The following is a 68,024-nucleotide window of genomic DNA, read 5'->3' as shown; positions in this document are numbered from 1 at the left end:
GGGGGGGAGAGGAGATGGTCCATGAAGGAGCTGAGCGGCAGCGCCACCTGCCCGCGCTGCACCCCCGCCCCGGGCCAGCCTCGCCCTCGCACCCCCAATGGTTCCGGGGGGGGGGCTGCTCTGGCCGCTCCATCCCCTTCTTAAGGTGGGCCGTCCACAGACCGTGGGCCCTGGGTGGGCAAATGCCCACCTTGACCTCTGAATAAAACGGCGCTGCACCCCAGTGAGGAAGAGTTCTGTCCAACGGAGAAGCTGGCATCGCTTGTCAATTTACGGATAGCCCTAAGAAAGGTAGTGCCCACACCGGAGTCTGGATTTGGTTTCATTTTGGCGCTGGAAACAGCGATTCTCAAGCGGACCCTTTTGCAGCGCCAGTTTGCCGCCGCCGCCGCCCGCCCCCCCCCTCCCCAAACGCACACAAGATTTTGCTCTTGGGGCTGGAAACAGACCTTTGCAGGAAACCTGCGGTTCGCCTTCGACTGCTCCTGGTGGCCCGACAACCAGAGTGACGCCAGGCAGGCGCACGCCCAGAAAACGGGGCCACAGGTGGATCGAGCCCCATTCACCCCTTGCAAGGAAGACGTGAGCAGGCCAGGGCCGAGGCAACTTGGGAGACCCCCCCCCCCAGTCCTGGTCGCCTGGCGACCTCCTTGCGCCTGGAAGGTGAGAGTCAGCGGCTCCAGGCGGGTGGAGCTGGGGAGGATTCTGCCACCCCTTCCTTTCCCCGCAGGGCTTCTTGGCAAGGTCTGCAAGGGGCGTGATTTTAGACTGCAGTGGGGCTCCCCGAAAATGGATCGATAAAAGCTGCCTGGTATTCAAACCGGTTGATTCCATGCGTGCAGCTTTCCTGTAGGAAGAATGGAGCGTGGACTGCTGAGAGAAGCCAACAGACATTTTATTCATGAAAACATGGCCCAGACCTCCTACCAAGGTCTGCTAAATAAGCAATTTTATACAAGCAGGTCAGAGGTTACACCACAGTAAGAGGTTTCTCATTGGCAGAAATCCACTGCCAAATTTGCAGCTGGGTTGTTGATACAATTGGAAGCAAAGCGCATCAGGGAGGAGCAGTCCCAAACAGTGGGGTCCAGGGGGAACAGCTGGCCACCCTTGCCCTCCTCCCGAAGGATGACCTTGGGGAGTGGGTTTTGGATACACACCCGCTCTGTCACCCACAACCACAAAATGAGTGCGAGCAAAACACCAAGGACATTTGACCTTCCGCTCTCTGCCCACCCAGCCCACAAGGGAGGTTCTTGTCCCCCCCCCTTCTCCCGATCTTAATTCTTTTAATATACACAATTTAAAGTACACAGACAGAGACACCCATGCTGCAATGAAACATTGAGAGAGTACGAACTAAGATAACATGGCAGGAGACTGCTTTGCCTTCATCCCACCCTGGAAGATTCCCCATGAAAACTTTTGTGCTCAATGCCAGCAAGAACTGAAAGGCAAAACCTTGCCCTGTTTTCTAGCAATGTTGGTAAGACTTATATATTTTTCTTCTTCTGCCCCTCTCCACTCCACAGCTTGCATCTTCTTAGGGAGGAATGAGAGAGCATTGTCAGGAGGGAATGCTGCTTCTCTATCATAGCAGGCTTAACTCATCAGCGCTTCTGCAGGCGGAAGAAAGAAAGAAAGAAAGGAGACAGACAAATCCATAAGTAAGGGAGAAATCTTGCCGGGCTCCAGTACAGCCTCAGATACAGAATCAAAACTGTATCCGTTCCTTTACATGTACACAGCAAGTACACAGGCCCCGATTCTTCCTGGCACTGCCGCACCTCACCTTTTTTAGTCTTCATGTAGAGGGTGAGTCCAGGTGCCAGAAAGACCAGCCCCAGCACAAATCCTGCCACTCCTGTCCACATCTTACTCCTGGAGGAATCCGGTTCTGCAGGAAAACAGGACATCTCAATGTCCACCACCCGCCACAAGTCCTTTGCCTCCAGCTCCCCAGGACAATGGGGAGAGGAAGGGGGTGGGTGGGAAACACAGGTGGACCTCAGATTTCACTCTCACCCCACTGGACGGTGACGGGCTCTGGGAAGCTGGCGTGCTCCACCTGGCAGGTGTAGATGTCTCCATGTTCCAGCTGAGTTTCCAGCATCACCTGGATCTGGAAGGTCCAATCTCCATTACGGGTCAGATCCGTGTGGAACACTCTGGCTTCGTCTTCCTCCTTCCCGTTTCTGAACCAGGTGATTTTGATGGCCAATGGCCAGAATCCAGCCACATTGCAGATCAGCAAATTATGGAGGGAAGGGGAGGAGAAAGTGGGGGTGATCTTCACCTTGGGCTGAACTGGAGGGAGATCAAAAAGGACAGGAGAAAGTTCAGGACCTCGAAGTACACGTGTGTGTGTGTGTGTGTGTGTGTGTGTGTGTGTGTGTGTGTGTAACACAACCATTTCGAAGGAGGGAGAGTGAGCCCATGTCACTCACCACCAGCCCCAGTCTGTCACACTGCCCTACATCGCCCACTGACCCCCATTCTTCTCCTGGTGGTCCACATGAGAAGCTCAGGCACCACTGATTTCTATCCCATTTTTCTTCTTCTTTCAGCTCCCAACACTGCCTAAGAGTGAGAGTGGCAGAGGTGGACATTTGGACAGATAGGGACTCCTCATGATGATCAGACACCCCCTCCCAATAAGTCCCAAAATTACTGTTGTAAATTTTGAATTCAGACAAATTAAATTAAATTTGGTTGAGGGATAGAGGGAGCCAAGTTAGGAAGTCTCCTTCCTGAAGAGAGTAGAACAGTGGCTGGTGCTTCCTGTGAACCTTTCAATCCATTAAGCCAATAAAAAGATAAAGCCAGCTCTCCATTCCAGAATGACCCTATTTGGCATCCGTAGGGAGAGATGCTAGAGAGGGGATACTCTAAAACAGTGGTGTCGAACTGTGGCCCTCCAGATGTTTTTGGACTTCAACTCCCAGAAGCCTTCACCACCACCTCTGCTGGCCAGGATTTCTGGGAGTTGAAGGCCAAGAACATCTGGAGGGCCACAGTTTGACACCACTGCTCTAAAAGAATCTCCCAACACCATTGAGATAAAAAAATTGAGGAGCAGGTCTTTTGTACAGCCAATGGCTCTTCACTGCCCTCTCGGGAGAACCCGCCCTCAGATATTTTGCATGGCCCCAGGGGAGAGCTAGCGAGGAAGACGCAGTTCCTGGCCACGTCTCTCCCAGGTCCTGTGAGGGCTGGAGTTCAGCTCCGAAGGAACTAAGGTCTCTAGATAACGTATATTCCAGACTCGCCTTTGCGCTCTTTGAGGAAACCCTCTACTTCTGCGTAGCTGAACCGGCAGATGGTGTCCACTTCTCTCCGCTTGTACTCGAGGAGTTCCTTCTGCTTGTTCAAGCAGGCGGCGTCGATCTCCCCGAGCGGCGTGACGGCCACGAACTGGCCGCGGTCGCTGTCGAAGTGGAAGGTCTCCTGCCGGCCGTAGATGTAGCGGTCCAGGTAGCGCACCCGCTGCGTCCCGTTGTGATAGTGGCACTCGTGCTTCTCCTGAAAGATGAAGTGCTCTGCGGGGAAGGGGGGTGGGAGAGAAAAGGGGGTCCCTGAGACCTCATTGGGGGTGAAGTTGTGTGGAGGCAATGAAAGTGATATGGGAGGGCGCCCCCTTTTTCAAACCAGGGCTGAGGAGGGCTCCAAGTGCCGATGCGGGGCAGGGGATGGGGGTACCGAGCGACCTCGGTGCCCTCTGCCAGAGCGGCAAGAGGGACCCCCTTCTAGGATGGGGGTCAGACTCGATGACCTCCAGGGCCTCCTGCAGGACGGTCCCTTTTGAAATCAATGGTGCCAAGAGGAGGCAGGGGCCGGGTCAGGAGGTGAGAAAAAGACGGGTGGCGGGTTGGGGTTGATCCTCTAACAGGGCCTGATCCAGTCCCTAGAAGCGGATGGGGGCACATCCTCTTCCCCCACCCCGGGCTGTATTGGCTCACCTCGGGGCTGCCTTGCGCTCTCCACCTCCGGGAGGAAGACCAGGACTACAAAGCCCATACTCACAACCCCGACCCCGAAATTCAGCGCAGGCGTCATGACGTCCTGGGAAAAGACAGACTCCCGCTTCAGCTCTCTGAAGCTCCGCCTCCTCTGCCCGCAAAGGGCCAATTGACTCCGGAATCCAGAAGGTGTCATCAGTCGCCAGGCAGGGATGTCTAGAAAACGTCCCGACAGGACAGAGGATTTCCACCGAAGTGGGGGGGGGACTGCAGGAGGGAGGGGGCAGCCCTTTGAGAAGAGAGGCCCGTGCCCGGCTGTGGCTTCTTGCGGGTGGCTGGAGGATTTGCCCCTCCCCGGAGCCGGGCAAGGAGAAAAGGAGCTGAAGCAGTCGCTAGCTGCAACTCCCGCTCGATGGCTGATGGGGGGGGGGGGGTCTATCTCATCCCGGAGACACCCCCCCTTACTCCGTCATCCAGAACACCTCAGAGTTTGTCCTCCCGAGCTGTTGCAATCCAGTTTTGGAAACCGCAAAGAAAGAAAGAAAGAAAGAAAGAAAGAAAGAAAGAAAGAAAGAAAGAAAGAAAGAAAGAAAGAAAGAAAGAAAGAAAGAAAGAAAGAAAGAAAGAAAGAAAGAAAGAAAGAAAGAAAGAAAGAAGGAGGGAGGGAGGGAGGGAGGGAGGGAGGGAGAGGACTCCGGCTTAGCTGCCCTATCCTTCTCTCCTTCTCTCCCACCAGCCCAGCCATGACCTCCGTGCGGGCGCGGGCGCCTGTTTCTAGAGCTCCATCTCCCGCTTTCAAGCTCCCCCCTCTCTCGCGCAATTTTTTTCCTCTTTGTCTTTATTTAAAATATTATTTCTCCGACTTCTTCCTTGCAAAGGACCCAAGGCGGCTTATAAACAAGGGAAGGCAGTCCCTGGCCCTTTCGTGCGCATCGCCTTCGCCTCTTCTGGAGAGAGGGGGGGGCAATGATGCACACATATACCCCACGGTCAAGGGGCGGCCCTGCGCCCCACTCCTTGGACGAGCCAGACCACCTCCATCAGGATCTCCCCTTTCCCCACCGGCCAAAGGGAACCCATCTCTTCACACACGCACACACACACACACACTCCGAGAAAGACGCATCCGGCCACACCAAAACCCACCCACCCCGACATTCTCCACCCGGAGATGCCGTCGAGGCGCTGCCTCGAGAAGCTTCGCCTGGCAACAAGGTGGTCACCGCCCGCGCCTTTTTCCTATTGGCCGTGGCTGCCCCTTGGTCTTGGCCGTCCTCCCACCCTCCGGCCGCCGCCTTGCTTTTGGCCGCATCCTGCGATCGTCAGCCCTCGAAGATGGGGGAGGCTGGGCCGGCCGCCGGAGGGGAAGCCCTTCGCCTCGGCCTCTGGGCGCTCCTGCTGAGCCTGCCGCTCGTCCCGGCCGTGGAAGGTGAGGGGCCCGGGGCGTTTGGAGGGAAGGAGCTGGGGTCCTAAGACACGGGAGTCGAGGGTCGTGAGAACGTCCCAGGTTTCCGTGAACATGGGACGAGTTGGCCCTGGAAGGGCAGGGAGGAAGTTGTGGGGTGCCAACCGGGAGAAACGGCTTGCTTTCCCTCCCAACCGCCAAGGGCAAGAAGCGGTGAGGTGCGGCTCCGTGACAGAGGGAGATCTCCCTCGCTCCGAGACCATCAGGGCACCTCCAGGTTACGTTGTCAGTGACCCGTCGTTAAATGAGAAAAATCCTTAACAGCGATCTTCCGTTTGGAAAGACAGCAAGAACTCACTTGGCCCACATCCTGGAGGGATGGGTCTTCAGGATGGCCGATGGGTCTTCAGGATTTCATTCCAACAGTCGATGGACGTTGGCTTTCTGGAGCAGAGGAAGTCCACCTGAAACTGTTTTGGTCCTCAGAGAAACTCAGGAGATGGACAGAGCAGAGAAGCCCTTTCTCAGGTTAAGAAAGAGGCAAGGCAAGGGAACGGAAGGTGTGACACACACACACACACACCGGTCCTCTTTTCCCCACAGACTTACCTGGTGGCATCTTGCCTTCATTAGCTCCAGAAGGACCTGCCATCTTTGTGAGGCTTCCCCTCATGTTTGAATGCCTCTGAGCCCCCCTCACCCTCAGTTCTTTTTCTTTTCTCCCTCCATCCCTCCCTCTTTTTCCACCCTGGTTCAGTGAAGGACATGACTCTGTACATGCTCTTCTATCAGGAGAGTTTCCCATCCGGGAAGGAGTCCAGCCAGTTCCTCTCTGAGATTAACGATGAGGAGACCTTTCACGTGGACGTGGAGAGGAAAGAAACCGTCTGGAGGCTGCCTGACTTCAAGCGCTTTGTGTCCTTTGACACGCAAGCGGCCCTCAGCAACCTGGCCACCATGAAGAACAATCTGGGGATTATGATCCAGCGCAGCAACCGAACCCAGGTCCCGAACGGTAGGAGGAAAGATGTTGGAGTGATGTGTACATGAGCGTTGTGATGCGGGCAGCTGGGAGTGTCTCTAATTCCCTTAACTGTGCAGTAAAAAGACTAGCCAGGCTGGGAGTTAAGACTGATTAGCAACTTGACAAGAAACAAACTCCTCCAACAGCATTTAGCCAGCCTAAACGACTAGTCAGACACTGTTTTTCAGGGGGAAAGGGGAAAAGACCTTTACTCACTGAAAACTTGCAAACTGCAGGCTTGAGTTTGATTACAGGGGTTGCAATAAGACCCACAAAAGTTGAGGCTCTCAGGGGTCAGCAGAAGGAATGAAGGAGAAAGGTTTCAAATGCTAAAAAGAAAAATTTGTTCTCTCAGGCCAGATGGCAAAGAGGAAGGAAATGGAGGTCAAGAGGAGGAGCTCAACTGAGCATCCTTCCACTTAGATGTCCCAGACGCTGGTGCAAGAGTAGGCAATACCTGTGTAAACCACTGCAAAATCTTCATACAGTCTTGCAAGATTTCATGGACCAGGACCGCTTCCTCGGGCGTGTTCCACTGCAGAGAACTTAAAAGTCCAAATGTTCATGGCAAGATGGATTTTGCCAGAAACCTATGGTGCTTTATTTTTTTTAAAGGCAGTAAAGCAATTGGAGATAGAGGAGGGGTCTATGTTAATTTAATTAGTCAAGACAGGGCGGGGCGGGGGTCATGCCAACTACCAAGCATGAGGGTCAACACAGACTTCCTTCCTCACCAAAGATGACATTAGCAAATTGTGGCCAAAAAGGAAGTGAGGTATTCCCATTTCTACCCTGTTATGCAGCAAATGGAGACATCCCATAGATTTCCCCTGGTTCTGATTTGGCTCCAGCTGTTCCCACTGGATCAGCACAAAAGGGGGTTTCTGATGGGCTGGGTGGGGGCTCTACGGGAAGAGACATTCTGCTCATCAACCGAGAGGCATTCCCAGTTTTCGGGCAGGGCCGCCAGTTCTAACCAGTTCATGGGGGTCACGCTGGAGGAAATGAGGCTTTGGATTCAACAGATCACTAACTCTTGTGGGTCTTTCTCAGTCCCCCCTTCAGTAACAGTGTACCCCGAAGACCCCGTGGAACTGGGGGACCCCAACGTGCTCATCTGCTTCGTGGACAAGTTCTGCCCCCCAGTGCTGAACATCACCTGGCTGAAGAACGGGCAGGTGGTCTCCCAGGGCGTGCAGGAGACGGGCTTCCTCTCCAGCGTGGACAACACTTTCCGCAAGTTCTCCTACCTGGCCTTCATCCCAGAGGAAGGAGACTTCTACGCCTGCAAAGTGGACCACTGGGGCCTCCAGGAGAGTCTGATATGGGAATGGCGTAAGCAGGATTAAGCCTGAAATCTAGATTAAAACCAATAGGATCTGACCAATGCATGCAAATTACTGGGGAGTTTTCTGAGGTGTGTGCTGTGATCTCATCCTGGGTAGTGACAACTTGTGGGTGACGGGACCCTTCAGGAGAATAGGTAGGACACAGCAGAGAGACATTTTGGGGGAGGGAACAAAAGAGGAGAGTAATCTGGAGCTTTGGATTCACAGAGCAGAGACCGGCAGGACTCCTGGGTTCTCTTCCTTAGCCAAGAAAGGACAACAGAAGAAATAAAAACAGGACCAGAGTCCATCCTTAACCACTGGCTCTCCTTTTTCTTCCTTTGCTTTCCAGATCCCACCAAACTGACTCCTCCTCCCAAGACGACGGACACGGTGGTCTGCGGCCTGGGCTTGGCCTTTGCTGTTCTGGGCATCGTTGCTGGTCCCGCCCTCTTCTTCAAGGCCAGGAAGATGAAGGAGGCCAACCATCACAGGAGCAATAATTAGCCCCAGTTCAGTGACCATCCGATGTCAGCTTGTCTTCGTGACTGAGTCCCAAGTCCCAATTCTGAGTCCCCAAGTCATCAGTCCTGCCCCCAGAGGAATGGGACTCAGGACCCAGAGCGTGCATGCGCCACCCAGCTGATAGGTCAGCACATGTGCAAAGAAAGCAGGCTGACCTCCATTCCCGGTGCCAGCCTGCAGCCTTTGCACATGCGCACGTCCTACGCTTTTCGTATGCTGAAATGACACCATCTACTTCTGAAACAGGCATGAAAGGGTTTCTCCTCCACCCTTTTCCATCCTGCGACTGGAACAGGGAGTGACACTCTGAGATTCATCTTCTGCTGGAGGACTGAAGAGCCCAAACACAGATCGGAAATGGCTGGAAGAGATCCTCGTTCACAGAGTCTGCTTTTCCCTCCGTTTCCTGATTTAAATTCTTCTCCGTGGTAGATCAACCGGCAATTCAAGAAAGCATCGGTTTTGATTTTGGAATGCATAGTATGTCAAAGCATCAAACAGAGGGAGAATGAAAAGGGTCCTCCCACTTCAGCCATAAAAATGTGTATTCCACATTCTTCCCCCCAAAATCCACCTGCCTCCTTCATTGGGAAATTTCAAGCAATCACTAAAAACATGGTTATTCAGACCGGCCTTCCCGGACTCTATGGTACCCTGATACAACAGCACTTAAATAACCAGATATTCACTAACTTTTAATCCTCCACCGTGCTTTACTTATTGTACTTTAATGTTTTGTTGATATTATTTTCACTTGTTTATACTTTATTCATTATTCTGTATTACTGTCCTGTTATTGTACTGTTCTGCCTTTAGATTTTTGTTTTATTGTACTGTGTAATCCGCCCAGAGTGCCCTGGGTTGCCAGATGGGCAGTACAGAAATCAATCAATCAAACAAACAAATACAGTAAACAGATAACTAACTAACTAACTAACTAACTAACTAACTAACAAACAAACAAACAAACAAACAAACAAACAAACAAACAAACAAACAAACAAACAAACAAATAAATAAATAAATAAATAAATAAATAAATAAATAAATATTCTTCCAATTGGTGAGTAGGGGTGTTTCATTTTCTTTTATTTGGTTGGGAGACCCAATCTGTAACCTGGGAAGAGTCTTAAGGGCCATGTTTCAATAGGGGCAGGTCTAAGTGGTCAGTGGGTGGGGTTACGGACAGAATGGGTGGAGCCAAAGCGAAAAAGGTGCGGTGGGTGTCATTCCTCAGAGGGCCGCAAAGGGCAGTACAATCCTAAACCCGTTTCCTCAGAAGGAACTCTTGGGGCCAAATCTTCTGAGAACATCTCTAAGGGCTGTTTGTCAAGGAGGGGATGATGGCTCCTGCTGAGAATTCGTTGATGTCTCTGGATTTAAGCAGAGTTCGGAACTATCAAGTTGCAATGACACTATAACACTTGAGAGTGAAAATCAGCAGTCTTGGATTTCAGACATGAAATTGGCAGCAAAACATCATACATAACATGATACAGAATCAATTATCTGACTTACACCAGATAACGTGTCCCCTTAACTTAACACATGTACAGTATTTTATAAATCTAGGGGTCAATCACAATGTGGACATCACTGGACATTACATGAGATCACATCATTTTTCTCCAGCTGCAACCTTGATACACACCTGAATCCAACTTTGTACAAGGTTCAGATTACATCAGCCATTTTACATTCATTAGACAACATTTATATTTAATACATTTATAGATTTTTAAAAATCTCAACAACAGCTCCCTTTTGTTCATTTCCCAGATAACTGGAGCTGGACTACCCAGCTCCTCCAGCTACCAGTAAACTTCTGCCCAGCCCCGCCTGGCCTCTTTCTCCCTTCTTTGTGACCCTTGTTAGAATCCCTTGCTAGAATCCACAAGGAGGACCTGCTCATGAGTAGCACTGAAGTCCCCGGATCCCTGCCTGCTGAAGGCAACCCCATCACCTCAGATTTCTGTACACCCCGCTTGTGCCTTTACCAGTTTGATCTTCCAGCTGCAGGAGCCTGAAATGTATGGCTTTTACAGGAGAAGACTCATGGTTTAGAAGACTTATGTTCTGTAAGGGGCTTCAGCTGAAGAATACCTAGAACCCTGCCATGTATGAAAAGTGGTTCAGGAAGGGGTCACTCTGTTCCTGGGCTGTTCCCTGAGGAAGTGCTCCCGTTTCTCCTCCTTCCTATAAATTTTTAGCCATGAAGCCAGAGTGAGGTGACGCTGAATCCAAAATAGACTTCCAAGACTGACACTATAGGTTATTTAATGAATTAAGTTTTTTAACACAGGAGTATGTAGGAGTAGGAGAAATCAGTTCAATGATTGGGAATGGGAGGGAGGGGAAAGAGCTTCCCATAGGTGTGTGTTTCTCCATGAATGACGTATTCCTGGATCCGGCTTTGCTCAATATTTCCCTTGCATTTTAGGAAGACAGAAAGAGGGGAAATTCTTTGGGAAGAGCACACAACTGAGCAGGTTGCACCACAGTTATAGGGACAGCTTTCCAATCCAAACAAACATGGTGTTCAGGGGGTGCAACAAGCCACAACCTGGAAACCCAGCATTAAGTGAGTTATTTATTTTTTAATGGGGAAAGACCAAATATTAGACTACGGGGAAAGAGCTGAAGCCAAATTGCAAAGTAGCAAATCATGAAACAAAAAGGAAGCAAAAAGCTCCAGGACAGCTTAAGTGATGCCACTTATATCTCTGGGCAGTTTCCAGTTTAATGATCTCTAGGCTACACATGGCGCCCCTCACGCCGACCTGGGATGGACGGAAGGCTGAGTCGACCTTGAGCCAGCTCCCTGCACCTCTCTCTACTACTTGTTGGGACAGAACTCAGGTCAAGAGCAGAGTCTTGACTGCAGTACTGTAGTTTAACCACTGCACCAGGGTGCATCTGTCAAGGACAAAAAGCTGGAAGCTACAAGAGATGGGGACCACTTCCAGCCTCACGCCTCCCTGCCCTTAAGAGGGAAGGCTTCAAGTATTTGGACCCCCAAACCTCCCAACTCCATTCTCATTCAAGGATGGTGTACCTGCAGATGATAAATGAGATGATGATGATGAAGGAGACCCAACGCCAGTCACTGCCAGTAGTTCCACTCCCTCAGAGGGATGACATTATCCCCCCCCACCTCCCTTGCCCTGCTTGCAGGTCCTTTCCAGTGGTGGGAAGCCCAGTTCTGAGGTCTCTGTGAGGGGAAGCCTGTGGAAAGACAAGAAAGGCAACCCCCTGGCCTGTTTTGTAACAATACTGGTAAGGCTTTGTTGGTTAATCTGCCCCCTCCAAATTTTGCATCATCATAGGGAGGAAAGGCAGCCACTGCCAGGAAGGAAAGTTGCTTCTCTGCATCATCGGAAGTTGAACTCCTCAGCTCTGAAGAAGAAAACCCGGAAGGAAGAAAGAAGACAGATTAACCCAGATGTAAAGGAGAAACGAGGCCCTTGAATCTTGCTAGGCTGCAGGTATGGAGGCAAAATCAGTGTCACAAGTGTCTGGGGCTTTCACATCCTTCCATGGGTATCCCCCTAACTCGGTCCTTGGTCACCCCAACAGAGACACTATCTGCCCACTGGTACCATCCCGGAAGAACATCTTGATCCGTGCACATGCCCCACGTCAAGGACACACGCTCAGCCAGGAAGCGATGGAGAGAACAGCTTCCATCTGAACCTAAGAACAGAACCGAGAGATGGTCTTGCAGGGACAACCTGGAGGTGGGACTTCCTTTGTGGTGACAACACCCTTCCTGGGATCCCCTCCCCTGGTGGGATTCGGGGAAACACGGAGCCCAGCAGCTTTGGGGGTTCCAGAACCCACTTCTTCATCCAGCTCCCCTCCCTCTAAATTGCTCAGTCAGTTGTGTCCCTGGCAGTGTTTTCCCTTTAAAATTTAAAATAGTTTTACTGATGAGAATTCTTATACAGTATTATCAGGATTTTTGGTATTTGATTCTTGAATTGTAAACGGCTAAAGATTTGCAGGAAAGGAAGGGAACTTTGCCTGACCTGGAAGGGCCACAGAGAAGGTCCCAGGCCAGAGGGCAGAGGCACCCCCCCCCCCCCCGAGAAACCCTTCCTCCTCCTGCTGTAGCTGTTCAGGAGCCCTGGGGGGCGTCTCACTGGAGTCTTCCCGCCATGCCTGTCCCCTTTCTGGAAGCAGCTTCCCCCCCCCCAATGGAGGACACCATCGGAGGCTCTGATTGGCCAAGCTCACATTCCCAGCCTATGGACCTCAGTTAGCAAAGTCCCTGGGACGGATCCTGCCTCCAGAGAGAGAGAGAGAAAAGTGATTGCGAGGAAGGCATTAACCAAGCACAGCCGATGAACAGAACAAAACTGTTAAGCTCAGCAAGCGGGGAAAATCTACTTTCCACCCGCCTCACCCGCGGAGGGGTCGCCAAAGCCGGGCTCCGGTTTCGCTTCCCCACGCCATCGGCTGCGCTCCGTGTCGGGAGAGACGCATCGGGAAGCGGACCCGATCCAACCGCTCCTCCTCCCCGCGGAGCCACTTGGCCTCCCAGCCCCTCTGCGGCTTGCAAGGAGCAACAACCCCCCCCCCCCCCCCCGGTGCAGGTCGCCTCCTCCAGGTTGGCCCGGAGCGGGCAGGCGCGCAAGCGGGCAGGGCAGGAGGAGCAGCAAGCCTGCGGAACCCACCGCTCCGGGCTCCCTCGAGAAGGGTTTCGAGGGGTTCCCCAGGGGGCGGGAGGGCGAGCTGGGAGCAGGCGCCTCGTCCCTTTGAAACAGGTAGCGCAGCCGAAAAGAAGCCATACCGGGAGCCGCCGGCAGGCGACGCTTTGGCCCCCCAGGCAGGCTGAACCCCCTTTTCTCCCCACCCACCGCCGCCCCTGAGGAGGAAGAGTCCTGCGGAACGTGGAGGCTGGCGTGGTTTGAGAACTCTTTGCCAATTTCGCTTACGCCGATGTGGCTCACATTGAGGCCTGGGTTTCGTATAATTTGAGCACTAGAAATGGTGACTCCTACCGCCATCCCTCTGACCAGTTGGCTGCCTCCATTCGCCCACCCCACCCCCTACCCCCCATTATAGCTGGAAACAGGCCTTTGCAGAGAACCCCCAGAAAGCTTTTTGCTGCAAGTGACCTGCAAAGCGGAGCGAAACCTCGCTATTGACACCTCCTGAAAATGGAGCGTCAGGTGGAACGGACACCCCCCACCCCCTGCAGGAAGGATGCTGGTGGGACAGTGCCCAGGGGACTCAGAAGACTCACCGCCCTGGCAACAAGGTCATTGTGCCCGGAGGGTGAGATTCAGCACCTGGAGCTGGAGAGGACTTGGCCACCCTCCGCTCTCTGCAGGGCTGGCTTGCCTGGCTGGTGGCAGCTTGGGAGGGAGCTGGCAGTGGTGGCAGTGGGGGGGGGGGTGTCACTGCTGCGCTTGCTGCCACCCCCTTCCCTGGCCGCCCCCATCCGGCCACTGCTGGACGAGCAAGCCCTGAGAAGAAGGAAGGGCTCCCCCACCCACCGGAAGCCCGCCTGCCCTTTAAAAAGAGGGTGCCCTGGGCATGATTTTAAAGTTTGGCAGGGCTCACGGAATGTGGCAGGGTGGAAGCTGTTTCCCATGCAAACCACATTCTGCCATGTGTGCGGTTCTCCTGGAGGAAGGACGCAGTCTGGACAATGGAGAGAGGCGACACAGCATTTTATTCAGGAAAACATGCTCCAGAAATCTGATCAAGAGCTGCAAAAGGAATTGTTTCATTGCGACAGCGAAGGCGTACACTACAGGGGGAGGTTTTTGAGCGTCAGAGATCGACTGCCAATGTGCCGCTGGCTTGTTGATAGCATTGCAAACAAAGCAGATCAGAGAAGTCCATCTCCTTGAAACAGGAGACCAGAGGGAGAGTGGCCAACCATTGCCCCCCTCCCAAAGGACAACCTTGGGGACTGGATTTGGGTCCACATCTGTTCTGACACGCACAACATTTGTCCTGCTCCAGGAGACGGTCCTGGATCTTACCTTCCTCATTTTGAGATCTCAAAGAAGGGGAGGTGGTGGGACATGGAAGACGATGGCACTCCTTGAACCCAGAACATGAGACCTGCACACCTCTTCCCTCCACCCTCCTTGGCCCAGTAGGCAGTTGTCAACAAAATAAGTGCAAGGAAAACACCCAGGAGATTTCATCTTCCCTATGCCATGCCCCACAGCCCACAAAGTGGGATTTGTTTTTTCCCCCCTCCAAGTTGCAATTATTTCAATATACACATTTTAATGTACACAGACAGATTGTAGGAACACATGCAGGGAGCACAGCGTATGGTAACAGAGCAGGATTCAGCTCTGCCCTCACCCCAACCTGGAAGATGTCCCATGAAAACTTTTGCACGCAACACTAGAAAGAAATCAAAGGCAAAACCTTGGCCAGTTTTGGAAGAGTGCAGATAGAACTATTTTTGGTTATCTGCACCCTCCAGCGTTTGCATCTTCTTAGTGAGGAAAGACAGCCACTGGCAGGAAGGAAAGCTGCTTCTCTACATCATGGAAAGTTTAGTTCATCAGGGCGTCTGTGGGCACAGAAGAAAGAAAGGAAACCGATAAACCCACAGGTCATAAATCTTGCTTGATACCAGTGCAGCCTCAGATACAGAGTCAAAAGTGGTATCCACGGGGTGACTGTCTGGGGCTTTAAAATCCCTACCAGGACCGACACCAAGTAATTATTTCAAGCACAAGCTTTCTCTGCTCTCCATTTGCAGAACATGGTAAGGTATCTCAATGCACTTCAATGTTGTTCAATTAACTCTAATGGCCTGGGGCAAGATCTCATGGGGCTGCTAGTATGCCACCTATTGAGGAGGAAGAGGTGTGAAGGAGATGAGGTTGCAACACAGGTGAGGTTTGGAAAGAGGACAAATGGCATTCTCTGGGAGGAATTTCAAAGTGTGTGTGTAGAGGCCCCTTCTGCTCTCCTGCCCTTGCTAAGGAGGTCTGCCTTATTGGTGTCATGCAAACCCTGGCAATGGGCCCATGAAGCACAAAACGAGGGCATTGAGGGAAACCTCTCTTTTCATAGGTCAAGTCTCCCTCACCCAACGTCTTCCTGCTCTGTGGACCCTGGGGCTGAAAATGAAGCAAAGGCAACTCAGGAGGTGCTGAGCTGTCCTGATGGGGAGGCTGGGGAGGTGTCAAGAGTCTGAAAGATGCAAGAAGCGAGAAGCGGGAGAAGAGTTACCTGGAGGCTGACGAATGGCCTGCCCTGAAAGAGAAAAGGACAAGAGCCTTTTAAAGATGACACAAACATTCTCTCTCTCTCTCTCTCTCTCTCTCTCTCTCTCTCTCCCTTTAACAGCTGTAATGAGTTCAAATCCCTGCGTTGCCCCCTGGGAGAAGAGCCAGCCTGCGTAACCTTGGGCAAGCTGCACTGAGTTGTGTACAGACTCTTCCCCACCCCCTTTTGTTAACACTACCCTATAAAGCAGCAGGGATAAACAATCTTGCATTGTATTCCTGCCTTGAGCAGGGGATTGGACTTATTGGCCTTCTTCACTTTTCTATGATTCTATGAATCTGGAACATTTACAAAGAGGGAATGGGTCAATTTATGGAGATCAGAGCCACCCCTGGCTTCTTGTCAAGCTGGTTCCCCCCCCCCCCTCCATCTAGAGCAGCTCTCCTCCACGTATTCTTTCCTGGGGAAGTGACACTGTGTTGTGTTCATCACGGTGGACTTCCTCCTAGGACATCTGGTGGACCACTTTATGGAATGGTGGGCTACGAAAAGCCGTCTTGGGCCCCCATCAGAGTCAAAGCCCTTCTTAAGTCAGTTGGCTGTCCGTAACCTGTGTTTGGGGCTGGGGGCTGAGAAACAGATGTTTCCTGTCCCAGAGGTCCTTGAGCTAGGCTGAGATGGGAGGGGGCAATCTGTTCTGACACCCCCCCTTGTTGTTGATGTTCTGTGCTATGAAGTTGGAACCCACTTAGAGGGGCCCCAACAGAGCTTTCGAGGTAAGCAGGATAGTAAAGGAGTGATTTTACCAGTTGAGTTCCACCAGAGAGATTTGAACCCTCCTCTCCAGAGCCCTAGTCCATCACTCTGTCCACAACCCCACACTGGATACTTTTCCTAGTTAGACGTCGTTAACTTTTTAAACTAGCTCTAAGGAGTCAAGGGGCCAAAAACAGAGCAGTTCACAGGAGAAGAACCACCCCCCCCCCAGATAACTTAGCCCTCTACTTCATTCACAAACATAGATCGCATTACTCTTGGCACTGCCGCACCTCACCTTTTTTAGTCTTCACGTAGAGGATGAGTCCAGGAGCCAGAAAGACCAGCCCCAGCACAAATCCTGCCACTCCTGTCCACATCTTACTCCTGGAGGAATCCGGTTCTGCAGGAAAACAGGACATCTCAGTGAGAAAGGGGGATTGGTGCCTCCACCCACCACCCGCCATGAGTCCTTTGCCTCCAACTCTGAGACTTAAGCCCAGGACAATGGGGAGAGGGAGGGGGTGGGTGGGAAATACAGATGGACCTCAGATTTCACTCTCACCCCACTGGACGGTGACGGGCTCCGGGAAGCTGGCGTGCTCCACCTGGCAGGTGTAGACGTCTCCATGTTCCAGCTGAGTTTCCAGCATCACCTGGATCTGGAAGGTCCAATCTCCATTTCGGGTCAGATCCGTGTGGAACACTTTGGCCTCGTCTTCCTCCTTCCCGTTTCTGAACCAGGTGATTTTGATGGCCGAAGGCCAGAATTCGGCCACGTCGCAGATCAGCAAAGTGTGGCGGGAGGAGGAGGAGAAAGAGTCCTCTGAGGGGGTGATCTTCACTTGGGGCTGAACTGGGGGGAGATCAACAAGAAAGGAGAGGGTTAGGGAAGGGGGAGTGTGTGTGTGTGTCAGGGGACACATACATCTATCTCGAAGGAGTGAGAGGAAGCCCATGGAATTCGCCAGGAGCCCCAGACAGTCTGCCGGCATGACTACAAAGCCGATTACCTTACAGCCACCCCACATCCTCCAGAACACGGCCAAAGAGCCCGAAACACCCACAACAACTATCCAGGAAGAGTTCTGTATTTAATTCTGTTTTATTTAAAGTGGGAATGACTGGGAAGGGTTTGAAAGGTGGAAAGGCTGGCAGGGGGAGGAAGGGAGAGTCACAAAAAGGGAATCAACCATTCTAAAATGACAACTCTGAAAGATTAACAGTGAAGGGAACCAGATGTGCTAAACAGCTGCAGAAAAACATCAACTTTCTGGGTCTTCATCGTGAATCTGTTTAATAGTATATAGATGTTAAGGCTTGAATAATATAATTTTTAACAAATAGAAGGGAAAAGAGGAGTGGGCTTAAAGTGTCGGTTATCAGTATTAAAGACAGAATATAGTAGATTTAGGATTTGCATAGCTTGCAAAGCAGGTGAGGGGAGAAGGGATCAGGCTACAAAATAGGTTTAAAAAGGGCTGAGCAAAGGGGAGGGAGCTGAGCCAACCACGCCTCCTCCCCCCCCCAGGCCAATGGGGCAGTAGAATTTGATTCAGAATGAAAGGGGAAGTTAAAGGCAATAATTTTAGGTGGGGTGGTGGTGAAAGAACGTATAATGAATGGTGGTTAAAGGGATGAAATTAACTGCTTGTAATGTGAAAGGCCTCGGAATGAAGATAAAGAGGGCAAAGATACGAAATGTGCTAAAGAAGAGTGATGTGGACATAGTGTTTCTGCAAGAAACTCTCCAGAAAAAGAGAATGTCTAAATGAATTGAAACACAATTCATGTGATATATATGAAAAATCTTTTGGTTCTTCAAAGTCAAGAAGAGTAGCAATTTTAGTTTCCCAAATATGTGGTTTTAAAATTGCAAAGGTGGAAAAAAGACACACAAGGAAGGCACTTAATAATACAAGGTAAACTAAAGGGAGAAGAGCATACATCGATGAATATGCCCCTTATCTTCAACCCTATTTACACCAGTAATAGAAGTGCTGGCAGAAATAATCAGAAATGATCAGTTAATTTGTGGTATAGGAACTAGAGAGTATGACAAAATACACTTCCTTGCATATGATACATTATTAATAATTAAATTGAAAAGAAACATGGCAGAAAATTAAACACATTAAATTTATCTGAAGAAACAACTGGATTAAAAGTGATTTGGGAAAAATCTGAATGTATTTTATTAAATGTATTTTATTAAACCATTCAGAAGTAGGCAAGAAGGAACTGAAAAAAGAATTTAAAGGAAGAAGAGAAAGTGTAAATAAATATTTAGGAATTTATATTACATGGAATTTACAAGATATAATTCAGCTAAATGTGGATAATTTGAAGAAAGAAATTAAAGAACAGATAAATCACTATCCAAAATTTAGAATGTTTTGATTTGGTAGAAAGGTAAAGGTAAAGGTTCCCCTTGACATTTAGTCCAGTCGTGTTTGACTCTAGGGGGCAGTGTTCATCCCCGTTTCCAAGCCATAGAACAGCGTTTGTCTGAAGACAATCTTCCATGGTCACGTGGCCAGTGCGACTAGACATGGAACGCCATTATCTTCCCATCAAGGTGGTACCTATTTATCTACTTGCATTTGCATGCTTTCGAACTGCTAGGTTGGCAGTATTTAATAAATAAATGTACTGCAATTGAAATAAGCAAACAAGGATTAATAAGAGGCTATGGTATATTCCATAAAAAGAAGGAGGGCTTGGATTACCTAATATTAGATCATATTACATCACAAACCAACTTAGACATATATCAGATATTAGAGTACAAAATTGAAACTTAATATGGAAGGAACTTGAAATGCCAGAATACGCTGATAGAATGAAAGACTTCTTCTTTAAAGAAAGAACTGTAGAAGAAATAAAGATAATAACTAATGCCTTTTGGATGAATATGGTAAAGTTCTGTAATAATTATAGATATATATTGAGTCCACCAAAAGTCTTAAAAATAAACTTATTATTTATTTATTTATTTATTTATTTATTTATTTATTTATTTATTTATTTATTTATTTATTTATTTAAAGAAGTATTAATAGAAGAAAAGGTTAAATACAATAAAGAGCTGGATGAAAAATATAAAAGATAAGAATATTATAAAGGAAATTTTGGGGAAAGAAGATGGAATATCCTGGTTAAACATACTTCAAATGGAAAGTTGGACAAGAGAGTGGACAAGAAAAAAAAGAGAGATTAGAAAATTGATAAAATTTGAGGAGATTATTGAACAAAGACAAGATCAAGAAGAAGGAAGTAAAAGAATGGAAACAGTGCAATTTACAAAATGTTAGTGCATTCAGGATCCTATCAAATAACAATGAAAAACCAGTGGCAGGAGGATTTTTAAGAAGAGGAGAGGACTGGAATAAGACAAGTAATAATGAAGAATATGTGTATAAGGGTAAAAGAAAATTGCTTTGGAGATGGTATTTAACTCCAGCAAGATTGAGCATAATAAATAAAAACATACCATAATAAGGGGCCTATATGCATATGTGGTAGATGAGTGAAATAAGAAAGAAAGAGTGAGCACTGGTCTTTAAAGAAATAATATTCAAATCTCACCAATTATTGCTCTATTAATTATAATTAAAAACAACTACATTAAAAAACAGAAAGTTATTAACTATAATAGTTACAGTAGCAAGATTAATATTTGCAAGGAATTGGAAAAGTGTAAATTAATCTTGAAGATTGGTATAAAGAAATGTGCAGTTTAGCAATTAGCGATACATTAACATGTGAAATGAAAATAAGAGGAGGAATGGTAAAGTCTAAGGATTTTAAAGATGTGTGGAATTTCTACTTGGAATATGTCTTTTTGAAGGGCAAAGGTTATAGGCCAGAGGAAGAATCAATGTAATTTTGGAGAGGTATAGAGTGAAAAGGGATATAAAATGATCTTATTGGTTACCTAGTCCTGAGGCCTTTGATTTGGTTAGCAAGGATGGCCTTTTAAAAATATTTCCACCTTGACGTCTTAACATCATGAGGTCCTTTCATGAGGAAATGAAAGGCACTGTCATTTTTTATACTTTGTCAGGGTTCTGAGGGCCAGAGAGCGACAGGCTCCGTTTCCTGGTAGCTAAAATCCATCATGAGTGAATTTGTTGTATGTGTATATGGTGTATATATATTCAATGACAATAAATTGAAATTGAATTGAATTGAATGCAATGGGAGGAGGAAGAGAAAGGAGAAGTTGTTGAATTCCTGTTGGTTTCCTGTTGGTTCCTGCCTGAAGCAGACCTGCAGAGGCAGAGGTGGAAATCTGCTCATGAGGACCAGGCACCCGCAATAAGGCCCACATTTTGATGCAGATGATTAAATCTGTTTGGGGGAAGTTCTGCAAGGAGGTCACCTCTGTTAGCTGAGCAAAAGACCAACGGTGTTCCACCTGCCCCGTCTATGACGCGGAGCAATAAACCAGGCAAAAGCTGAGCTGAGCAACAACAACTACTACTGCTTCTGCACACTTCAGTGGTCCCTGTAGTCAGTGGGGATTTGGGAATAATATAAAGTGAGCCACTCATTTACTGGGGTCCTCCTGGGTCGGAGGTGACTTGAAGGACGACGACAATGAGACTCCTGTCCTCTCCCTGCTCCATCAACACACGCGCAGGTGCACACACACGCACAAGTTTCCGGACTCGCCTTTGCGCGCTTGCAGGAAGGGCTCCACGATCTCGTAGTTGTGGCGGCAGAAGGAATCCACTTCGCTCTGCTTGTACTCCAGGAAGTCCTTCTGGCTGTTCCAGTATTGGGCGTCGGGCTCCCCAAGAGTCGTGACGGCCTCGAACTCCCCGCGGTCGCTGTCGAAGCGGACGAACTCCTGCCGGCCGTAGATGTAGCGCTCGAGGAAGCGCACCCGCTCCGTCCCGTTGCGATGGTGGCACTCGGACTTCGCCTGGTAGAGGAAGTGCTCTGCGGGGGGGGGGGGGAGGAAGAGTAGGAGAGGCGAGAAAGAGGCAGGAGAAGGGTTTGGGGGCGGGAGGACTCCGAAGGCGGCGGGGGAAGGGGAGGGGAGGGGAAGGGGCTTCGCGGTACTCGAGCCGGATCCTTCCCCAAAGACGCCCCCCGTCCCCAAGGACGAGACGGCCGCCGAACAAGCGCGGCGGCGGCCGCGGCGATCAGGTGGGCGCGCCCGAGGGGAGGGGAGGAGAGGGGCCCTTCCCTCCCCGCCTTGTCCCCGCAGACTCCCTGGCCCTTCGGGGGTCCCCTCGCTTCACCCGAGAGGGACTCCCCGCTTCCCCTCCGCCTCTCTTTCCCTCAACACATCCCCCCCTGCCCCCCTCGTTGGTCCAGGGAATACTGGTCCTCATCACCGCCCCCCCCGCGCGCGCGCGCCATAATCCAAGAAAAGATGCTGGAAGAAGGGGAGCCGCCAGGCTGAGACCCCACGTGGACCAACCCTGAAAGTGAAAGTGGGGAGAAAGAAGGGTGCCCCCTTCTGAGGAGGGCTCAAAGAGCTGATGCGGAGCAGGGGGGGTGTACCGGGCGACCTCGGTGCGCTCTGCCAAGGCTGCTCCTGCCCCGCAGAGGTGGCAAGAGCCCTTTCCTCCTGCCCCCCATTCGAGGATGCGGGTCAGACTCGATGACCTCCAGGGCCGCCTGCCGGACGGTCCCTTTCGAAATCAAGGCTGCCAAGGAGGGGGCCAGGGCCGGGCCAGGAGGTGAGGAGAAAACGGGAGGCGGGAAGGATTAGAGGGGATCAGAGCCCTCCCTCCGGGGCCTGATCCGGTCCCCAGAAGCGGCTCCACTTTTGGGGCGCTTCCTCTTGCTGGTTTGGCAATACACCCCGGGCTGTATTGGCTCACCTCGGGGCTGCCCCGCGCTCTCCACCTCCGGGAGGAAGACCAGGACTACAAGGCCCATCATCCCCGCCACGACCAGGAACCCGAAATTCAGCGCAGGCGCCATGACGTCCTGGGAAAAGAATGACTCCCGCTTTGGGCCCCCAAATCTCGGATGTGAGTTTCTGGACTGAGCACTTTAGCGAAAAAGAGCTCTCTGAAGCTCCGCCTCCTCTGCCCTCAAAGGGCCAATTGGCTCCGGAGTCCAGAGGGCGTCATCAGTCGCCAGGCAGGGATGGCTAGAAAACGTCCCGACCGAACCGTCTTTCTACCCGAGGAGAGGGAGGGTGGTCCGAAGGAGGGAAGAGGGGGGCCGTCCACCTTCGCTCGGCAACAGGCTCGTCAGCATCGCCACCTTTTTCTCATTGGCCGAGGCTGCCTGGAACTCCCCCCCAGTCTCCCCGCTCGGCCGCCCACTTGCTCTTGGGTGAGGTGGGGGGCAGGAGGAACGATAAGCAGAAGGCTTTGGCCGTCGCCTGCGATCATCCGTCCTGAAAGATGATGAAGATGGGAGTCCCGACAGCCGGAATGGGAGCCCCTCGCCTCGGCCTCTGGGCGCTTCTGCTCGCCCTGCCGCTTGCCCAGGCGGTGGAAGGTGAGGGGGACGTGAGGAGGGGGCGTCGGAGGGAGACACGGGAGTCAGGGGTCGTGGAGACGTCCGAACACGAAACGGGTTGTTCCTGGAAGAGTGATAAAGTGCCCCTTTTCTCCCAATAACTATATACTAACTAAAATGGGCATTAGCTTTTTACCAGGGGGAAGACAGTGAGGTGCATTAGGGATCTCTGAGAAAGGGAGGGAAACCCCTGGACCAAGACCTTGAAGCCTATTAAGGGTGTTTCTCCAAAAGGGGAAGTCCGTTATGGATAACCTGGCAGTAAAAGAAGTCTGAAGGGCTGGACGTTTGTGAGTGTCACAGAAGGAGCCTCTTTCGCACCTCCCAGAACTGGCTTAGTCTTGGTGACTGGTCTTCGGAAGTTAAGCTCAAGAATAATCTGAAGTCCACATTCCCCGGAATGGAAGTCCACCTGAAATACACTAAGGGGCTTTTACCCTCAGGGGAACTCACCAGATGGACAGAGAATCCCTTTTCAGACCAGGTCTCCTGCTTCCTCTTACTCAAAGATGGACCCAGTAATTTCTTTCTTCTTCTTCTTTGTAACCAATCATATCAGAGACCAAAGTCTTTGGATATTCTATGTAAAAAAAAGTGCTTTGTTCCAGTTAAAAAACCTGTCTAATGCATTTCAGTGCAGGCTTTAGACTTTCATCGGTTTTAGAAATGGGTCTGCTGGATTTTACCATTTTTACCTGCCCTCAGCCAGGCCCTTCTTTGCCTCTGCGCTTCATCACTGTCCCCTCTGGTCTCTTTCCCTCCCTTTTCTCCCACATCCCTGTTCAGTGGATGACATCTATGTGCAGGCAGTTTTCTTCCAGGAGAGCTTCCCTTCCAGGAAGGAGTCTGGCGAGTACCAACATGAGATGAACAGCGAGGAGATCTTTCACGTGGACTCAGAGCAGAAGAAAGACGTCTGGAGGCTGCCTGACTTCGGGAACTTCACAAGCTTTGACGCGCGGGCAGCCCTCAACAACCTGGCCGTCTTGAAGAACAATCTGGAGATCACTGTCAAGCGCAGCAAGCGGACCCAGGCGCAGAACGGTAGGAGAAAGGGAAGCCCGGGACGTAAGAACCTGCTTCATGGAGCTAAATCACATTCTTTCCTGGCCCAAAATGCTGAGACTGAAATGTATCTGTTAAGTCTTTAAGATGCCACAGTATCCTGACCCTTTGCTTCCCCTTCTATTTTTCCCTTTAATTTTGACAACATGCTGAGAAAGAATAACACAGCTACCTCCCTCACTTTCCAAAATGCAACATTTGCAAGAATTAGAATAATGACCAGTCCCTTCTTCTGGGGATGCCCTGGGACTATGCAGCTTGCCCAAGGCCAGGCTACCTGGGCTGCCTCTACTCTCAGGAGACACAGTTGGGAATTGAACTCCCAGATTCGTAACTCACTGAGCTATCCTGCCAGCTGGCCAAAAAGGGAGGGGAGGGGGTCCCTTTTTCTGCTCTGTTTGCCAGCAAATGAAGGCCCCTCTCTTGCTTCCCACTGGTTCTGATTGGGCTCTAGACCGCTGGGACCAACAAAAAAAAGGGGCATTTCAGAGAGATGGGGTGTCCAGAAAGAGGGATTCTGCTCAACAACCAAGAGCCATTCCAGTTTTGGGGCAGGGCTGCCAGTTCTGACCAGTTCATTGGAGTCACACTAGAGGAAACAAAGCTTTGAACACAGAGGATCATTAACCCTTTATGATTTTTCTCAGTCGCTCCTTCAGCAAGAGTGTACCCCAAAGACCCCGTGGAACTGGGGGACCCCAATGTCCTCATCTGCTTCGTGGACAAGTTCTTCCCCCCAGTGCTGAACATCACCTGGCTGAAGAACGAGAAGGTGGTCTCAAAAGACATTCAGGAAACAGACTTTTACTCCAGCATGGACAACACTTTCCGCAAGTTCTCCTACCTGGCCTTCGTCCCCGAGGAGGGAGACTTCTACGCCTGCAAAGTGGACCACTGGGGCCTCCAGGAGAGTCTGACACGGGAATGGTGTAAGCAGGATTAATTCTCTTCTGACAGTGAGAACTCAGAAATCCAGATTCTGATCTGAAAAGAACAAAATTCTGAGGATCTCAGTCTGATGTTTATCTTAAGGTCTAGTAACTGGATTTGTTTTGCTTGTTTTTCCTACACAAAGGGGGAATTAGAAGGAGGTGTGTTTTGATATTCTGGGTGTAGAGCCCTGAATTCATGGGCCAAAGAGAGGCAGGACTCCTGGGTGCTCTGCCCTGCCAGGAAGAGCCAATAGAAGAGAGGAAAACACGTCCAGTGCCGGTCCTTAACCCTTGGCTCACCCTTTTCTTCCTTTGCTTTCCAGATCCCAGGCAACCGACTCCCCCTCCCAAGACAACGGACACGGTGGTCTGTGGCCTGGGCTTGGCCTTTGCTGTTCTGGGCATCGTTGCTGGTCCCGCCCTCTTCTTCAAAGCCAGGAAGATGAAGGAAGCCAACCACCGGAGGGGTGGCCTGTGAGTCCCCTGATCTGTCTCCCTTGGAGAATTCCAGAGATTTCAGCATCACCACAGAAAGGGGGGATTTTACCACCTCGGCCAAATGCATGGGGTGCCTGCAATGTGGCTTTTAAAACAATTGCCTTTTCATGTGCTAAAATGAGGCTGCCCTACTTCTGGGGAGGGCATTGAAAGATCCACGAGAGGGCTTCTCCTCCACCTTTCCCACCTTGTTATCAGAAAAAAGGGGCTGATGATCTGGGATTCTTCTTCTTCGCAGAGAGCCGATCAATTCACATTGAGGTCTGAGATGGTCGGAAGAGAGACGGATCCACAGACTCGACTCTTCTCTTCCCTCCCTTCCCAGATTTAAGTTCTTTACCATGGGAGAGGGACATGTATGTCAAGAAAGCATAAATCTTGCTTCTAACATATATTTCCTCACAAGGCACAGGGAGACGGGGAGGAACCTCCCTCTTCAATCATGAAACCTCGAAACATGTCTTCACTATTTTCTTCAGATCCTGGGGGTGGGCCAGTATTTATTTGATTTCATTTCATTTCACTGAGATACCAAATTCCAAACCTGGGGTTTCAGGGGCCACCTTCAAAAAGGGGGAGGTATAGGAGACAGAAAAGGCGGGGCCAGAGCAAAGTGGGCAGAGTGGATGGAATTCTTAGTTAAGACTGCAAAGCGGAGGTCCGTTCTGAGCACACTTCCTCAGAAGTAAGCCCACATCTTTTGGGAATCTCTTTTAGGGGCTCTTTGCTCAGCAGGTGAGGAGGGCTCTGTCCTAAACAGCTCTCTTTTGTTCTTTTCCAGATAACCGAAGGCTGAACAGACCCAGCTCCTCTGCCTGCCAGTAACCTCTGTGCAGCTCCACTATGCTTTTTCTTATGACACTTGCTAGAATCCTTGCTAGAATCTGCAGGAAGAACCTGCTCTTGAGTAGGGCTGAGGTCACCTTACCCCTGCCTGCTGAGAGCAACAACAGTGCTTCAGATTTCTGTCCGTGCCTCTTCTGCCTTTCACCCGCTGGCTCTCCCAGCTGCAGGAGCCTGAAATGTATGAGAAGATTCTTGTTTTAGAAGGCTAGTTTCTACTTACCTGGCAGGGGAGATGCCTTGATCCTAGAAGGCTAGTTTCTGTGGGAAGTTCCAGGTGAAGCAGACCTAGAGCCCTGCTTAGTGAGAACCCACAGTTCTGGAAGGGTTAACTCTGTTTCTGGACTGTTCCCCAGATGAAGGGTTCCCCTTTTGTTCTCCTTCCCATTGATTTTTAGCCATGGAGCAGGCAGTCAACTGGGATTTGCATCCCAATTTTTCTTTAACACTCCAGTTACCTTCTCTTTAAGAAAGCTGCCTCCTTTCTACGCAATGTTTGATCACTTCTTAAACAAAAACTAAACTAAAAACTTAAACTAAGAAATGTATCACGAGTCTTTTCCAGATGTTCCAAATGAAATCTCTATCATCCTAATTCTAATTTTCCCATTTGTATTTCTTGCAGCAAAAATCATGAATAAAATCTACACTTGGTGGAATGTGTTTCCAAGGGCTTTATTTTGTTTATTTAATTTTTGTTTGTTTTGTTAAGGCATGGGAGATCCTGAATCCAAAACAAGTTTCTAAGACTGACACCATAGGACAGTTTATTCAGTAAGTTTGATAAGACAGGAACAGGTAAGAATATTGAGACCAGGAGAAATCAGGCTATTTATTCCTGGGTCTGACTTAGTTCAGTATTTTCTTTGTGTTTTGGGAAGACAGAAAGAGGAGAAATTATTTGGGAACAGCACAAAGCAGACCAGATTGCACTACAGTTACAGGAACAGAGTTCCAGTTGCAACATCATATAGAAAGAAAGAAAGAAAGAAAGAAAGAAAGAAAGAAAGAAAGAAAGAAAGAAAGAAAGAAAGAAAGAAAGAAAGAAAGAAAGAAAGAAAGAAAGAAAGAAGAGGGTTTTGCTTAACCTGGAAGGACCACAGAGAAGGTCCCAGGTCAGAGAGCAGAGGTGCCCTCCAAAAAACCCATCCTCCTGCTGCTGTGGTTTTGAGGAGCCCTGGGGCGTCTCACTGAGTCTTCTTGGCATACCTGCCCCCTTTCTGAAAGCAGCTGCCGCCCTCAGTGCAACACCCGGGACCCATCCTGCATCCTGGGGAACCACAGCTGGCAGAGCTCAGAGCGTCTGGAGGAGACAGCCCATGCACTGGTCATAAACCAATGCTGACCAATTTATGCGTTTGCTTTGTTTCCTCTCTGCATCCCCAGGTTTCAACCTGCCACATAAGTTCCCTCCTCTCCCCTTCTCCAAGGGAAGCCCCGGCTGGGTGATGCTGACCTATAGGGCTTTCTCTAGTTCTTCTGTTCGAAGATCGTTATTAGCATTTCTGAGCCGGTGCAGGCAGCCTGGGCTGACGAGGCTAAGACCTGATGAGCGCGGAAGGAGGGCTTCCCTGCCTGGCAACTGATGACGACGACAGCACCGGAGGCTCTGATTGACTCAGCTCAGGTTTCCTAGCCAGGAAAGTCCCCAGCCAGGCAGGACGCTTCCTGCGCTCACGAGGGGACAAGCCGGGCTTGGGAAAGTCCCTCCCTCGGGGAGAGGGGGGGGGCTGAGAAAGCAAAGACTGGGGTGGGGCTGGGGTGGAGGTCCAAAGGCTGCTTCCTTCAATTAACCTGCAACCTCTAGATCAGGTCCGAATTCTGCCCGTCTGCCGATCTTGCAAGAGCCGGCTTTGATACCCTGGCGTCAGAGGTTGGGGGTTCGATTCCCCCGCGGTGCCTCCTGGGCAGCCAGAGGGTCCCTTCCAGCTCTGCAGTTCTCAGATCATCCTCCTCGTCGTTTGTGCCCCACCCCCGCCAGAATGAGGAGGAGAAAGGGGATGATTGAGCTGACTGACAATAATCCCCGCTGATGACTGACGGGGGGGGGGAGTTTTCATCACCCCCGGAAAAACCTCAGTAATGTTCTCCCCTTTCCCACCCCTCTCTCTCTCCCCCCCCCCCGACCCATTCCCGGGAAGGACTCCCCCTCCCCCCCGGACTTTTTCCCGGTCAGAGGTACCTTCGAGGCGCTTGGCGGGGGCAACGGGCTGGTCACCGCCGGCACCTTTTGCTCCTTCGCCGAGGCTGCCTGGAAGTCCTGCCAATCCGACCCTCTTGACCGCCCCCCCCCTTGCTCTTCAGGGTGGGGGTGTCAGGAGGAACATGAATATCTTCGCAAACACCCCCCCCTCCGCCTGGCTTTTCCCACATCCTGCGGTCGTCAGCCCTGGAAGACCGAAAGACGGTAGAGGTAGCCTCAACAGAGGGGCGGTCACTAGAGAAAGAATTGCACTCTGCACGTGGTCAGAGCTCCCCCCCCCATCCAGTTCATCTGAGGCCTAAAACAGAATGAAAGGTTCTGGGTCACATCCTGATAAGTGCTGGTCGGATTCAGCACCTCCCGTGGTGGGTCATACAGGAACTGGGCTGCTGTGGGTTGCCCCAGAGGCAGCCAAGGGGCAGACATAAGATGGGGGGGTCATGAAGATGCAGAACTGCCAGGGCAGCAGAGGCCCCCTCCCTTGTGGGGTGAGAGAGGGAGAATTAATAGAAGGGGGGCAGGAAGAAATTTACTTTGGGGGTGGGCGATTTGAAATGAACACTCCTGGGACCAAAAATGGACTGAGAAACAGAACCCTAGAACTGTGGAGCTGGAGGGGCACCCAAGGATCATCTAGACTCATCCCCTTCTAAGGCAGGTACAGTCACCCAGTGCAGGATGAGTCAACCAGGGCAGTGTGCAAAGGGAAGCTGCCTTGAAAACGACTCAGACCTCGGGGTCCTTCTGAGAGGCCACTGCCTGTTTGCCACAGTGGCCAGAAAAGTTGTCTGTGGGGGAGGGTTGCCCCCTCCTCAGCGCCTGAGCCCATCCTTCCTCCGTCCTTCAACACCTGACAGTTTTCCTGCACCGGGTAGAAATACAATGCCTGGTTATCTACTTTCTGTCTCCCGTGGGAATGTTTACAATATTTATTTATTTATATATTTTATTTATTTCTTTATTCGATCTATATACAATAAAATTTTGCATCAAACATAGGCCACCCCAGATTCTTCAAGCCAATGAATATTTTGTGTGTTTCTCTTGTGATTTCTGTATTTCATTCTGCATTTCATTTTTTCCATATGTCTACATATGTCTTTTAATGATGTAAACCACGGTTGTATACTCACTGTTTTCAACTTTAAATACTGTCTTTCATTGTTGCAAGACGCCCTGAGTCCTTTTTCAAGGAGAAAGGCAGGCTAAAAAATATTTAAAAATGAATAAGTGGACGTGATCCACGAAAGCTCACTTTATTGTAGTTGGTCTTTAAGATGCCACATTTTAGGTCTTTTTTCCCCCGTTTCATTCCTTTGGATTTTGCCTGGCACACTTTCTCTCTTTCCCTTGACCTAGAGAGGCCAGTGTTGGCTGTCATAATGCACTCTGTGCATGCTCTGGGGAAGCACTGTTTTATTTGCTAATAGAGAGGCTTCAAAGAGAGGAAGAGGGAGAGGGGGGGCTTGCAGTGCCCAAGAAGGAGATACCCCCTTACCCTCTGAGACCCCCCTACAGCGCCTTGAGATACGGATTCGTTGCAAAATAAAAAAACCCGCGCCCCCACCTCCCAGTGGAGGGAGGCTTCAGGTACTTGAATCCTGAGCGTACAAGCCCAGTTCAAGGCTCGTGTTACTGCGGATGACGGATGAACTGATGATGCAGGAGCCCCAGCATGTCACTGCCAGTTGGTCCGTCCTCAGCAAAGGGGGGGGGGGGTAACGTTATCTCTCACACACACATCCCGTGTCTGGGGATCCTTCCTAGAGGCTCTGTTGGTCGGCTTTCCATGATCGGTGGTTCTCGGAGAGAAGGAGCGGCCCCCGGGGGCCCGGAGGCGTGGGCGCTCTTCCCCTTCCCCGCACCCCCTTCCCCCCAGGCCCCCTCCCTCCCCCTCACCCCCCCCCCCACCGACAGCGGAGGGGACGCCAAAGGGAGCCGCTCAGGTTTCGCTTCCCCACGCGGGGCGCTGCGCCAGCATCCAGGGAAATGAATCAGGGAAACGAAACGGGGAAGCGGGGCCCGATCCGAGCGGCTGCGGTCAGCGCCCAAGGAAGCGCCCGGCTCTTCCCCCCCCCCCGGCCCCGAGGAGCCACTGGGGTTCCCAGCCCCCTCCGGCTCTCGGAAGGAGACCCCCGCAGGTCGCCTTCATTCCCCCTCCCCGTCCCTCTCTCGTTCGCCTTGGGCGGCGCCGGGTCTGGAAACCGGAGCGAAACCGCGCCACTCCCTTGTCGTGTAAACGAAGCCCCCGGACGCTCGGCCCCCGCCCATCCCCCTACCCCCGCAGGAAGGGCAGGAGCCGCCCGGGGCCGAGGTCAGCCTCCCCTTCCCGGGCGATACCCGGCCGCTCCCTTTCCACCCTTAAGGCTTCTCTTATCCCCTGCCTTCTCTCCTGTTGGCCAGTTGGCCTGGCTGGTGGCGAGGGAGGGAGGGCGGCGGCGCTGATGATGGTGATGAGGACTCCCGCAGTGGCTGGAAGAACTGGAGGGTGGCAAAGTGCCCAGAGACCTGCCCGTCTCGCCCCCACTGTGGGTAAACGTCAGGTGCCACAAAGCTGTTTCGACCAGAATCTGCGAGGAAATTCTGGGAACAGCCCCTCCACGGCGCCCATCTTCGGCGTCCTGCTCCACAAGACCCTGTTCCGTCCCCCCCCCCCCCCAGATCATTTTCCCCTGCCAGGGGAAGCACGAGTGTGCGTCGCCTATAACTGCGGGATCGATTCCCCCCCCTTCTCACCAAGATTGCAAAGGCTCTATATGTGCGTGTATCTATAAGTGTGCGTGGGTTTTGCGTGTGATGGGGGGGGGACACAAACCGAAGGCGAGGCTTCTTTCGCCCTCCCTTTGTGGTTCTCGAGAACAAGTCTAATCCATGTTGTTCTTATGCATCCTTAAGTCACCTCCAACCCAGGACAACCCTGTCAATGAGTGACACACACGCGCACACACACCCCAGAATGTCCTGTTAGCCGTCCAAATTTCAATGTGTGATTGCTGATTGGCCAAGACCTTCTGGATTTGCCTCCAGCTCAGCCCAAAGTGAAGATCAAACCCACCGCCCTTTCTCCTCCTCCTCCTCCTCCCGCCATAATGTGCTGATCTTCAACCTGGCTGGATTCTGCCCTTCTTCAGCAATAGGAAAGAGGAAGAGGAGGCCAGAGTGTTCCACACGGATCTGACCCATAAGGGAGATTGGACCTTCCACATCACAGGGATGCTGGAAACTCAGGTGGAACATGGAGACGTCTACTCCGACACCTGGGGAAACGCACCAGCCCATCATGATAAGCCCATGATAAGACAGTAACCCGAGGCCTATCTGTTCCTCCCGCCCCTCCCTCTCCCCAGTGTCTGGGTCTAGGCCTCAGAGCTGAAGGGAAAGGATACATGGGGGTGTTTTCGAGGGGCCGATCCCCAGGCTGCTCCCTTTAGCACTGAGACAACCTCTTTTTTCTGCAGAACTGAATTTGTTCAGGAGTAAGATGTTGGCTGGATTTGTGCTGGGACTGGACTTACTGGCACCTCATCTGATCCTCTACATGAAGACTCAAAAAAGGTGAAATGGGATCTGTGCACATGGGTGAGGGAAAGGACTTCCCCTTTCTGGGAGTTCCTGGCCTTGGTGCCTTGTACCCCTTTCCCTTCCAGACCCCTTACAGCTACAAGGAAGTGCCAGAAGAGCTGGCCCCCTTCCGACCCACCTCAAGGAACAGGAAACAGTGTTATCTGTATCAGGCCCCCAACTTTAGGAGCAACCAGCTGCCCTAAGCTTTGATGTGGGTGATAACCCAGGAAGGTTTTTCTGGCCCACCAGCTCTCCTCAAAGGAAGCCCATCAGCAGTAACACAACCCTGGGCCTCCTCCCCCCCCCCTTGCAAAAGATACATGGAGGAAGGCTGCCCTGGATGGAGAGAGGGCCGCTTGGCAAGTAGCCACGAGTGGCTCTGACCTCCACAAATTGACCCAATCCTTTCCCAATTTCCTGTCCTTGCTGCATTTTATTGTAGTCACAACAAAAGCAGGGGTGTGTGTACATGATCCAAAGGTAAGAGTGGACACCTCTCTCTACCAGAGCACTAAAAATTAAAAACCCAGAGTCCACTGTTAGCTTTCAGTACATGGAACAATTCAATCAACGTTGACGGGGTAGAGTTTAAAATCAAGACTCTTCCCTGGCTTAAAGGCTGCCTTCGTTTTGAAACTGGTGGAGACCTCTGGTTGAGATTTTACAACGCCTGCATTCTTTTTTTTCCCTGCCCAAATAAGTGGTGCCCAGCCTGATGGAGGCCTGTGTGGGCTGAAAGCTAGCAGCATTCTTTAGTGGTCTAAGGCCCTGGATAAAGAGAATACCCAGTGTGGAGCGGTGGAAAGAGTCATGGGCCAGGAGGACAGCCTGGGTTCAAATTCCTGATCAGCCACAGAAACTCACCGGGGGAGCAGAAGGCATGAAGCCACTCTTTAAATACCTCACCCGCCTTGAAAGCCCTGTGGTTCCGACTTGACAGCACAGAACAAAACAAATAGAAGGATGGCACAAACACCCATTTAATTTATGATAATGATCATTAGCATTTACTCTTCGTGACCCCATGGACCAGAGCATGCCAGCCCCTCCTGTCTTCCACCGCCTCCTGGAGTTGGGTCAGATTCATGTTGGTCGCTTCGATGACCCTGTCCAACCATCTCGTCTTCTGTCGTTCCCTTCTCCTCTTGCCCTCACACTTTCCCAGCATCAGGGTCTTTTCCAAGGAGTCTTCTCTTCTCATGAGATGGCCAAAGTACTGGAGCCTCAGCTTCAGGATCTGTCCTTCCAGTGAGCACTCAGGGCTGATTTCCTTTAGAATGGATAGGCTTGTTCTCCTTGCAGTCCAGGGGACTCTCAAGAGCCTCCTCCAACACCACAATTCAAAGGCATCAATTCTTCGGCGGTCAGCTTTCTTTATGGTCCAGCTCTCAGTTCCATACATCACTACTGGAAAAAACATAGCTTTCACTATGCAGACCTTTGTTGGCAAGGTGAGGTCTCTACTTTTTAAGATGCTGTCGAGGTTTGTCATTGCTTTCCTCCCAAGAAGCAGGCGTCTTTTAATTTCGTGGCTGCTGTCTCCATCTGCAGTGATCATGAAGCCCAAGCAAGTAAAATATGTCACTGCCTCCATATCTTCCCCTTCTATTTGCCAGGAGATGATGGGGCTAGTGGCCATGATCTTAGTTTTTTTTTTTTATGTTGAGCTTCAGACAATTTTTTGCGCTCTCCTCTGATCATTAAGAGGTTCTTTAATTCCTCCTCCCTTTCTGCCATCAGAGTGGTATCATCTGAGGTTGTTGATATTTCTTTGGGCAATCTTAGTTCTGGTTTGGGATTCATCCAGTCCTAGCTTTAAATACTGTCTTTTAATGATGTAAGTCACCTTGGATCCTTTTTATTTATTTATTCTAAAATATTTTCCATCCGTCCATCCATCTATCCATATATCCATCTATCCAGCCAACCAGCCATGATTCTTTGGCCACACTTTGCTTTGTTTGCTGTGAATCTCCTACCGAGAGGACACAAGGACATCGTGTACCACAATTCCAAGGATGTCTTTCTGGCTTTCCTCCCTTATAAAAAGAGGACTTCAGCTTCATGCCACACTCCTAGTGGCCTCTTTGTTGTGTGTACACAAGAGGGACATGTGTGTCTCAGTGTGTGTCATCTTTAAAATGCTCTTGACCCCAGTGTTCCTTTCCCCTTTTTTATCAGGGCAAGTCATTCAACAACCGTCAGCTAAGTAACTCTTCTCTCACTTCTATCTTTCAGCCACTGGACGCCTCTCCTGCCTCACCCACAGGCCTCCTCGGGATACCCTGGGCTTCCTCTCGTGGTTTTTCCACCACAAAGTCCACAGAGTGGGAAGGGGGTGGACGAGGAAGGTGTGAAGAGAGGGGCTTCCCTCCATGGCCTCCTTTCCTGCCTCCTGGACCAGTTTCCAGGGTTCGCATGGCAGCAATTAGGCAGAAATCCTGAGCAAGGGCCAAAGTGCAAATGGGGCTATACAGGTCAGGATCCCTCCGGTGAAGGCAGCCCCCCCCACACACTTAGAAATACCTCCAGAAGAATGGCGTCCTTTAGCGTATATTGCAAGCTCATTACTGATACCAAGAAATCTCCTTCAGTCACAATTCATACTTCCTTCTTAGTATATGATGGTTTCCCAGCTCATTAGCATTAATTGAAGAACATTAAAGTGGATTGAAGTGCCTTAAACTGCTATTTCTGTAAAATGAGAGTGGATGGTGCTTTAAGAGCAGACCTTTGGTCTAGATAGGTGGGGTAGAAACCTAATAAAATAAAATAATAAAATAAAGTAATTTTGGGGGGAATATACTTGTAGTTAGTCCTCGTAGGGATTTTAAAGGCCCAGACACTTGCCCATGTGGTACCATCTCAGAGTCTGTATCTGAGGCTGCACTGAAGCTGAGCAAGAGAGAGAGAGAGAGAGAATGAACAAACGAACGAACGAACGAACGAACGAACGAACGAAAGAAAGAAAGAAAGAAAGAAAGAAAGAAAGAAAGAAAGAAAGAAAGAAAGAAAGAAAGAAAGAAAGAAAGAAAGAAAGGGGGAGGGAGAGGCCTGCTTATGGGTTTTTCTGCCTCCTTTCTTTCTTCTGCCCACAGCAGAGCAGATGAGTTTGACTTTGCTGCACATTGTGACCACATGATGTCGAGAAGCAGCTTTCCTTCCTGACAGTGGCTGCCTTTCCTTGCAAATAATATGCAAACTTTCATAAAGACAGTTAAAAAAAAAAGAAAACTATCAAAATGGCTACAAATATGACCGCATTTTGCATTTCATTTATTTCTATCATTGAGAGCAAATATTTTCAGAAGAAAACTTCCAGGGTGGGGTGAAGGCCAAGCTGCCTGCTGCTGTATTAGCATCATTCCCACCACCTGAATGAGTCCCTGCAACCAGGTGTATCTCTCTGTTTACTTTAAAAAAATTACAATTTAGGACAGGGACAACAACCCTCTTGCATGGGGAAGAAAGGGGAAGAGAACATATCCTGGGTCTTTTCCTTGACCTCATTTTGTTGATAATTTCCTATGGGTCACACACACACACACACACACACACACACACACACACACACACACACACACACACACACACACTTGCATATAAACATGACTTTGGTCTCTGGAAGCCAACTCGGCGAAGCCTGAACTACCCTCTACAAAACCTCCTTCTGCAGAAACCCCCTTCCCCACCTCGGTACTTCTTTTCCCCTGGTGGAGACTGGGTGGGAGATACGAGCACAGGCATCTCCTGGATCCCAAGGAGGGTGGAGGGAAGAGGCCTGCAGGTCTCCTGTCCTGGGTTCAAGGAGCCCCGTTGTCCTCCGTGTCCCACCACCTCCCCTTCTCTGAGAGCCCAAGATGAGGCAGGTCAGATCCAGAACCAGGAAACCATCTCCTGCAGCAGGACCAAGGTTGTGGGTGACGGAGCGGGTGTGTATCCAAAACCCACTCCCCAAGGTTGTCCTTTGGGAGGAGGGCAGGGGTGGGCAGCTGTTACCCCTGGACTTCCACCGGGCAAGGGGGGCCCCTGAAGGAGGAAGGGGAGCAGCAGCCAGTTAAAAACTTGGTTATTCAAGAAGGCCTTCCCTCCAGTCAATTAAGTCTTTCTCTCTTTTTTTTCTTTGCTATTCCATCTTGGTAATCCTCTCTTTAAATTAATTGTTTTAAATTGAAATTTGTAATTTTATGATTTTATATGTTTTTATACTGTTTTGTTTTATTTTGTAAGCTGCCCCGAGTAGACATGGTCTAGAGGGGCGGGGTAAAAATCAAATAAATAAATAAATAAATAAATAAATAAATAAATAAATAAATAAATAAATACATAAATAAATAAATAAATAAATAAATAAATAAATAAATAAATATTTGTTGTGGGGTTTTTGGGGTTTTTTTTTTTTTTTTGGTTCTTTGGCCGTGTTCTGAAGGTTGTTCTTCCTAACGTTTCGCCAGTCTCTGTGGCCATGGGCCTCTTCAGAGGACAGCACTCTGTGTTCTGGTGTAGTTGGCTTGGGAGTGCAGTATTTATGGCTGTGAGATATGCTTTTGTCTTTTTCTGTAGGGTGATTAGTGTGTCTTGTTGTAGGTGTATTGTTGTGATAAGAAGAGATTTTCTGTCACTGTGGTTGATGGGTGTCATTAGCTGGTCCTTGTGGCTGGGTGGAGTTCGTTGACCTTTTGCACACTGTATTTTTGAGAGCTGGGAGCCAAATTTTGTTGAGCTTCACACTTTCCTCTTTTTTGTTGAAACTGTGCTGGTGCTTGAGGATTTCAATGGCTTCCCTGTGCAGTCTGACGTAAAGATTGCTGGTGTTGTCCAGTATTTCAGTATTTTGAAATAGAATTTCATGTCCAGTTTGTTTCAGGGCATGTTCAGCTACTGCAGATTTTTCTGGTTGTTTTAGTCTGCAGTGTCTCTCGTGTTCTTTGATTCTGGTGTGGATGCTTCGTTTTGTGGTTCCAGTATATACCTGGCCACAACTGCAAGGTATCCGGTATACTCCTGCAGTGGTGAGGGGGTCCCTTCTGTCCTTTGCTGACCGTAACATTTGTTATATTTTTGTGGTGGGCTTGAATACTGTTTGTAGGTTGTGTTTTTTCAAAAGTTTCCCTATGCGGTCCGTGACCCCTTTGATGTATGGCAGAAATACTTTATTTGTGGGTGGCTGTTTCTCTTCTTCAGTTCGGTGTTGTTTTCTTGGTTTGATGGCTCTTGTGATTTCATTTTTGGAGTAGCCATTTGCCTGTAGGGCCCAATTCAGATGGAGCAGCAGGATCCCGGCTTGCTTCATCGTAGGCTTTGAAAATGAGGCTGTGGAAGCTGACCATCCAGAGAGAAGAACAAGTCCCCGGGGCCCATGTGTGGGCATCTCCTCATCTCCCTGTTGGGACTGTGGGCAATTCAGCATGCAAATAAATACTACAGGATCGTTATTATGAGTTTTTCAGGTTGTTTGGCCATGTTCTGCAGAACCTGAAAAACCCACAAGAACCATCGGATTCCAGCCATGAAAGTCTTCGAGAACACAAATACAGGGGAACATGAGAGGAAGGGAGTGCCTGTAAGAGGGACTTGCTGGATAGCTTTTGATTTTACTAGTTTTAACCTTTTCATTCCTCCTAACCTCTGAAGCTTTTGTACTTTGGTGAAATCTTCTGTGGTCAGTTCAACCCTACAACTTGCAGCCTCAGTGAGGAAAGAGCTATTATTATTTTTTTTTAGCTTAAAAGCAATGTGTGGGTAATTAATTAAACTGGTTGTACAGTGAGCTCTCGACCTATGGAATTAATCCATATTGGAATGAAGTCCGTAGGTCGAAAAGTATGCAGGTCGAAAATGAATTGAAAACCATTCAAATTGAAAACCATTTAATCCGTAACGCAACCAAGAAACACCCCCCACACACACACACACAAAAATTAAAATAACATTTCAAAAATAAAACGTTACCTTTCTGAAGCCTTCCAGGGGTGCCCCGCTGCCGCGATCGCCGCTGCTGGAGGACTCCGAGGGCTTCGGCATGGCTGCCAGAGGCCTCTCGGAGCTCCCCCACCCCCGCCGTTGCAGGCTTTCCCAGGGTGGATGGGCCTACCATGGAAGGGCTTCCCGGCAGGCCTTGTCTACTGCGCTGGAAAGCTTGGTAGACCGGGCCTACCGGAGGATGGCTTCGCTCGGGAGGCCCTGTCTACTACCTGGGGAAAGCTTGGTAGAGAGCGCCTACTAGGGGAGGGCTTCACCCCGGTAGGTCCAGTCTACCAAGCTTTCCCGGGCAGTAGACAGGGCCTACTGGGGGAAGCCCTCCCCTGGTAGCCCGGTCCACCCTGGGAAAGCCTGATTCGGCGGTAGGGGGAACCTCGGGAGGCCTTCCCCACCGTCATGAGAGGCCTCTTGGAGGTCCCCCGCCACCGCCGATAGTGCTTCGGAGACACTATCAGCGGCGGCGGGGACCTCCAAGAGGCCTCCCATAGCAGCAGGGAAGACATCCAGAGGTCTCCCCCTGCCGCCAATAGTGGCTCCGAAGCACTATCGACGGGGGGGGGGGCCCTCCGAGATGCCTCCCATGACAGCGGAGCAGCCCTGGAAGGCATCCCGATGCACGACCTATGGCCTACGGACTGTAAGGCGGAGGTGGGGAAAGCGCCAAATTTGAATTTGGCACTTTCCCCGCCTCCCCCTTCTGGTCTGTAGGCCGATTCTCCGGCCACAAGTCAAAGTGAAACTTTGCGGCCCAAGAAGTCCGTAGGTCGAAAAGTTCGTTAAGTGGAGCCAAATGTAAGTTGAGACTCCACTGTATGTAGTGGTGTGTGCATATGTTCAGGGAACTTGCTGCTCAATTCTACCTCCTAAGTTACTGGCCCTTACCTTCCATAGTGCAATTAAGAGGATTAAAGGCATTCCTGTCTACTAGTACTACATAAACCATAATTCTCATATTACCTTGACTCTGGCTAGCTACTGGTGTTCTTGCTGGAGGGAGATGGGGGGCGGAAACAGCCAACAGGTCGGGCAACGAGAAGCTGCCTGTGGGTTATCTGTGAACCTGCATGCCAGTGCGAATATCCCAGTATTTTGAGACGGGATGTGGCTGCAGCAGGAAACTGGTGCCCCCGGGGGGAGTGTGATTGGGTGTCATGATTTCTGGGGTCTTTGACAAGACTGTGACTTTCCCACCTGGGAGATTGTTGGTGAAAGAAAGAAAGAAAGAAAGAAAGAAAGAAAGAAAGAAAGAAAGAAAGAAAGAAAGAAAGAAAGAAAGAAAGAAAGAAAGAAAGAAAGAAAGAAAGAAAAAGAAAAGGGAGAAAGAGAAGAAAGTGAATCTGAGAGAGAGAGAGAGATTGAAAGAGACAGGTCCCCTCCACTCTTACCTCTTAAGGACTCTGGGGCCGAAATAAAACAAAATCTAAACTTGAGGGTGGGTGATATATTTAGTGGGATATTAACAAACCCTCAGAACAAGACGGCTTAGAAATTCTCCAGAACTCTGGGATAGATAGATAGATAGATAGATAGATAGATAGATAGATAGATAGATAGATAGATAGATAGATAGATAGATAGATAGATAGATAGATAGATAGATAGATAGATAGATAGATAGATAGATAGATAGATAGATAGATAGATAGATAGATACAGGGGTATACAAAAATATTGGGATCAAATGCAAATACTCAGTTCTGAGGTGAACAACAACAGCATCAAAACATCTCCCCTAAAGCAATTCCAGAATGTCTAGCAAACCATGCTCCAACTACAGAGGCTCATCCACTTTTAGGGGCCTTTTTCTAATGCCCATTGCATCAGTAAGAAATTTGGCAACCCTATGTGTAAGAATGGGATTCTTACACAGAACTCTGGGAAGAAAGGGGGACTGCCTGGAAGGCGAAAACTTCATCACATTTTGAAAGGGCAAGGCTTAGCTGGAAGCCAGTAATTTGATGGCACCTAAGATTCTGCATACAATATGCAGCGGCATTTTGTCACATGCTGAACAAACAATTAAATTACCATATTGTCGTGCATATCATGTGTGCATTATACTGCTGAGCCCTTGAAGTGAACAGGTAGTGCCAGCACAAAGGAACACAGCATCTGGGGTGAGGGTGGGGCAAACGGGTGCCCCAGACGGGCAGGAATGGGAGTCACAGTTTGGGGGGGTCTTGGTCCATTCCATGACTTGGGGAGATGGTGGTGTTTCCCATCCAGCAGATCGTGGCTAGCTCTCTCTCTCTCTCTCTCTCTCTCTCTCTCTCACACACACACACACACACACACACACACACACACACACAGAGGGAGGGAGGGAGGGAGGGAGAGAGCCCCCCCATTCCTCCCTCTCCAGGATATAAGGGACAAAATGAAATAAAATCCAAAATTCGGGGTTAGGGAGCTTTATATTCATGAGGATGTCAATAACGTCTCGGGGCAGGCCAGCTTCCGGGATCCGCAGAACTCTTCTTCCTCGGGGGTGCGGGGAGGGAGAGAAGGGCTCCGGGAGACCAAGGCTCCGCCGGCCGAGAGGCTCTGGGCTCGGCTTCGACTCTCCGGAGATGCCGTAAAGCCCTTCCCAGCGGAGGGGGGGCCGGCCGCCTTCCTCCGTCCGTCCGTCCGTCCGTCCCTCCCTGCCTGCCCCCGCCCAGGGACGAGCCCGGGCCCAGAGTGCGCCCCCCCCGATTCGCATTCAGGAGAGCGGGTTGTGGGGAGGGGAGGCGACCCGATGGGGCTCCTCGCCCGCAGGAAAGCTGGGGGGGGCGTCTCTGGAAACGCCAGGGGCTCCTCGGGGGTCGCTCCGCGGCTTGGATCGGGCCCAGCTTCCCTCTTCCATTCCCCTGAACACCGAGCGCAGCGCCTGGCGTGGGGAACCCTCCGCTGGCGATGGGGGGGATTGGGGGATGGGAGCGCTCTGGGAAAGAGAGGATGATGGGGGGGTGATATAGGGCTGGAGGACCCCCCCCCGCCTTTCCTCCCTGAGGTTCTGTTCATGCCTCCAGAGAGAAGCCGGAGAAAACGGCCAGGAAGCCGGCAAGGACCTCCAGCCGCCGCGCCTTCCTAGGCAGACCCCCCCCCCCAGGCATGGCTTCTGGCTCTCCCGGGACAGGGGCACAGCCTCGGGGTCCCAAATGTGTGGGTCCTCCTCTCTTCCCGCCCCCCCCCATCCTTTTGCCCCTTGGCTCCCCTCAGAGAGACCTCGGGACTGGCATCCCACATCTAGGGAGGAACCCCAGACAAGGGGGGGGCGAGGATGATCCTCCGCACCCCCACCCCCCACTAAGGGCGGACCAACTGGCAGTGACATGTTGGGGCTTCTCCATCATCACTTCATCCATCATCTGCAGTAATACCAGCCTTGAACGGGATCTGATTTGGGAGGCTCGGGGTTCAAAGATTTGAAGCCTTTGCTCCTAAAGAAATATTGTGCGGAGGGGGGGGCTGTACCGGATCCGGATCTCAAGACACCGCAGGAGAGTCTCGGAGGTGATAAGCTCAAAGGGGAGACGAAATTCTCTCCTTCTGAGGTGGGGGGGGCATCTCCCTCCCGGCCATTGGTGGCCCCAGAACAAAAACGCTGCTCTCGACCGACGTGTCCCTCTCTCTGTGACGCCTCCCAGTTCGGAAATGAAGCAATCTTTCCACTGAGCATGCACAGAGTGCATTATTACAGCCACCCCTCGTCTGTTTAGGTCAACGAGAACTGAGAATGCGCGCATATTAGCAAGAAGCACAAAAAGAAAAAGAGGCACCTGAAAGACGAACTGCTATATTTTCAGGTAAGCTTTCGTGGAAGGAGCCCCACTTCTTGCAGACCTAAGAGTTCCCGGAAAGCTTACCCGAAAATGTAGCGGCTGCTCTTTCAGGTGTCTCTCTCTCTCTCTCCCCCCCCCCTTTTCTCCCGTGTCTGTTGCTGGGAAGCATGCACAATTTAGCAGGGCTACAACTTCAAAAGAAATGCCCGGGGTTTCTCCCCCCCCCCCATTTGGTGCAGGATGGGAGGGAGCACCTCCGAGATGAATTTTGCCCAGAACAGCAAACAAGAAGTGGCTCTTCAGATGACGTGGTAGGGGGGCTGAGTTAGTGTCACATTCCCCACCCCCTCACTCATCTAACAAGAATTCTTTCATTCATTATCGGCAGTCGTTGGATAATCCTACACTGGCTTAATTTCCCTGCTTTGGAAGAGGTCGCATCTAGATGATCCTTGGGTGGCCCCTCCAGTCCTGCACCTCAAGAATTCTACTCCTGGATCTGCTTTTGGTCCTGAGAGTGTCAGTTTCCCCATCGTTTAAACTCCCTGTCTCTAAAGGGACTCCCATCACCACCACCCGGTTTTGGGCTTGTTACCTCCCCCCCTTTCTATTAGTTCTCCACCTGTCCCTATGAGAGGAGGGCCTCTGCTCTCCTGGCATTTCTGTGTCTATGTATTCTCTCCCCCCCCCCCCACTTGCTTTTGCCCCTTGCCCGCCTCTGGGGCAACTCACGGCAGCCCAGTTCCTGCATGACCCACCACAGGAGGTGCCAAGAGAGCTTAATCTGACCCAAAATGCATCAGGATGTGGCCTTGGAACCTCTCCTCCTGTGTGGATTGAAGACTGGTGGAAAAACAGGTGTGGCTCTGACCATGTGCAAAGTGCAATTCCTTTGCTAGTGACTACCTCCCTCAACCAGGCTCATCTCTGGGATCTCAGGGTGGGGAGGTCATACATCCGAGTATGGGACCCCTCCCCACTTTTTTTTTTCAAAGCCAGCCATTGCAAGCTGACCACAGGGGCAGAAGATGGGCCCGATCCTGTGCTTGACATTTAATGCAAGCCAGCAGCAGCCTTTCGATCTCCTCCATTGGCTTGATCAGCTCCTGCTCGGAAAGGGGAGGGGGGAGAGTCTGATTGGCCCAAGAGGCAGAAACGGTTTCAGCTCCTCCTTTTGGGCAAAGAGGGTCAGCGGCTGATCCCCTGGTCTTGCTTCCTGGTTTAGGAATCTGAGCTGAGCCAATCAGAGCCTGTGGCGTTGTTGTCTCGTCATGAGTTGCCACTTGGGGTGAATGGAAAGGAAGTGTGTCTTATTTTTATTTATTATTTTTATTTTATTTATTTAATTTATTATTTATTTAATTTATATGCCGCCCACTCTACCCAAAGGTCTCTGGGCGGCTTACAACAATTAAAATTCAATGCAGTAAAATAAAATGATTAAAATACAGTTAAAATACAATTAAAATACAATTAAAATACAATTAAAAAATACAATTAAAATTGCCATCATTAAGACCCACAGTTAATGTTATTTCAATTAAAAGCCTTCTGGAACAGGAAGGTTTTGACCTGGCGCCGAAATATCATCAGTGTCGGCGCCAGGCGAATTTCAGTTGGGAGGGCGTTCCATAGTCTGGGGGCAGCTGCCGAGAAGGCCCTTTGTCTACAAGCCGTCCCTCTTACCTCCTTGAGGGACAGCTCTTTCAAAAGGGCCCCCTGGCAAGATCTTAACAGCCTGGTAGGCTCATATGGAAGGAGGCGGTCCTTCAAGTATCCAGGGCCCAAGCCGTTTAGGGCTTTATATGTCAAAACAAGCACTTTGAATTGGGCCCGGACAGCAACTGGTAACCAGTGTAAATTATACAGAATCGGCTTGATGTGCTCTCTGGCGGCCCCACCACTCACCAGCCGCGCAGCTCGATTCTGGACCAGTTGCAGTCGCCGGACCGTCTTCAAAGGCAGCCCCACGTAGAGCGCATTGCAATAATCAATACGAGATGTTACCAGTGCATGTGTAACTGTCATGAGACTCCGCTCGTCCAGGTAGGGCCGTAGCTGGTATAGTTTCCGCAGCTGGAGGAAGGCGCCCCTGGCCACCGAGTCCACCTGGGCTTCCAGTGTTAGACTGGGGTCCAGGAGCACCCCCAAGCTGCGGACCCTGTCCCTTAGGGGGAGTGTAACCCCATTCAGGACAGGGAAGTGGCCCTCCAACCTGTCCGGCGAAGCACCCACTAACAGCACTTCCGTCTTGTCTGGATTGAATTTCAATTTATTAACCCTCATCCAGTCCATTATCAGGTCCAGACACGAGTTCAGCACAGAAACCGCCTCACCTGGATTGGTGGAAAACGAGAGGTAGAGCTGAGTGTCGTCAGCATATTGCTGACTCCTCAGCCCAAACCTCCTGATGACCTCTCCCAGCGGTTTCATGTAGATGTTAAACAGCATGGGGGACAGTATCGAGCCCTGAGGAACCCCATGACATAAATGCCATGGGGCAGAGCAACTGTCCCCCAGCACCACCCTCTGGATACGGTCAGCTAGGAAGGAGCGGAACCACCGTAAAACAGTGCCCCCAACTCCTAACCCAGCCAGCCTATCCAGAAGGACACCATGGTCGATGGTGTCGAAAGCCACTGAGAGGTCCAGGAGTATCAACAGGGTCACACTCCCCCTGTCTCTCTCCCAGCAAAGGTCATCATACAGGGCGACCAAGGCTGTCTCTGTACCAAAACCCGGCCTGAAACCCGATTGAAATGGATCCAGAAAATCCGTTTCATCCAGCAGCGCCTGGAGTTGCCCGGCCACAACCCGCTCCAACACCTTGCCCAAATAAGGGAGGTTCGCCACTGGTCGGTAGTTGACCACCAGCCTTGGGTCCAGGTTAGGCTTTTTAAGGAGTGGTCGAATTACCGCCTCTTTCAAGGCGGTAGGGACCACTCCCTCTCTCAGAGAGGCATTCACGGCCTCCTGGACCCAAGTGCGAACCCCCCTGGCAGATCTTCCAATTAGCCAAGATGGGCAAGGGTCGAGCGGCGTGGTGGTAGAACGGACAGATCCAAGCACCCTGTCCACATCCTCGGGTCTCAACAATTGAAACTCATCCATTAAAGTTTGACCTAAGCACGGCACACTGGACACATCTTCCGATTTTGCAGTAACAGTGGAGTCCAGCCCACTGCGAATCTGAGCGATTTTTTCCTCAAAATGAATAGCAAACTCATCACAGCGAGCTGATGAGCAGTCCGGGACCTCCACCGGGTTTCCCGGTTGAAGAAGATCCCAGACCACCCGAAACAGCTCTGCTGGACGACATTCTGAGGAAGCAATACGGCTGGAGAAATATTGCCGTTTCGCCAGCCGTATTGCCACGAAATAGGCCCGATAATGGGCTCTAAGTCGTGTTCGATCGGATTCCCAGCGGGACTTCCTCCACCTGCGCTCTAGCCGTCTCCCCTCTTGCTTCATCGCCCGCAGTTCAGAAGTATACCAGGGAGCTGTCTGGGCTCGGCGAGCAGGGAGAGGGCGCTTAGGCGCAATCGTGTCAACCGCCCGGGTCATCTCCCTATTCCATAGGGTGACCTGAGCTTCGACAGGAGCGCCAACCATATCAGACGGATACTCCCCCAGAGCATTCAGGAAACCATCCGGATCCATTAGTCTCCGAGGGCGGATCATCTTAATAGATCCCCCACCCTTGCAGAGGGAAGAAGAAGCAAATAGACTGAATTTGACCAGGAAGTGGTCTGACCATGACAATGGGGTCACGACCAGCCCCTCCACATCCAAACCACCACCTTCCAGTCCCGTTGTGAAAACCAGGTCCAAGGTGTGGCCCTTCTCATGTGTCGGGCCGATGACACATTGAGACAGCCCCATGGTTGTCATGGCGGCCATGAAGTCCTGAGCCGCCCCAGTCAAGGCAGCCTCAGCATGGATGTTGAGGTCCCCCAGCACCAGCAGCCTGGGAGTCCTCAACACCAGGTCTGAGACTGCCTCCGTCAGCTCAGGTAGGGAGACTGTTGGTACGCAGCAGGGTGGGCGGTACACCAACAGAATCCCTAATCTGTCTCGTGAGCCCAGCACACAATACAGGCCCTCAAGACCTCCTCTCAAAGGGACAGGAAGCCTGGTCAAGGAGATAGAACTCCTATAGACTATAGCAACTCCCCCTCCCCGACCCTCTGAGCGACACTGGTGCTGGACTGAGTACCCAGGAGGACACAGCTGGGAGAGGGGGACACCACCTTCCTCTCCCACCCAGGTCTCAGTAATGCACGCCAGGTCAGCCCCCTCATCCAGAATTACATCATGGATGAGGGCAGTTTTGTTTTGTACTGACCTGGCGTTCATCAACAGCACCATGTGGCTCGAGGGTTTGCTGATATGGTCGCCTGATACCATCTGGTTGGAGGTAGGACTAGAAGAGGGGATAGATGTAAGATATCTAACCTCTCTTCTCCTATGCGGGCATGTTCTACCCCCACCGCCATTCCTTCCCCTACCCAGCACCACCTCAATGGCTGCCCCCTCCAACGCCCTCCCCCCTTCCTGTTCCATCAGGTCCACTGTGGGTCTCTATGCAACTCAATGATAGTTAAAAACAAACAAAACAAACCCACACACCCTTCTAATGCCCCTTCTCCCCTCCCAGCCAGATGGCTGGTGTTGCAGAAGGGGTGGGGTAGCCCAAACCAGCAGCAGCAGCAGCAGGGTCCTGGTCCTGAAGGGTAGGGGAGTGCAGGCCAGAAATACTCCCAGGCACTGTCTCTCACCCAGTGCCTGGGGACGGCAGATGTTACCAGCGACTCCCCCACGACAGGAACGTTGCTCTCAGAGGGCCCTGGCACCGGCTTCTTGCTTTTATAGCTTCCCTCCCCTCCCAGACAGGTGGCTGGTGTTGCGGAAGGGGTGGGGTTGCCCAAAGCAGCAGCAGCAGCAGCAGCAGCAGCAGCGTCCCGGTCCTGAAGGGCAGGGGAGTGCAGGCCAGAAATACTCCCAGGCACTGTCTCTCACCCAGTGCCTGGGGACGGCAGATGTTACCAGCGGCTCCCCCACGACAGGAATGTTGCTCTCAGAGGGCCCTGGCACCGGCTTCTTGCTTTTATAGCTTCCCTCCCCTCCCAGCCAAGTGGCTGGTGTTGAGGAAGGGGTGGGGTTGCCCAAAGCAGCAGCAGCAGCAGCAGCAGCAGCAGGGTCCCGGTCCTGAAGGGTAGGGGAGTGCAGGCCAGAAATACTCCCAGGCACTGTCTCTCACCCAGTGCCTGGGGACGGCAGATGTTACCAGCGGCTCCCCCACGACAGGAACGTTGCTCTTGTGATGGACGGCCAACATATGGCCACCTGATGAATGAGGGATCTCCACAGTCCTCAGCTCTTGCAGACACAACCCTGTGGCATCCTTTAGGGAGTCTACCCATCTCCTATTTGGTAGTTCTCCTCTTTTCCTGCTGCCTTCCACTTTTCCCAGCATTGTCATCATTTCGAGAGAATGCTGCCTTCTCGCGGCCCAAAGTAGGACAGCCTCTGAGGCTCAAAGTAGGACAGCCTCAGTTCCAATATTTTTGTCTCCAAAGAAAAGTTCTGGCTGGATTTGATCTCGGACCCACTTGTCCCTGGGAGGAATTTAAAACTGTGGGCAGGAAGAGTGTCTCAGAGGCAGAAGGACAAGAGGGCCTGAGGGCTGTGGGTGAAGAAGACGGTCCAGAGTTAAAAAGGTGACAATGAATTCCATCACAACGCTGACAAGACAGCATTAGGAAATGCCGGCATATTTTTTAAGACAGGCCTGGATCTGCCTGGGAAGAGGCTGCGTAAAAGGGTCTTCAGATTCCATCTGATATTTGGGGGCAATGAGATTAATGTATGGGGGGTCATGCCACATATGGCTAAACAAGTGTTTCTGTGTTACAGGAAGAGGGGGGTCATTTCCCAAAACCCCGTAAGTGGAACTATGCTGTGGGTAGTTCAGAAAAAAAGGCAGGGAACCTGGTCCTTCGTGCTTCAGAAAAGCAATTCCCTGTCTGTTTTTAAGGTGTTTTTGGTACTTTTTTATCTACTAGTATTAATATTATATTTTATTCATTGTTAACATTGTAAGACTTTATGGCTCTTGACTTTTAATATTGTTTGTTTGTTTATAATAATGTAAGTTGCATTGGGTCCTTTTTAGGAGAAAGATGGGGTGGCAACAAGGTAGGTAGGTAGGTAGGTAGGTAGGCAGGCAGGTAGGTACGTAGGTAGGTAGGTTGCTTGCTTGCTTGCTTGCTTGCTTGCTTGCTTGCTTGTTGGGTTGGTTAGTTGCTTGGTTGGTTCCTTGGTTGGTTGGATGGTTGGTTGGTTGGTGGGTGGGTTTCCCTTTTCTATCCAATGTGATCATGACCAGAAGACAGTTTGTAGACTCACAGATTCTTTTTTTGGGCATCGACAGTTGTGGACTGCGACTCATGAAACCCTGAACACAACTTTCTTCCTATGGATAGGGCAGCTGAAACTCTAATTACAACCTTCTCTCTCTCTCTCTACTTCCCTCTCTCAAGCTCTCTCTATCTCTTTTCCCCCCTCTTCTTCTCTTGAGAGTAACTGTGGTGGAGGAGCAAGGATGAATGCACCCTCCCCCTCTCCTCTTGCCTTTTGAAAGGATTCACATCCACACTTCCTTCTATGAAAATAAGAGAGCTTGCGTTTATTAGAGGATTACACTTGAGACAGGCAAGGTGATCAAAGCCCTAGTGTCAGCTAATGAAATTGGAGACTCGGTCCTTACAGAGTTCAGGCTTCCCAAAAGTAATATGTTGAAGTCAAAGCCATATATATGAGTGTGTATACAGTGATGCCTCGCTAGACAATGATAATGCGTTCCACTGAAATCGCTGTTTAGCGAAATCATCATCTAGCGAAAAGCAAATCGTCATCTAGTGAAAATTGGTTTGCAAAGCAGGGACCAAACATTGTCCAGCGAAATTCCCCCATAGGAATCATTGTTTTGCGAATCGCTACAGCACTCATAAAAAGTCGATGTCTAGCGAAAAAACTGTCATGAGGGGTAACTGTTTAACGAGGCACCACTGTACATAAAAACACACAGGTATGATGCATGCAAAAGCTCAGTCAACACAGCAAGGAATTGCAACTAAAATAAGCACAGTAAAACCATCAAATACCTTTTTCCTTTTCATCTTTAGCCACTCACTCAGTCCACCACAGGTATCCGTGTTGGGAAACAGTGGGGGAAAGCTTCCTCCTACACAAACCCCCAAATTATTTTAATTTCTCTGTTGTCTTGCCACACACTGAGTCACACAATTGGTGGTGCGAGATGAGTCACACCTGGCCCTGGTGATTTACACCATGGCACACTTGCCGGTGTTTATAAGCAAGACAATGCTGTGTGTGCAAATGATGCTCACTTTCTACGATGCAGCTTTGACCTCCCTCCCCCCCGCCTTAAAAAGTTCTGCAAAATCTCAAGCAAATGATACCAAAAAGAAATAAATGGGCAAAACTAGTCAGCCTTTGAGCAGAAATGTTATCAGGATGTTTCTGGGTCTGGGAGTTTTCTTCTTCTTCTCTTCTCTGGTTCTTAAACGCTGCCTCTAAAATCTGTGTCTTCTTAGCAAGGAAAAGTTGGCCACAGGCAAACAAGAAAAGTGACTTGTCTACATCAGGTCATCTGTAAGCACAGAAGAAAGAAAGGAGACCGATAAACCCAAGGCTGAGAATATTGGGGAAGGGGGAGGGGCAATGGAGGGGGGGCTACTGGCCTCGAGGGGCTCAAGGGCGAACTCAGACATAGGGTCAAAATGGTACAGAAGAAGAGCCCATGAAGATCCATCAGTCCATAAGAGATCTCTGAAGATCAGTTCTCTCCTGGGACCTCACCTTTATTGGCTCTTGACATAGAGGGAGAGCCCAGCGATGAAGAAGACCAGTCCCGTCACGAGTCCAAGGACCCCTGTCCACATCTTGCTCCTGGCCGAGTCTGACTGTGGTTCTAAAGAGAGAGAAGAGCCCTGGGGTGAGACAGGATGAGCCCCTTGTTGCCCTCTCCCACCCCATCCTCATCCTCATCCCCCTGAAGGAGTGATCCAGATGTCAACAGGAAGGTGGACCACAGATGGACCTCAGATCATCTCTTACCCCACTGGACAGTGATGGGCTCCGGGAAGCTGGCGTGCTCCACCTGGCAGGCGTAGACGTCTCCCCGCTCCGGCTGGGCCTCCAGCATCACCGCCATCTGGAAGGTCCAGTCCCCGTTCCGGATCAGGTCCGTGGTGAACACTCGGCTCTCGTCTTCCTCCTTCCCGTTTCGGAACCACTTGATCTCAATTTCTGCTGGCCAGAATCTGGCCACGTTGCAGATCAGCAAAGTGTTGTGAGAGGAGGAGTCGGAGCTGGAGGGGGCGATTTTCACCTTGGGCTGAACTGGGGGAAGAGGAAGGAGGTGGGAGGGAGTCAGAATAAATTGGGAAAGGGTGTAAAAAAAATCCCCACAGGAGGGAGACCTGCAAACATCACCTGCAGCCTAGTCGTCCACCAGGACTACATCTCTTTATCCCTCCTCTTCCACCGTATCCCCTCTTTCTACCTTGGTCCCAAGGGCCACCTGAACTGAATCACACAAGTCATGTTCCTGAGACATTTTGAAAAAGGAGATAAGGACGTTGCAGGAAAGGCAGGACAGGGTTTGGAGGAGCAGAGGAAACCTCTCCAATTCTTGCCTCCTATTTCATTTCAATATGAACCTGCCACAGGATCCAAATGGGGAAGTGCTGAATCCCAAACTCAACATGGTTAAGAGGAAGAAAAACTATAACCCTAAGAGCATTCATGGGACATATCATTCTAATTCTTTTTGGCAATGGAAAGGACTCCAATCTCCAACCAGGCAAAGATGGGCTGAGCCTCCTGTCCTGGAAAACCATCAGGCTAAATTGGACAAAGGCTCTTGAGTTCATCGGGCCTCCGTGGAAGGACCAGTTTGAAGAGTATGAGAACGATGAGGAACCCAAACCAGACAATTGATCCAACAGGGTCAAAAGCAGCATCTGGGTTTGTTCCTCTTTTTAATCTCACTTTAGAGAGCAATTTGGAGATTTGGAGACCACTTCTGGAATCCAAGATTAATGCCCAGATTTTCTGATGCTCTCATATCGAGCACCACTGCTTCAGGACACCATTATCCTCCACCCCCCTCTGCATTTCCCCCCACACACACACACACACCTATTTTTCTTCTCCTTCTTTTTCACTCATAGGAGCCTCATGGCTCAGTGGTTAAAGTGTAATAATTGCAGTCAAAACTCGGCTCATGGTCAGCGTTTGATCCCTGCAGATTCTGGCAGCCAGCTCAAGGTTTCAGTCAGCCCTCCATCCTTACAAGATTGGTAAAATGAGAACCCAGCTTATGTGGGGTGGCGGGGAGGGGAGCAATGTGTAGCCGGCATCATTAAATTGCAAACCATCCAGAGAGCGTTTGAAGCACTATGGGGTGGCATATAAGTAGATCACTTTTGCTTTTGCTTTCATCCTCTCTGTGTGTCTCCCGAAAAAAAAATCTACCACAGAGCATTGGTTTTTTAAAAAGAACTCCCCCAGTAAATTTACTGTTTCTATGAGTTTTAATATATCTGTTTAATGCTTTATGAATATTGTAATAATTTATTGAAAGCAAAAGCAAAGTGTGCTGGTTATCTACCACGTCATAGTCCATAAAGCACTCTCTGGGGCATTTACAATTTAATTCTGCAGGCTACACATTCCCCCCCCCCCCCCGGCTGATAGTTGGGTAATTATTTTACCAACCTTAAAAGGATGGAAGGCTGTGTGAATCTCGATATGGTAACCTGGTATTGAACCCCATGTCATGAGCAGAGTCTTGGCTGCAGTACTGCAGTTTAACAACTGTGTCACAAGACTTATTATATAACTTTTAACTTTTTTCCTTTTAGAATTGTAAGCCACCTTGGATCCTTTGGAAGAAAGCCAGTGAATGAATGAATGAATGAATGAATGAATGAATGAATGAATGAATCAATCAATCAATCAATCAATCAATCAATCAATCAATCAATCAATCAATCAATCAATCAATCAATCAATGAGAAGAAAGGGCTAATCCAATCCCAGAGGTGGAAAAACTATACCAATCAAATTAATTAATTTTAACAGTTGACAGTTGGTCAAGATGGCGGCGCAAGTATTTGCAGCGGCTAGGCATTCCAGAGATCGGTCCTTATTATGGACTCTACGTGCTCAGGCACAAGTAACTTACAGTCGACAAGAATTATTATCTATTGGCAGAAACAGTTGCAACTTTGAATCGAGGGTCTCAACTTACAACATCCCAGCTGAGCTTTTAAGACGGCCTGCTCTCCCTGTCAGGAAGAAAAGAACACGGAGAAAACGCAAGCAGAAAAGAGGTTGCAGGGCTGGTCTACGAGTGAGGTTAGGCAAAAATCCTCACAAGCCTGCATTGCCAAGTCTTTTTGTCTCAAATGTTAGATCTCTACCCAACAAGATTGAGGAGTTGGAACTTACTATCTCCCTACAGAAAAATATTCGAGACTGTTGCGTTATGATCTTTACAGAGACATGGCTTGATTCTTCCATCCCAGGGGAGGTAATTGAACTACAAGGACGCAGAGTACATCGAGCAGACAGGTCTATTGAATCTGGGAAGAGCAGAGGTGGAGGGGTTTGTGTTTACACAAACGATAATTGGAGCACAGATGTTAAAATAATGGACATTCACTGTTCTCCTGATTTGGAGTATTTGGCAGTGAAATGCCGCCCCTTTTACCTGCCTCGTGAGTTTAATGTTGTTATAATAACAGCAATATATATACCTCCTGATGCTAACACAACCACAGCTTTGAGTTGTTTGTTAACTGCTATCAGCAAACAGCAGCAGGCCTACCCAGATGGAGTGCTGGTGGTAGCAGGTGATTTCAATCAAGCCAATTTAAAGACCGTCCTCCCTAACTTTTATCAGTATGTGGACTGTCCCACTAGAGGGGAAAATACCTTGGATCAGGTATATTGTAACATCATGCATGGATATAAGACGAAGCCATTGCCTAGCTTGGGACAGTCAGATCATATATCTCTTTTTTTGATTCCATCGTACAGACCCCTTGTTAAAAGAATCAGACCATCAATTAGAGAAATACAAGTGTGGCCAGTGGATGCAACTGAGCAACTTCAAGATTGCTTTAGGAGCACTGATTGGACACTGTTTGAGGAGGACAATGTTGATACTTATGCCTCGACAGTACTGTTTTATATCAAAAGCTGCATCGATGTTATTGCTACAACTAGACAAGTACGAGTGTTTTCTAACAACAAGCCTTGGCTAAATAGAGAAGTGCGCCTTTTATTAAAAGCCAGAAATGCTGCTTTTCATTCTGGTGATGAACTACAGTATAGAGAGGCCAGAGCTAAACTGAAAAGGGGCATTAGGGATGCCAAAGCTATGTACAGCCAGAGAATTGAACAACACCTTGAAAGTTCTGACACTCGCCGAGTGTGGCACAGCCTACGACAAATCACTGGTCAGAGTAACAAAAACAGTCTGTGTAGCAGCAGTGATTTTTTGGCTGAGCAGTTAAATCAATTTTTCAGCCATTTTGAGGTGGAAACAGGAACAACCATTATTCCAGCACCTACTGTCCATAATACATCACTAGAATCTACCATCGACAGACAACCACTAGTACTACAGATTTCAGATGTGAGACGCGCTTTCCAGAATATTAATATTCGAAAGGCAGCTGGACCAGATGGAATCATGGGACGAGTTGTTAGGGGCTGTGCTGCAGAATTAGCTGGAGTTTTTACGGATATTTTAAATCTATCCTTGTTGCAGTGTTCTGTCCCCACTTGCCTGAAGACATCTATTATAGTGCCAGTCCCGAAGCAGTCAGCTGTGGTATCTCCCAATGATTATAGACCAGTAGCTTTAACATCTGTTATTATGAAATGTTTTGAGAGATTGGTGCTGGATTACATTAAGGCTAGTCTTCCACCTTCTTTGGATCCATGGCAATTTGCATACAGGAGAAATAGATCTACTGATGATGCTGTGTCCATCGTACTCCATACTGTATTGAGCCACTTAGAACAACAGGGAACTTATGCGAGGCTGTTGTTTGTGGATTATAGCTCTGCTTTTAACACCATTCTACCAAATAGGTTGTTTTTAAAAATGATCAACCTGGGATTACCTCAGGAGATCTGCATGTGGATAAAGGATTTTCTGACAGATAGGCCACAGTCAGTAAGGATGGGATCCCAAAATTCTTCTACCCTGGTACTAAGTACAGGAGCTCCCCAGGGCTGCGTGCTGAGTCCCTTCCTCTATTCCCTGTACACACATGATTGCACCCCACTATATAACACCAATGCAATTATTAAATTTGCGGATGATACGACAGTGGTGGGACTCATAAATAAGAACAATGAGTCTGCTTATAGAAAGGAAGTACAAAGATTGATACTATGGTGTAAAGAAAATCATCTCACACTTAACATCAAAAAAACTAAAGAACTCATAATTGATTTTAGGAGGAAGAGAAATGTACATTTACCACTGTACATAAACGGTGAGGAAGTGGAGAGAGTTGGTAGTTTTAAATTTCTGGGTACTTACATCTCAGAGGACCTCTCATGGACTATAAATGCCAACATGCTAATAAAGAAGGCACAGAAGAGGCTGTATTTCCTGAGAATGCTCGGGAAGTTAAATTTATCACAGCATTTACTTCTGTCCTACTACCGTAACACCATTGAGAGTGTCCTAACTTATGGCATTCTGGCATGGTTTGGGAGCAGCTCTGTAGCGGACAAAAAAGCTCTACAGAGAACCATTAAAATTGCCCAGAATATCATCGGGCTCCAGCTACCAACCCTGGATGACATCTTCACATCCCGCTGTCTGAGGAAGTCACACAGCATCCTGAGAGACTCTTCCCATCCTGCTTATAACTTTTTTGAACTGTTACCGTCTGGCAGAAGATATAGAACAATTAAGACTCGGACCACACGTTTTCTAAATAGTTTTTATCCTAGAGCTATAATTGCAATTAATAATGAGCTTAAAGACCACCAGTAGTGAATAATTAGTTGGACTGTGTTACTTGGCCTGAGGTGTACATGTTTGTATTTTTAGTGGGGGACTTCTAATGGGTGGGGAGTGTTTGGGGAATGTTATGTGTGTGCATGTGTCTGGTCTCTGGGTGTCTGTGAATTTCGTTGTATGGTATACTGTGTATATACTTACAATGACAATAAATTATATTATTATTAATTATATTATTATTATTATTAATGCCCAGTGATAAAATGAATATCATGCCCTTCCCATGATATTCAATGTTAAATTTGTATTCAAGGTTACAATTTTCCTAAATCTTAAAATATTATGCTGGCTTGCTATTGATTTGGACCATATAACTCAAGTATCTCTGGAAAGTGTCAGGAAAACTTTACCGGGTCCAAAATGCAGCAGCCAAATTGCTGACTGGGGCTGGTCACAGGGATCACATTTCCCCTCTGTTACAGCTGCTCCACCAGCTGCCAATTGGTTTCCAGGCACAATTTCAAGTGCTGGTTTTAACTTATAAAGTCCTAAATGGCCAGGGTCCAAGCTATCTCAAAGACCGTGTCTCCAATTATCAGCCAGCTCAGATGTTAAAATAATCAGGAGAGGCCACCACCCTCACAGATGCAATTGGTGGGGATATGGGAGAGGGTCTTCTGTGCTGCTGCTCCCAGCTTGTGGAACTCCTTCCCACTGGAGGCCAGCCTGGCTCCATCTTGGCTGCCCTTTCACAAGCAGGCAGAGCTTTATGTTGGTGGGTGGCTGCCTGAATGGGGTTCCTAAATGGATGGTTGTGCCTTACTATATTGAATGTGTTTTGGTACTATATTTATTTATTTATTTTTTATTTATTTATTTATTTATTTATTTATTTATTTGATTTTTACCCCACCCCTCTAGACCATGTCTACTCGGGGCGGCTTACAAAATAAAACAAAACAGTATAAAAATATATAAAATCATAAAAATTACAACTACAGTTTCAATTTACCATTTCAATTTACCATTTTTTCTATGATCTGTGTTTGATCCCTGTTCCCCAGAGTCCTAATCCATCACTCTGTCTATGGCCCCACACTTTTAATGTTATAAACTGCATTGGGATTTTTTTTTTTTTTAAAAAAAGGAGAAACATGGGGTAAAATATTTTAAATAGATAAACAACTAGGTATTGCACCGTAATATGTGACATACTTGCAGCACACAGACATTATCAAACCAAATCTCCTCCCTGCTCAGGTGAAAGATTCACTCTATCCAGTGCTGTTTCAGGCTCAAGCCCCCAGATTTTGACCTCTACCCCATGGGTTAAGATGACACCCCCAGACATCAAGGGGGTCCCACTGAGCCCCCTTAAACCTTCCTGTGGCTGACCTTTCTTTGCAACTTGCCTTTGGAAATGCAAAAAAAAAAAATCCCTGAAGCTCAGCTCAGCACAAAAAAGTTGACCTCGAGGGACTGGAAGGCTGTGAGGTTGGATGCGTGTCCCTCACACACCTGCCAGGGCGCCACAGCATTGGGGGGGGGGTGTTTGGAGGGCAGGGGTTAGCAGATCTGGTGGCCGCCCTTGCATTCAAGGAACAGGATGTTCTTCATGAGTAGAGTAGTTTTCTAATCTCGCTTATTCATCGCTCTTGACACACTTCCTTTATGGGTTTGTTTTTGCCTCATCCCGCCGGGGTGAGCCCGGAGGGTCCTCCCGCCACCAGGGGCGGGGAGGGGGGTGGATGGGGTCGCCCGACTTGCAGATTCTTTTTAATGTAGCAGATTAACCTGTGGCTGAAGACAGAAGGCTAGGACCCTCTGTTTCTGTGTCTTTGTGTGTGTGTGTGCAAGCAATAATTTAAATTCATAAAAACACTGCTTTTGCAGAACAGCTCAAAGTAATTTACTGCAGAATGATTGGGGGGGATGAAGCTGAGAGCAACAAACCCCTGGATTGAGCACTGTATGTATGTATGTATGTATGTATGTATGTATGTATGTATGTATGTATGTATGTATGTATGTATGTATGTATGTATGTATGTATGTATGTATGTATGTACGTACGTACGTACGTACGTACGTACGCATTTATTTATTTATTTATTTATTTATTTATTTATTTATTTATTTATTTATTTATTTATTTATTTATTTATTTATTTATTTATTTATTTATTTATTTGCCTGCCTGCCTGCCTGCCTGCCTGCCTGCCTGCCCGCCCGCCCGCCTGCCTGTCTGTCTGTCTAATCCCTCTAGAGAGCTGTTAGTACGCAGCATTGTTCTGGGCGGTTTACAGCATAAGAAAACGGAAAGGAGCAGAAACACTTCACAATAAAATCATGAAGTCAGGCTAATCCAACCCAAGGAAATCACCGAGGTCTCCAAGGACTCCTTCCCGACCCACCCAGGGGACACCGGGGGAGCTGAGCTCCGGGTGGCGGTAGGGAGCCATCTTCCCCCTCCCCTCCCCTCGGCTGTGCCACCCCCTCCCTTTCCCTTCCGCCCCCTCTCCCCCCACCCCACCCCTTGTGGCGGGAGGACCCTCCGGACTCACCCCGCCGGGAGCTGGCGAAGGCCCAGTCGATGGCCCAGTTGTGGCGGCAGAGCTCCACATTCCTCCGCGCGACCTCCAGGATCTCCTTCTGGCTGTTCCAGTCGCGGGCTATGGGCTCCCCGAGGGTCGAGACGGCCTCGAACTCCCCGCGGTCGCTGTCGAAGCGGACAAACTCCTGCCGGCCCAAGACATAGCGGTCGAGGAGGCGCACCCGCTCCGTCCCGTTGTGGTAGAAGCACTCGGACGCCCACTGGTAGACGAAATGCTCTGCGGGGGAGGTGGTGCGGGGGCGGGGGGGGGGAGAGTGAGAAGAACGAGGAGGAGGCGGAGGGGGCCTGGCGGGAAGGGGGGGGCGAGAGGGACCCCCTCCCCGATCCTGGGCACGCTCACCTTGGCACACCCCCGCACCCCCGGGAGAGGGAGACCCGCCCCTCGATCCTTCGCGCTGCTCCTGCTTCCCTTTTCCCTCCTCGCTCGCCCCGATGCTGGCCCTGCCCCACGGGGACCCCCCCACCCCACCCCGACTTCGGTGTCTTGCTCGGCTTCGCTTCTTGGTTGGTCTTCTTTTCAAAGAATCCCAACCCAGGGACTTTCGCTTGAAATTAATATCGTGCCTCTCACATTTTTTGTGGGTTCACAAAAGTCGACGCAATATTTGTGACTGGGGGGGGCGGCGGGTTGTCGGTCACCCAGGACAACCCAAAAGCAAAAAAGGGGCGTCCTGGAGCCGAAGCGGCTCGTCTTCCGAAGACAAATGTTATTTTAAACAAGCCTCCCCCCCCCCCCCACTTCAAATCTATCGTTCAGCCAAGGTACCCACCAAGACAGGCAGATCCTCAGAGTGGTTTGCTCGCCCTTCCTGTTGGGGGCGCTCTAGAGCCGAGAGGACTCAGAGCCTGCGGCGCTCAGGGACTTCAGCCCTGGGAACTGACCGGGGGGGGGAGGGGGAGCGGGACTGGCGAGGCCACTCCTTAAACGCCCCACTTATTTTGAACACCCGGTCAGGGTTGCCCTCGGTCAGCACAGAACACACACACACACCGGGTCACCGGAGGTGCGGCTCGGGTTGGTTTCCTCCCCCCCCCCCCCGAATGTCCAAATGCCTCTCTTTAAGCAGATCTAGATGGATCCAGGCTGGGGCACCTGGATCGCCTGGTGGCCGTTGCTTTTTATGTTTCTGGAATTGTATTTTTATTTTTTAAATGGATCCAGAGGGTTCTCTTTGCCTTCTTAGAACTTTCGGGGCAAGGAAAGAGGAAGGAGAGCTTAGCCCTGGGGGTGGGGTGGGGTGGCTCCTTTCCTCTCTCTCGCTTTCTCCCGCACAAGTGGGGTTCCAAACCATGGGGGGGGCATCTCCGGGAGGGGCCTGGGGGGGTGGCACTCCCTCCACAGTAAGGAAGGAAGGGCCTCCCCATCCCGAAACATTTCAGATTATATGATTTCATCCTCAACTCTTGACAGATAAGCCAAGGAGGCAGGTGTCAGGCGGCGGGGCGGGGAAGGGAAGCGGCAGGCGCAGCAGCTGGATCCGGAGGGGAAAAAAGAGGAGGGACCTCCGCCCCCCAAGCACAGCTGTTTGAGGGCGGGGAGGGTCCCTGCGAACACCGCCGGGGGAGGGCGGGGGGAAGAGGGAGGGAAGGGAGACCGGCTTACCTGCGGGCCTGGCGCCGCTCTCCACCTGCGGAAGGCAGGCGGCCAGGGCGGCGAGCAGGAGCCCCCACCGTCCCACCGGGAGGCCCATGACTGAGTTCGTTCCCTCTCGGCCAGCAAGGAGAAGACGGACCGGCCGCTGGCCTCCCCGCTGAAACTCTGGACCCAGTCCGGGACTTTCTCGAGCCAACAATCCCTTCGCCCTCCGGATTGGGCCCTGTTTCCACGGGGAGCCAATCGCCCTTGAGAGCGCCCGGGGCATCATCAGTCACCAGGCAGAGGCGGCCAGAATCCGTCCCGATGGCAGTACAGTACAAGTACTGTACAGCAGTCTCCTAGCTCAGCCCTCTTTCAAACCCAGGCCCGTGGATTCCTACAGTGAGTGACTCTCTTGCACTTGGTCTTCCTCCTTCCATTTTTGCTATGGCTTTCCCCTAGTGTTTCTCTGGATTCACTAAACGACTACAGATTTTTATTATGCTTTATTTCGTTCTATTGGTTGGGAGAATGTGGTATTTATCTATTAAAAATATTTTACCCCTGCTTTTTCTGAAAAAAGAACCCAAGGCCGGTTAATTTTTTTTTAAAAAAAAGACATTTAAAAGCAAAAAGCAGTATGTTACACATGTCTTAAAAAAATTAAATGAAAGCATTATTTATTAAAAAATTAGTTAAAATATTTAAATATGAAAACGTAATCCAGCCAGTCACTAACGGAAAGGCTTCCCGAAGAGAAAGCCAGAGAGTTCCAGAAAACCATCTACATCTGCTTCATTGATTATGCAAAGGCCTTTGACTGTGTGGATCACAGAAAACTATGGCAAGTCCTTTAAGAAATGTGGCAAATGCTTGACCACCTTATCTATCTCCTGAGAAAACTATACGTGGGTCAGGAAGCAACAGTTAGAACTGGATATGGAACAACTGATTGGTTCAAAATTGGGAAAGGAGTACGACAAGGCTGTATATTGTCCCCCTGCTTATTTAACTTATATGCAGAATACATCATGCAGAAGGCTGGACTGGAGGAATCCCAAACCGGAATTAAGATTGCCGAAAGAAATATTAACAACCTCACATAAGCAGATGATACCACTCTGATGGCAAAAAATTGAGGAGGAATTAAGGAACCTTGTAATGAGGGTGAAAGAAGAGAGTGAAAAAACGGTCTGAAGCTCAACATCAAAAAAACTAAGATCATGGCCACTGGTCCCATCACCTCCTGGCAAATAGAAGGGGAAGATATGGAGGCAGTGACAGATTTTACTTTCTTGGGCTCCATGATCACTGCAGATGGTGATAGCAGCCATGAAATTAAAAGATGCCTGCTTCTTGGGAGGAAAGCAATGACATACCTAGACAGCATCTTAAAAAGCAGAGACATCACCTTGTCAATAAAAGTCCAAATAGTCAAAGCTATGGTTTTTCCTGTCGTGATGTATGGAAGTGAGAGCTGGACCATAAAGAAAGCTGACCGCCGAAGAATTGATGCCTTTGAATTGTGGTACTGGAGGAGGCTCTTGAGAGTCCCCTGGACTGCAAGGAGAACAATGGGGCCAAAAGAGATGGAGCCAGGCTGGCCTCCAGTGGAAGTCTGGCAGCAGCCACCAAGAAGGCCCTGCTTGCATTTTTGAGCATAATTCCCATGGGTAATGTGCACCACCACAACACAAAGCATGTATTTTCAGATGATACCTCTGTTTAGGGTCCGATCCGGGACACAGCCCAAACTCCCTTTTAGCCCTGTTTTCTTGCTTTTATGAGGCATTCAGGATGAATCTGAACTGCCATCTCTCTGATCTACTTTTATTTCGCACTGAGCAGGAGGTTGGGCTGGATGGCCTCAGAGGTCCCTTCCAACTCCATGATTCTATGATGCAGCAAAAGTGAGATACGGGAAAGAGAGAGGAGGGCTTTCTTTTACTCCGGGATGGTGGGCCGTCACTGTGTGTGAGTGTGTTGGTGGGTGTGGGGTGCCCCACGTGACCACCCCCTGCAGCTGATGCTTCCACGCAAAAACAAGGCTTTATTCTAGATACCTTCCCTTTCCCTTTCCCGTCTAACCAGATGAAGCCCCCGACCAGCCCGTCATCTTGCACCCCTCGGTCATGGAATTGGAGAAGAGAGGATCCAGCCCATGAACTGCCCCCTACCCCCGCCCCCACCCCACTCGCTGAAACAAAAGGGGGGCGTGGATAAAATAACAACAAACTTCCTTTGGAAACACAAGAGGCCAAACAATAAAACTGAAACTATTACAAGATTTGAAAGATATATTATAAGGCCTGTGCAATGACCTGGATTAAGGAATGGATAACTCTAGAAAATCAAATACTTCTGAAATTAGAAGGACACGACTTAAAGATGGGATGACATGCATATATATGGTATGGGAAACACAAGGAACACCCTCAGTTTGGAGAGCATATTATAAGGAAGGCTTTAGGGATGGCATGGCAGAAATTTCAAACACAAACTTATGGGAAAATTCCAATGTGGGTAGCACTGATAGAAGCATTCTCACCAAAAACTCTGAATCAGAAAGGAAGGTTAACCACATGTGAAAATCTGATAACAAAAGAACTGGAGATAAGGGATAAACAAGAGCTCGAAAAAATGGGTATAGCAGTTGACTGGTGGTCAATGGCATAATTAGAATCAAGATACAAAAAAGGACAGGACTGTGGTTTTTTTCAAGGGCAAAGTCCAGGTGGACAGACTGTGGTTATATACGGATGAAGCAATAATTAAGAAAATGTATACTTATCTACTAGAATATGAGCTAGAGGATGAGAGGGTGAAAGAGACAATGATAAAATGGGCAAACATTTTTGGGTATAACGTAGACCTTGATAATTGGACTAAGATGTGGATAGAAAGCTGTAAGATCTTGAAACCAGCAAATCTAAGAGAAAATACACTCAAAATGTTTTATAGATGGCATTATACACCTGTAAGATTAGCAAAAATGTCAGAGGGTAACAGCAATATATGTTGGAAGTGTAGAATAAATGCAGGAACTTATTATCATATGTGGTGGACATGTGAAAAGGTCAAAATCTATTGGACACAGGTATGGGACTTAGTAAAAGAAATTACACAGCAGAAGTTAGAGCTAAAACCTGAAATGGCATTACTGAATGTCCTTTCAGGAGTAAATGATTACAAACTGAAGCATTGTCTCATGTATATACTCACAGCAGCTAGATTACTCCGGGCCCAGAAATGGAAAACAGAAGAGGTTCCGACGATGGAAGAACTGCTAAAGAAGCTATGGGACATGGCAGAACTGGACACTCTATCAGAAGCATTACGGGAACAGCCAAGAGACTATGTAAAACAAAGCTGGGGACTAATATATATTTGGGCCCAGAAGAAGACAGGAGTTTAGGGTGAAATTTATGATATATATATGAACTAATTAATATACACAGCAAATGGATATAGGGAGAATGGAGGGGCTAACGAGGCTGGAATCTTTGACTCCAAAGGGGGGTGGGGATACTTTAAATAGAGGGGTAAGTTATGTTTTTCTTTCCTGTATACGTAGTCTGTTTTTTTTCCTTGTCTCTCCTGAAGTTTTCCTTTTTTCTCCTTTTTAGTGTTTTTTGTTTTTTTGTATGTTAGAGACTATTAATCAATAAATTTTTAAAAGAAGAAAAAAAAAACATATACAGTAATACAAAACGCAAATGCCAGCTCTTGCCTGTTGTGCTTGTCTATTCCGTCTCCCGACCGGGTGCTCGAGTTTCGCCTGGCGGCAAGCAGGTCACACCGAGGCGCCTTTTTTCATTGGCTGAGGTGAGATTCCTGGCATTTCAACAGCATCACCAGTTGCCAGGTAGGATAGGGCAGAAACGGTGCCGACTGGGGTCGAGGCGCAGACGGGCACCGCCGACCCGCCCTTTCTCTCTCTTTCCCCCCCCCGCCCACTTCGCTCTCCCGGTGGGGATCGGGGGCCGGGCCCGTCCGCCTGGCAACCGGCTGGTCATCGCCGGGGCCTTTTTCCCATTGGCCCAGCCACCCGGGGGGAGGGGGAAAGGAGGCTCCTCTACTCGCACGTCCAACCTCAGTATCTCTTGGGGAGCCGCGGGAGCGCGCGGCCGAAGTCTTCTTCTTCTTCGCCTCCGGCGCCCCCTTCCTCTCCCGCCGCCTCCCCCCCCGACCCGAGATGAAGCGAGCCGCAGCCCCGGTCCCTCGAGGCGGAGGAGCCCCTCCCCTGGCGCTCTGGGCGCTCCTGCTCGCCCTGCCGGCGGCCGGCGCCCTGAAAGGTGAGGAGGGGGGGGGAGAGTGGGGGAAGGAGGGGAGGGCCCGGGGGGGGGGCGGGCGAGGAGCCCATCGGGCGCTGGGGATCGGGCAGAGGGAGAGGGAGCCGGGCCGGGAGAGAAGCTAGGCTCCGTCCGTCCGTCCTTTCTTCCTTCCGGGGGGGGGGGGGGTCACGTCCTTTGGGAAGGCATTCTCTCCCCCCCCCCCAAGGCCGTTTCTGTCTGGGGACTGGTCTGTGAGCGAAAGACCCCAGAGGATGCTGGAGTTCCCGGAGGACCCTTTCAGAACTCCGTGACGAAGCCTTGAAGGACGTCCTTCCCCTGCGGTAGACAGGGGCTTCTTCTCAATCCGTGGTGGCGATCGGGGGTCCTGATCCTCCCCTCCCTGGCTCTCTCTCTCTCTCTCTCTCCTTCTCCCGCGCTCCTCCCGGTTCAGTTCACAGGGAGGTGGAGCTGGACTTCTTCCAGGAGAGCTTCCCTTCAAGGAAGGAGGCGGGGGAACTCATGTTCGAGTTTGACGACGAGGAGACCGTCCACGTGGATTGGGACCAGAAGCAGAACGTCTGGAGGCTGCCCGAGATGACCCGCTTCATGGATTTTAACGTGCAGGGGGCGCTGGGCAACCTGGCCGTCCTGAAGAACAACCTGGGGATCATGATCAAGCGCAGCAACAGGACCCAGGCGGAGGCTGGTAGGCGAAGGGGCACCTGGGAACCCCCTCCCTTTCCCTCCCCCTGCCCCCCCGCTCCCTCCTTTGGCCCTGCCCTTCATCCTTTCTCCCAGGATGCCCCCTACCTTCCTGAGCCTGATTCCAGAGCATCACCTCGCCTCCACGTAGAGAGGACCATGGTCACACTCAAGGAGGTGCGATGTGTTTGGGTCAGTTTTTGTTCCACACCCATCCTCCAGCATTTGGGGCCCTTTAGCCTAGAGGAAAGGCACCTGAGGGGGGACATGATGGAGATGTCTAAAATTACACAGGGGGTGGATCAAGTGGAGAGAGGGAAGCTCTTTTCCCTCGCACACAAGACCACAACCAGGGGACACCCACTGGTTGAGACTAAAGACAATATTTCTTGACCCAGCGTGTTGTTCCGTCTGTGAAACTCCTTGCCACAGGATGGGGTGATGGTATATGACCTAGATGCCTTTCAACGTGGATGGGACAGATTCCTGGAGTGAAAGTCCATTGCAGGTGACAAGTCGTGTTGGGGAGGTATAACCTCCAGGCTTTGAAGGAAAAGACCTCCAAAGGCCACATGTGGGGGGGGGGGTCAGGTGACAGGGATCTCGTGGTCTCATGTGCTCCCAGAGGCATCTGGTGGGGCCACCATGAGAGACAGGAAGCCGGACTAGATGGGCCCTTGGCCTGATCCAGGAGGGCTCATCTTCTTAGCTTCTCCTTGTAGGAACCCTTTGTAGGGGTGTCTAGATAGAGACACTCAGAAGTGGTTTCCCATTCCCTTCTTCTGAGGGCATTCTGGGACTGTGGAGTTTGCCCAAAGCCACCCAGACTGGATCTTCTCTCAGGAGGCCCAGTGGGGAATCAAAATCCCAAATACCTTGAGTGCAAAAGCATTCAGGAAGAAGCAAGATCATGTTTCCTTTGAACACTGTCTCAAAACTCCATCAAGTTTGATACCTTCAAGGTAACCCTCCATCCAATACATTTAAGCAGAATAACTGCAAAAGAATTCAGGAAGAAGCGAGATCATGTGGGGGGGGGGTCACATGAAAGAAACGGGGCTCTGGATCCCAAGGACCACTAACTTTGTTGATATTCTTCCTCAGCTCCTCCTTCAGCAACCGTATATGCCGAAGACCCAGTGGAATTGGGGGACCCCAACGTGCTCATCTGCTTTGTGGACCGGTTCTTCCCTCCAGTGCTCAACATCACCTGGCTGAAGAACGGGCAGGTGGTCTCGGAGGGCGTGCAGGAGACGGCCTTCTACCCCAGCGTGGACTGGACTTTCCGCAAGTTCTCCTACCTGGCCTTCGTCCCCGAGGAAGGAGACTTCTACACCTGCCAAGTGGACCACTGGGGCCTCCAGGAGAGTCTGAGCAAAATCTGGAGTAAGCAGGATTCGGTCTCCTCCGGCTTTAGAAACCAGAGAACCAGATTCAAAGCTGAAAATGACTCGGCCCCAAAAGATGAGGACCAGGACACATATTGGCATTTTTGTGTGAGGGAAGATGAGAAGCCTTCTTCTAGGCTTTGATGAGGGGCTGGCAACCGTTCCAAATTTCTCTGAAGTTCTAAGTCTTCGGATAAGGACAAGGTGGAGCCTCAAGGGGGAGGCAGACCTCTGAGCGCACATCTGCCCCTGTGCAAAGCAGTCCCACACAAGGGTGCCAACAGCACAGAGCCCTCACAGACCCATTTGGGGGGCAGGTTGCTAGAAGATAGCAGAAGACATTTCTCCCAATGGGAAGGAAGTAAAAGAAACAGCTCCAGAGAAGAACCACAGAAACTGGGGTCAGGTGGTGGGAAAGGGGTGGGAATCCTGGTTCAAAGACTCTGACCCCCATCCTTTTTCCTCCTCAGCCCCCAAGGTGTCTCCTCCCGTCTCTGAGACGATGGAGAACATCCTCTGTGGCCTGGGCTTGACCCTCGGCATCCTGGGCATCATTGCCGGCACCATCCTCTTCTTCAAGGCCCGGAAGAGGAACAATCGCGCCGGCACCATGTGAGTCAAATCCATCTCGGTCCCACAAAACCGAGCCCCAAATGGAGGTTACAAGGGTGTGAGTGGGATCGGTGCCATCCTGTGGGAAGATCACACACCTTCGTGGCGGTCCTTGAGTCTCGCCATCTCCAAGATGGCTGAGAGGAACTTTGCACCCCATTCTAAGAAAAGCCAAGGCAAGGGAAGGCGAAGGGAGGGAGGGAGGGAGGGAAGACGGAACAAACGAAACAAACAAACAAAAATATATAGAGATAGAAAGATAAGATTCTGATCTGTTCTACACCACCTTGTAGAGATCTCACAGGACATCTTGGTGCTTCAACCTGTAGAAGGAAGGGCAGAGTTCTTTGTTTTGACATGCACCATGCCTGTGCCTTTATTCAATATATGGGGCGCAGCCTTCTGTCTGTCTGCCCGTTTGGGTGACAGATGGGTTGGGGTGCCAATGAAATGGCTTTGAACCAAAGAGCAGCAAAACAGTGTCGCCCTTTCCACCTTATGAAGCTGAGTCCAAGGCCAGACCCATTGTGACACTTGCCAAGAAAATATATACAGTATATCCATCCGCCAGTCACGTGAGAACTGGGAGCTTTTTCCTCACCATGTCCTCCTTGTTCTTTTTCAGATGATCAAGGGACAGCCGGCCACCTCCTCTCCCTGCCAGCCACTTCTCTGAGGCTCAGATGGTCCTCTTCTGAGCTCCTGGCGTTTGCAAAGGCTTTCCGGCTAGAACCAGCTCCCAAAAGCCTGCTGTTCTGTCTTCTGACCTCTGAGGGTCATGGAGGTCCTTCCCCTCCTTCCCCGAAGAGCCCGCTCCCTCCTGGTCCCTCACTTCCCCAGACCTTTGCTGGGCACATCCTCTACAGTTTGAAGCCTGGAGCTTTTCATAACCCAAGTGCTTCTTGTAAGGGGAGACCTTTTCAAGTGCTTAATTCTGCTCCCCTGATGAGGCTCCCAACTCGGGAAGGGTTCCCCATGCCAGGAGGCTTCCCTGTTTGATCCTGGAGCCACTGCCAGAGATTTCCCACTTTTTGGCACTGCGGGCATTCGGGTGGCTTTCCTTTCCTAACATTCTGCCTAGGGCAAAGGAAACAAATAAAATATACATCTTGGGAATATGTTTGCAGGAGTGTTTCTTTCCATTTAAGTTCTGGATAAGGCTTTGAATCATTGGTTTTGCTGTAACTTTCCATTTCAAGGTGAAAGCCACTGAAATCAATCAATCAATCAATCAATCAATCAATCAATCAATCAATCAATCAATCAATCAATCAATCAATCAATCAAATAATAATAATAATAATAATAATAATAATAATAATAATAATAATAATAATAATAATAATAATAATAATAGCATTCACTCTGAGATTCTGGGATTATACTATGCACAGCTTAAAAAACTCCATCAGGAAACCAACTGGCAGAACAACCTCTATCTATCGCTGGCCACACAATGTAAAGATAGTTCTCTGGTGGCTTCCTGGGGGTTGGGCTTCCTCTGTGGTGACGACCCCCCCCCCCCATTCCTAAGATTTTTGAGAAGCACAGCGTCTGGCATATATCGGCGTTCCACGACTTTCTCCTTCATCCAGAACCTCTCTGACGGGCTCCACTGCTCAGTGCCTTCGTTATGCCCGTGGCAGCATTTTCCATTTAAATAGCAGCCTGTGATAAGGAGACTAAGACTGGACGGGAGCAAAAGTGCTCTCTTCCTGCCTGGCAACTGATGACAACCACAGTCTCGGGGCCTTCAATTGGCTGAGCTCACCCTTCCCTTGCAGGGAAAGTCCCTCCGCCAGCCGCAAACAGGACAAGCGCTGCATCCAGCTGGAACAAACCCCCCCCCCCGCACAAGTCTAGGGTTGGGGAAGGGCAAAGGCGGAGCACAGAGCAGCGCAGAGCCCTGTGGCATCTGAAAGTCCAACATACTGATGGCATCATGTTCTTTCTTGAAAAAACAAAGCAGCTGCATTTTGTTCGCCCCGAGAGGCTGGTTCTCTTGTCCCGATGGTTCCTTTTCTTTCGTTCAGCCATCCCACCTTCTGGCCAAGCCCTTGCTTTCCAAGTGGGTGGCTTATTGCCTGTAAATGAAATTGGCAGAGCAGGGAAGACCCTTTGCGTGTGCTCCCTCAGTTTCCAAAGGCGTGACTCTGCTTGTCTGTTGCAAGAGGGGAAAACCCACCATCACCCAGAACGCCCTTTGGGGCACCTTGAACACAAGGTCC

At 50.0% G+C, this 68,024-nt stretch overlaps 6 protein-coding genes across 7 annotated transcripts; 3 read left to right on the top strand and 3 right to left on the bottom strand.

Moving 5' to 3' along the window:
• Positions 1-879: 879 nt before the first annotated feature.
• LOC144587273 (H-2 class II histocompatibility antigen, E-S beta chain-like) lies at positions 880-4,173 on the bottom strand. The gene is made up of 5 exons (XM_078387335.1): positions 3,960-4,173; positions 3,270-3,539; positions 2,026-2,307; positions 1,793-1,897; positions 880-1,619 (listed from the first exon to the last, which is right to left on the bottom strand). The coding sequence occupies exons 1-5, from the start codon at positions 4,153-4,155 to the stop codon at positions 1,603-1,605; spliced, it is 870 nt and encodes a 289-aa protein (XP_078243461.1). The 5' UTR covers positions 4,156-4,173; the 3' UTR covers positions 880-1,602.
• A 119-nt stretch (positions 4,174-4,292) lies between these two features.
• Positions 4,293-9,301, top strand: LOC144587258 (RLA class II histocompatibility antigen, DP alpha-1 chain-like). Its single transcript, XM_078387278.1, has 4 exons — positions 4,293-5,388; positions 6,122-6,379; positions 7,442-7,723; positions 8,069-9,301. Exons 1-4 carry the CDS (start codon positions 4,926-4,928, stop codon positions 8,221-8,223), a joined length of 1,158 nt encoding a protein of 385 aa, XP_078243404.1. The 5' UTR covers positions 4,293-4,925; the 3' UTR covers positions 8,224-9,301.
• A 4,603-nt stretch (positions 9,302-13,904) lies between these two features.
• LOC144587276 (H-2 class II histocompatibility antigen, E-S beta chain-like) lies at positions 13,905-22,223 on the bottom strand. Of its 2 annotated transcripts, none has more exons than XR_013542429.1 (6): positions 22,047-22,223; positions 20,868-21,153; positions 16,772-17,062; positions 16,505-16,609; positions 15,454-15,477; positions 13,905-14,785 (listed from the first exon to the last, which is right to left on the bottom strand). XR_013542429.1 is itself a non-coding variant. In XM_078387346.1 (6 exons), exons 1-6 carry the CDS (start codon positions 22,147-22,149, stop codon positions 14,769-14,771), a joined length of 810 nt encoding a protein of 269 aa, XP_078243472.1. In that variant the 5' UTR covers positions 22,150-22,221; the 3' UTR covers positions 13,905-14,768. The 2 variants fall into 2 exon arrangements, 1 of the variants encoding a protein (XP_078243472.1); XM_078387346.1 differs by having other exon boundaries at positions 20,884-21,153; positions 22,047-22,221.
• Positions 22,224-22,497: 274 nt separating this feature from the next.
• Positions 22,498-26,695, top strand: LOC144587277 (H-2 class II histocompatibility antigen, A-R alpha chain-like). The gene is made up of 5 exons (XM_078387352.1): positions 22,498-22,677; positions 23,485-23,742; positions 24,411-24,692; positions 25,019-25,169; positions 25,975-26,695. The coding sequence occupies exons 1-5, from the start codon at positions 22,581-22,583 to the stop codon at positions 25,976-25,978; spliced, it is 792 nt and encodes a 263-aa protein (XP_078243478.1). The 5' UTR covers positions 22,498-22,580; the 3' UTR covers positions 25,979-26,695.
• A 21,516-nt stretch (positions 26,696-48,211) lies between these two features.
• Positions 48,212-59,030, bottom strand: LOC144587270 (DLA class II histocompatibility antigen, DR-1 beta chain-like). Its single transcript, XM_078387328.1, has 5 exons — positions 58,848-59,030; positions 57,195-57,461; positions 49,692-49,976; positions 49,434-49,545; positions 48,212-49,224 (listed from the first exon to the last, which is right to left on the bottom strand). The coding sequence occupies exons 1-4, from the start codon at positions 58,933-58,935 to the stop codon at positions 49,436-49,438; spliced, it is 750 nt and encodes a 249-aa protein (XP_078243454.1). The 5' UTR covers positions 58,936-59,030; the 3' UTR covers positions 48,212-49,224; positions 49,434-49,435.
• Positions 59,031-62,785: 3,755 nt separating this feature from the next.
• LOC144587278 (RLA class II histocompatibility antigen, DP alpha-1 chain-like) lies at positions 62,786-66,912 on the top strand. Its single transcript, XM_078387353.1, has 5 exons — positions 62,786-63,115; positions 63,546-63,800; positions 64,901-65,182; positions 65,655-65,796; positions 66,422-66,912. Exons 1-5 carry the CDS (start codon positions 63,016-63,018, stop codon positions 66,423-66,425), a joined length of 783 nt encoding a protein of 260 aa, XP_078243479.1. The 5' UTR covers positions 62,786-63,015; the 3' UTR covers positions 66,426-66,912.
• The last annotated feature ends 1,112 nt before the right edge of the window (positions 66,913-68,024 follow it).

The sequence above is a fragment of the Pogona vitticeps genome, chromosome 2 (genome assembly GCF_051106095.1).
Source record: "Pogona vitticeps strain Pit_001003342236 chromosome 2, PviZW2.1, whole genome shotgun sequence".
In the NCBI taxonomy this organism is placed as follows: Eukaryota; Metazoa; Chordata; class Lepidosauria; order Squamata; family Agamidae; genus Pogona; species Pogona vitticeps.
The sequence above is the reverse complement of the archived record's forward strand: the minus strand, read 5'-3'. Positions and strand labels throughout refer to the sequence as shown.

Coding starts and splice junctions, on each gene's coding strand:
- LOC144587273 (XM_078387335.1), bottom strand. CDS start 4,155: ATGACACCTTCTGGATTCCGGAGTCAATTGGCCCTTTGCGGGCAGAGG. Junction 3,540..3,959: donor GAGCGCAAGGCAGCCCCGAG/GTGAGCCAATAC, acceptor CCTTCCCCGCAG/AGCACTTCATCTTTCAGGAG. Junction 1,898..2,025: donor GCCCGTCACCGTCCAGTGGG/GTGAGAGTGAAA, acceptor GTTTTCCTGCAG/AACCGGATTCCTCCAGGAGT.
- LOC144587258 (XM_078387278.1), top strand. CDS start 4,926: ATGATGCACACATATACCCCACGGTCAAGGGGCGGCCCTGCGCCCCAC. Junction 5,389..6,121: donor GCTCGTCCCGGCCGTGGAAG/GTGAGGGGCCCG, acceptor ACCCTGGTTCAG/TGAAGGACATGACTCTGTAC. Junction 7,724..8,068: donor GAGTCTGATATGGGAATGGC/GTAAGCAGGATT, acceptor TTTGCTTTCCAG/ATCCCACCAAACTGACTCCT.
- LOC144587276 (XM_078387346.1), bottom strand. CDS start 22,149: ATGGCGCCTGCGCTGAATTTCGGGTTCCTGGTCGTGGCGGGGATGATG. Junction 16,610..16,771: donor GCCCGTCACCGTCCAGTGGG/GTGAGAGTGAAA, acceptor GTTTTCCTGCAG/AACCGGATTCCTCCAGGAGT. Junction 15,478..16,504: donor CTACGTGAAGACTAAAAAAG/GTGAGGTGCGGC, acceptor TTTCTCTTTCAG/GGCAGGCCATTCGTCAGCCT.
- LOC144587277 (XM_078387352.1), top strand. CDS start 22,581: ATGATGAAGATGGGAGTCCCGACAGCCGGAATGGGAGCCCCTCGCCTC. Junction 23,743..24,410: donor GCGGACCCAGGCGCAGAACG/GTAGGAGAAAGG, acceptor GATTTTTCTCAG/TCGCTCCTTCAGCAAGAGTG. Junction 24,693..25,018: donor GAGTCTGACACGGGAATGGT/GTAAGCAGGATT, acceptor TTTGCTTTCCAG/ATCCCAGGCAACCGACTCCC.
- LOC144587270 (XM_078387328.1), bottom strand. CDS start 58,935: ATGGGCCTCCCGGTGGGACGGTGGGGGCTCCTGCTCGCCGCCCTGGCC. Junction 57,462..58,847: donor GAGCGGCGCCAGGCCCGCAG/GTAAGCCGGTCT, acceptor CCTCCCCCGCAG/AGCATTTCGTCTACCAGTGG. Junction 49,977..57,194: donor CTTCGCCAGCTCCCGGCGGG/GTGAGTCCGGAG, acceptor CTCTTCCCCCAG/TTCAGCCCAAGGTGAAAATC.
- LOC144587278 (XM_078387353.1), top strand. CDS start 63,016: ATGAAGCGAGCCGCAGCCCCGGTCCCTCGAGGCGGAGGAGCCCCTCCC. Junction 63,801..64,900: donor CAGGACCCAGGCGGAGGCTG/GTAGGCGAAGGG, acceptor ATTCTTCCTCAG/CTCCTCCTTCAGCAACCGTA. Junction 65,183..65,654: donor GAGTCTGAGCAAAATCTGGA/GTAAGCAGGATT, acceptor TTTCCTCCTCAG/CCCCCAAGGTGTCTCCTCCC.